Source organism: Lissotriton helveticus, chromosome 10 (genome assembly GCF_964261635.1).
Source record: "Lissotriton helveticus chromosome 10, aLisHel1.1, whole genome shotgun sequence".
NCBI classification, from domain to species: domain Eukaryota; kingdom Metazoa; phylum Chordata; class Amphibia; order Caudata; family Salamandridae; genus Lissotriton; species Lissotriton helveticus.
In genome coordinates this window covers 195,982,311-196,054,399 of record NC_136071.1, presented here as the reverse complement: position 1 = coordinate 196,054,399, position 72,089 = coordinate 195,982,311, and the positions used below count along the sequence as shown (strand labels likewise).

The window sequence follows — 72,089 nt, the reverse complement described above, 5'->3', positions numbered from 1 at the left end:
TTTTTCCTCTGTCTTTTCCTCTTTAGAAGATTTATTATTTACTACATTCGAAAGAAAAATTCAGAAACTGAGCCCTCACTAATTTATTTATATCCCTATTTAAATACAGTATTGGGTTAGAATGCGGTCTTCGGTTAGCTGGAACGTACAAGGATTTACATGTTGTAGCCAAAGTACTTATATTGCGACAAAAGGCTTCAAATAAATTGAATTGAAGAGACTAACATTCAGCCATTATTAAATGCTGCTGATCTTCTATCAGATCTGTTAAATTCTCCTTTCATTTAGAGGTAGCTAAGATATTCAAATGGATTCTACCATTTGTTGCATTAAAGCCTACTGTGCTATCTTTGAAATTCCAGGAATTTACCTTAGCACAAGTAGACTCAAATTTAGAACAAATCAACATCCGATTGCTAAAATCATTTCCCAAAACTTCCATACTCATAAGCTTACAAAAGAAATATGCAGAAACAATTAGATGATCTATAATAGTTCTCCCAGTAGGCGCCTTATGTGCATATTTTGCTGGTATATCATTTTCTAGCCTCCCATTGGCAATTATAAAATCCAAACTTCTCAGACTCTCACGTAATATAGCTCCTCTTTTCTCGGTCCAGCTATTGTTCCAGAACTGAGCAGGGGGAATGTTTAAGGCTTAATGGAAATAAAAACAAATAGATCTTTTAATAAGTAAGAGTAAGATGCATCAGGAGGTAAATATGCATTTACAATCAGTAGAGTATCTGGATGGTCTTGATCACCCTTAAAATCTAGCTTTATTGCCTGAATTAAATTAGAGGCACGAAAGAATACTTTATATGACCATCTAAGACTTGTACTTAGTAATATAGCAATACCTCCTTTAGCATGTCCTCTATTCACAGAGAGCACAGGACGGCTCAGCACTACATAGTCCTCAATTGACCAGTTCAGTTCAATAAGCTTTATTCGATTATTGTAAAACAATCATAAAAGCACATCAAAAAGGCTTAAAAATGAACAAATACATTTCATGCCATGCTATTAACATATACATTTCAATTAATTTCAGTTAGTTATCAGAAATCATGACTATAAAATCAATTTAAAATCGTATACTTTTCCTGGCAGCAATTGATCGTAAGATATAAGTTGCAGTAAAAAAACAGATATCTGGCTCTTGAAGTGTAAACAACGTACTCATAGCAGCATTCACAGTTAAAGATCAGTATTTTTTTAACAGAGGTTTAAGAAAGGCGATACGAAAGTGCAAATACAAATCACAAATGAGGAGAAAGTGCAATGTGCTCTGTTTTGTAACACCATCACATGGGCACGGGGCGACAGGGAACTTTTTTACACATGGAAATGCTACTAGATGATGAACAATGCCTAAGCGCATTCTGGTAAGAACAAATCGATGTGAAGTTCTAGTAACCATGCTTAAATATTGTTGAAACCCCTCAGTTCTCAGATAGGAATTATAAAGCTTATTTGTTGTTAGCTGCCCATTAATCTTTTGGCGTTCATGCACTTTCTTCTTCAAAAATATATATTTCATTTCCTTTTTAGGAATAGCAATTGCACTACTAGGGTTTTCCATAATATTTAAATTAAATAAATCCTTAAATGTAGACACTACATATTTGAGCCAAGGGATCTTTAAACAGTTGTCTAGTCGAAGGCAATCGTTAATGATACTTCTATTAAAGATTGATTCTTCCTTTGACCATATAGATCTCCAGACCAGCAATGTTCTCAGCCCAATTAAATCAGTCAAGTAATTGAGCCCCACTTCATTGTGCATTAGATCAGAGGAGGCTGACATAGGTAAACAGAATAACCTTTTAAGGAACCTGTTTTCCTTTGTTTGTAAAGCTTCGTGATGATGGTGGCCCCATACTCCCGCTCCGTAAAGTGCTATTGAAGTGCATCTAGATTGATAAATGTGCAACATATCAATTGACCAGTTCTTTGAGATCCAAGGGACGTATTATGAAGAACGACGTTAAAAATTATCGCCGGTTTAGTGGCAGAAAACCGCCGCTAAAATGGCAATAATGGGCTTGCTAATATGCCCTTGAGAATTGCAATAGAAGTCAATGTTCTGGTGTGAACATGGGCTTCTATTGCAATTCAGGCAGGGCATATTATCCAGCCCATTATCGCTGCTTTAGCAGCAGTTTTCTGCAACTAAACCTGCAGTACTTTTAACACTGTTCTTGATAATATGCTCCCAAGTCTCTTGTAGACATATTATGTCAACACTCTGCTTTTTCAAAAATAGTTTATTTTATTGGTGCTTAAGCTGGCTGCGTTCCATGAAATCAATTTGTGACTCTTGCTAGGAAGAGTTCCCATATTTTAAGCCTGAGGATCTATTTGTATTTAGGGCCCCTGCTGCCAAACTGCTCTTCTTATCTTCCTCATCTTGAGACGGAACATAGTGGTTCTTTTTTTCTGTGAGAAGCGAAACTCTCCTTCCCCCTTTGCCAAGGGAAACCTGAAATATACTCTCCCCAGGTGGGGCAGATCCCTTATGGGGATATCTGGAAGGGTATTAAACTGCTGATTATGAAACACTTTTTTTAAGGCTGGTTCCTCGTCAGGTACCAGAACATCAATGCCAAAGCATTGTAAATGTTCACTGTTCAACATTATCAGATGAGATGCAACTTTAGATGCAAATGTTACTCTTGTTCCCCTAGGATTATTATATTTTTGAACCTGAACCAGGGCAAGGTCATTACACTAAATCATTTGAAGGTCAGGAATTTTGGCAAAGCAACAAAAAAAGACCTGTTCTTATATGGCTCATAATCAAAAATGAAAGAAAATCTAAAATATAAGGTACAAAAGGTAAGTAATGAACTTGACAAGTTACCTCAGGAACAATTTCATTAGAATTATAAATAACATTAGTACCTAAGGAGGAAGCAAATAATGTAGCATTGGGATTCAGGTTTCTCTGTACTATAGAAGGACCATTTGGATCTGATACGGTTACATTGTGAGAGGATTGAAGTGGGGCCCAAGGATTCAATAAAGGTGAATGAGGTCACAATAAATTCATTTCTGCTATTCTGTCTTCCTTCTTTATAGTGTTCGAATCAGAGTTCAATTATAAATTTACAATTAAATAGGGTCGAAGCTTAGCCTCTTTTTATTTATCCTCCAACGTTTTCCCCCTTTTTACCTTCCTCTCCTTCTTGCCAACAATGTTATTTTTGTTCTTAATTTCTTTTTCTTTAGAGGGGGAGCAGCCAGTTTATAATTCCCCCACTATGGGATGCTCAGTAATTTTTACACCAGTTTTTAGGAAAATAGGAAAGACTTTTTGTGTTGAATTTGATATTTCCCTCTTTGGTTGCAGAAGGGTGCAGAAGCAGTTACTGGAACAGAGTCCTCTTATTCGAAAAGCTGATGTAGGGAAGAAAGCTGTAATTCGTTGAATATATCTACATTTTCTTTATCTTTCAATTTATTTTTATTTTCTCTACTAAGAGAGGGCTTACCAGCCTGACCACCGATGTCTCGCCCTTTAGCGTAATAGAGAGAACATGTTTGAGTAGGTTTGATTGGAATTGTCCTCCAAGGACAGGGGAGAAGGGGTCCCCTTAGCGGGATTGGGCACACAAGAAGGAAGTAGTGAGGTTCGTGATTTTCGACTTCGCTTCGTCGTCAGCCGCCATTTTGTGACAGCCGCCATTTTGTGTTGCCCTCACTCAGGCGACACGGCGAGCATAGTGTTTTTGCCTTTTCAGCTGCTCGCCTCTCCTGTTAAAAAGTAACCCTTTGTCCTTGTTTATGAAACCGGTGTCAGGGACTGGCTGAGTTAGTTAATCCATGTCTAGACTGATTGATCCTTGTCTTAGTTTTCTGTTTGGGTCCCACCATTCTTCCTTTATTTTATCTTGTTTAACTGGCCTTCACTATTCTCTCCGTGCATTCTCTTGTTACACAACTGTCCTTTGAGGCTCGCAAATACGTCCTGCCACCTGCAAATTGAATTACATGCACTAGCATTGATTAACTTGAGGAGATGGGAGAACGCGGGGTCTGAAAGAAGGGCGTACACGAGATACTCGATAGCTTGTTTTCGAACTTTTCGCATTTGTCAGTTTTGTATGTTTTGGGAGTGGGTATTGTAAATATGTATGGTATAAAAGACTGTTCACCACTGCTTCACCACATTTTCCGCACATTTAGGAATACCTTCATTCTGCCATACTGGAGCCAGAAGCTTGCATATTCCTTTCGCACTAATATGCGCTGGACCATGCTCCATAGTAACTACAGGTAGTACATAGGCATCTGGTAACAACCATCATTGGTGTTCCGACAATTCCGTCCAACATCTTGTCTCATCCAACATTCCCGTACTTTCTCTCCACTTGCTTAATTCCTTCTCAGTCGCTTCTGCTTGAATCATTTTCACACTTTCCACTGTGTCCTCACACATACCTCCTTCTCTGACCCAGTTCGCAGGGCCTGCAACATACATATGGCTCTTAACATTTCTCGCTGTTTCTTTCGCTACTTTGTCTGCAAATGCATTCTCACGACCCACATCATCAGTGATCCTTTTATGCGCACTGCACTTTACAATCGCTATTTGGGTAGGCCAGGCAAGTGATTCAAGAAGGTCAGTAACCAACTGACCATGCTGTATTTTAGTCCCATGGGAAGTAAAGAATCCTCTTTCCTTCCACACGCGACCGAAACTATGAGCCACACCAAAGGCGTATTGGCTATCAGTGTAAACAGTCACTCTCTTTCCTTTTGCCAACACATATGCTCTCGTCAATGCAATCAACTCAGCTGCTTGTGCTGAATTGTGTGTAATACGTGCAGTTTCTACTACTGTATGCAAAGTGGTAACAGCGTAGGCTGCAGTCGTATCACCATTAGGAAGTTTAAAACACGAGCCATCTACCCATAGGATCCCATCCGGATCCACGAGAGGTGTATCCTTTAAATCTATTCTGCCTTTAGTTTCCTCCTCTGTTCAGAGAAAACAATCATGCTGATCTTGTGTACCCTTCTCTTCTGGAGTAGGTAACAACGTTGCTGGATTCAAAACATTGTATCGTTTGATGTGTATGTGGCTTGCTAAAAGCGTCAACTCATACCCAGACAAGCGAGCACTCGTGAGATGTTACGTTTTCGTTCTGTTCAAAAGAGTGTCTCCTGCATGTGGTACCATAACAACAAGAGTGTTATCTAATACCAATCCAGCAGATTGACGAATAGAGATCGCCGCTGCTGCCGTTGCTCTGAGACAACTAGGCAATGCCTTGGCTACTGGATCCAAAGTAGCCAAAAAATAGGCACATGGCCTTTGTTTGTCTCCAAATTATTGTATCAAAACTGACAATGCACAACCTTCTCGTTCATGCACGTAGAGTGAAAAAGGCTTACTATAATCTGGAGTGCCCAACACAGGAGCACAACACAAAGCAGGACGTAAATCAGAAAAACTCTTCTGACATTCATCAGTCCAAGGAAGAGGTTGGGGTGTGTCTTTCAGAGTAAGTGCCAACAGAGGTTTAGCTAGTAAAGAAAAATTCGAGATCCACTGTCTGCAATAAGAGGTAATGCCCAAAAAGGCACGTACTTCCTTTTGCGTGGATGGTACAGACATTCGTGAAATTGCATGGATACGTTCTGGGGTCAATCGCCTTCCCTCCTTCGACAAGAGATGACCTAAATAGGTAACCTCTTGGCGGCAATATTGTAACTTAGAAGGTGACACCTTATGCTGTAAATCAGACAAATGTTGCAAAAGCAAAACAGTCGCATTTTTACATACATCTTCTGAATCAGCAGCCACTAACAAATCATCCACATACTGAATAAGAGTAGCACCGGGAGGCAAAGAGAAAGCATCCAATTGGGATTTCAAAGCTTGGCTATAAATGGAGGGACTTTCACAATAGCCTTGAGGTGCACGTTGAAATCTAAAGCTTCGGCCTCCAAGAGAGAAACCAAAGAGATCCCTACTTTCCTCAGCAATAGGAATGCTAAAGAAAGCATTCTTTTAGATCGATAACTGAGAACGAAGCAGCCGAAGCAGGGATCATTGTGAGCAAAACAGTAATATCTGGGACAACGGGAAACTGAGGGACAACAATTTTGTTGACCTCTCGAAGATCAATCACAAAACGATACACAGGTGGTTTAGAGGGATCCATACGTTTAAGAACAGGCAAAACAGGACTATTGCAAACATTTCCTCTCGTTTCTTCGACAACACCTTTCTGAACCAAATCATACACAATGGCCAACAGAGCTCTTTCACCATCGCTAGAAATCTTGTACTGAGGAATACGTGGCAACTGAACATCTGGCTTGACAGTGATCACGTAAGGTGGAATTTTGAGCAAACCAACATCATTTGGACCCGTGGCCCAAAGCATAGCAGGAAGTGAACGCAATTCAAGTGGTAGTTGATCTTTAGACAAATACATAGGAGAAATCAATTTATCTCCCAACGTAAGATGTACACCAGAGGGGGAACAATACAACGTTGCATGTAGACGTTTCAATAAAACCAAACCCAACAAATTCTCACCGCAACCAGTTGTTAAAATGAGCGGAGCTTCCAAATCATAAGGACCAATAGAGATGGGTAAAGGACATGAAACTGGGTTGCTAACTGGGGCTCCAGAGAATCCTACAGAAACATTCGTTAAGCCAGACAAAGGTGCCCCAGGGAGTTTGGAGTGAATAATAGAACTTCTCATTGCACCAGTATCCAAAAGAAACGGCTCTGAAACACCCAATGTAACAACGTTAACATAAGGCCCATCCTGATCCACTGGAAATGATACCACTCCCTTGCTTTGTCTACGGCTGTCCTAGCTAGTAGAAAAGTCAGAGTTTTAATTCTCAATACAATAATCGTCATTGTAATATTGTGCAGACTGAGAATTCTGCTGATCAAAATAATTCATAGTATTCTGAGGGGGTAAGGAACGCTGTCCTTGAGACGGCGCACCTCGCCCTCTACCCCTAGATGCTGACTGAAAACCACCACAACCTCGTGGCCCTGATAGTCCACCATTATGCTGCAATAAAACCGGACAACTACTTTTGAAATTACCTTCCTCTTTACAATAGGCACATTGATTAGGACCCAATGGAGGTCACGGAACAAAAGGTGCCGGTCTCTGTAATAATCTCCGAAACTGCAGAGGCTGTTGCAACTGGCGCTGAGCAGAACGAGGGGGATAGGCTTGTTGCAAAAGAACCTTTGTTTTCAACTCTTTAGTCTTTTTCTCTACTTTATCCTTTTCTTCCTTATCCCTATTCACGTAATACTGAGCAGTGGCTAATATCTGTGCAGATGAAGAAACAGCCCACGAACTTTCGGAGTCTTTCAATTTATGCGATAATTCGGGAAGTAAATTAAATACAAATTTATCCACAAATAATCGCTGTCCACCCTCCGTACTCATATCTTGACCACTGTGGTCGATGAACGTTTCCTCGAAACGAGTAAAGAAATCAGAGACACTCTCATCTTTCTTCTGTTTGGACGCAGCTAACTTATCCCAATTACCTCGGAGGGCAGGCATCATCGTTTTCATTAGAGCTATTATTCTACCAGGCAATTCAGTGATCAAAGCATCGGGTTTAGCACCACCTACTTGTTGCGCATCTGCAGCAGTTAAAGCAGCCCAATCACCAACCAAAGCTTGATCGTGATCTTCCTTACGAATCCGAGCCCATAATGCTTGAGGGACTACATTACCCATCAACAAATCAATATCTGCCAAATTCCTAAAGCACGCATCAACAGTCTGGGACAATTCTTTGTAATACCCAGCAGGATTCTTACGAGGATCCGGTAGAGACTGTTTAAGCACCAGAACTTCAGAACGTTTCCAAGGGACATGTACCCATATATGCTGGAAATGAGCTGGGATAGGCGGATTAGCAGCCTGATCCCCTTCCCTCCATATTGGAGGTACTTCTCGCATAGGATAGTGTTTCACTTTATGCCTTACTGCAGGATCTGGCTCAAGAGAAGCTTGAGAGAAAAAGGAAGACCTAAAAGCGATAAGTGTTTGAACAGCATTCTCGACATCGGAACCCACATTAAGAGCCTTATCAAAGCTAGCCTGTATATCAAACAACCCTGAGGAGGTAAATCCAAATCCATATCACCCCATCCTTTAATCAGAGTATTACACATAACATTAAAAGCATATCTCTGCGTAGGCGCATTCCACAGAAGAAAAGTATCCAAGATATTGCGCACATTATACAGTGGACCACTCATGATCCAATTGTGAGCGAGAGAGTCCAACCTAATTCGTTCGTCAGTATCCGGAATTTGACTACGGGATTGTTTGCGGGCCGAAGCAGGAGTCAAATTAAGAGACCCGAAGAAAGGCGACAAAAGACCGGAAACGGTATCAACTAATCGCTGACGAGCTGTAGGAGAATCCGACAGTAAGACTGGAGACAACGTGTTAAGCGCGGCAGGAGAAGAACTATCAGTGGTAAACGAAACTGACGGTGAAGGAGACTGAGGTACAGAAGTCGGTGGCATAGGAGGTGGAGGTGGAATTACTGGAAGAGGCAATTGCGGAGGAACCGGAATAACTGGTTGGACAACAGGTTGCTGAACAACAGGTTGCAATGGAGGTGCATTAGCACCTAATACATAAGACGGGGTAATCGCAACAGATGAGACATTAAAGGATCTTCATCTTGCTCTCTATTCTTTATGGGAGGAGGCAACACCGGATAACATCTATCTATTGCCATGCGATGCTGTTGTTCTGAAATGTCAGTCATTTGATCAATTTCATTATTTTTAAACTGTTGAGCAGCCTGTAGGATCGTCATATCCTGTGCTTTCTTATCTTTTTTCGCTTGTTTAATTTCTTTCTGTTTGGCTTCCTTCCGCCAGTGGCGGAAAGAGTCAAACATTGCCGGCCGGGCTTTTCGCTTAAATAAAATTGCTTCTAAATTATCTAATATATCAGGCTCAAAGCTACCATTCTATGGCCACAGCAGAACACCATCTTTCTTCGTATATCGAATCCATGTGTCATTAAAAATAATAGGACCAAGACCATGTTTTGAATAGAGCTCATAAGTGGGAGTTCCAACCGGAGGAATTGGACAAGAGTCCTCTAGCTGGGAATCCCTATTACAACTAAAACAGCAAAATCTTTTAAACTTACTAAGTCCAGGCATTTCGTAACGAACTGGACTATTTCTCAAACTTCAAGGGGTTTAAGGCAATTATCACAGCACAAACGTACTTACCCCTTGGCTTCGACTAATGCATTTGTCGAATAAAAACCAAAACAAAAGAGTGGGAGCTACCCACGTATACTTAACTAAATATTTTCTCATGCCAACAGGTGTCCGTCTAACGTCTTGCGATACCAATCATCACCAGAGGGCCAAGGCAGGGCGACGGTCAGGGCAGCAGTCGTCTGCAGCCGTCGGAAAGGAGTAGCCGCACTGAAAAAAAACCTTCGGTCCACTTTCGACATGCAGGGGTCGCTTGACGTGGTTCGCGAATCCTCCAGAGTTTTCTTGCGAGGCTTCTCACGATCTTCGGGCTGAACCGCTACCACGTTGGGACGCCAATTGGAGAACTGGGCCTTATGGGCCTAGCGGCGCAGGGCACACCTGAAATCTCCGGGTTCACCTGCCTTATCAGACAGAGACACAAGACACTCCGTTAGGCGTAGAAAATCAGGTTTATTAGCTGCAGTTAAGCACAGTTGTCCAAGAAGTTACAGAAAGTAGATTCTTAGGAGACGGCCACTTCATTCCGTGGCGAACAGTCTTTTATACCATACATATTTACAATACCCACTCCCAAAACATACAAAACTGACAAATGAGAAAATTTCGAAAACAAGCTATTGAGTATCTCGTGTACGCCCTTCTTTCAGACCCTGTGTTCTCCCCTCCCCTCAAGTTAATCAATGCTAGTGCATGTAATTCAATTTGCAGGTGGCAGGACGTATTTGCGAGCCTCAAAGGACAGTTGTGTAACAAGAGAATACACGGAGAGAATAGTGAAGGCCAGTTAAACAAGATAAAATAAAGGAAGAATGGTGGGACCCAAACAGAAAACTAAGACAAGGATCAATCAGTCTAGACATGGATTAACTAACTCGGCCAGTCCCTGACACCGGATTCATAAACAAGAACAAAGGGTTACTCTTTAACAGGAGAGGCGAGCAGCTGAAAAGGCAAAAACACTATGTTCGCCGTGTCGCCTGAGTGAGGGCAACACAAAATGGCGGCTGTCACAAAATGGCGGCTGACTACGAAGCGAAGTCGAAAATCACGGAACCTCAGTAGGTCTGCTTTACCATGCGAGGGTCTTCAATCAGAGGCTATGAACTTAGTCGAAGCCAGAAGTGAATCCAGGATATAATCAGAATTAGAATTAGTAATTAGAATTACTTACTGATTTCTCCATTAAGGATGAGATAGAAGACAAAACTCTTTCCAGACAGAGTAAGGATTCAGACATCAACATTTTTGACTCTGGATTATTAATTAAAGGATGAAAACTTGAAGACAAATCAGGAGTACCAGACCCTCTTAAATTTAATGTACTAGTTCCACTGGGTGTGCTACTAAACAACTGCATCTTAATAGGGAGATCCCGAGGGAAATCCCGTGGATTTGAGGAAAGCGAGCTGTCACGTTTGAGAATCCTGAATGACTCCAAAATAGGTGCCTGTAAAAACTTTGGAGTCAAATGTACATTAATATTAAGGTCTGGGAGCGTAAAGTCTTCCCGTGTAGGGTCTCCCTCTTTTGTGTCTCGACGAAGTCCACCTTCAGGTTGGGTAACACCATTAACAAGGGAGTGGATGGTGAGATTTGCCAACAAAGAGTCTACCGTCCTAGATTTAGGGCCAGACATATCCACCTTCAATTTTAGGAGAAAGGGTAGTAGGTTTTACTGGATATGATTTCCCACGATCCACTTTAACCTCTCCAGGAGCTTTAGATTTAGACTCCAGCATCGTAGTGTTTGAGCTTATCTCTTTTTTTAGTAAAGAAGGTGGAGCTAGCATTAAAACCTTTCAAAGAGCTTATTTCTACTGAAACATTCCTTAAAGGATCAGCTTTAGTTTCTTTGCACGCTCTTATATATATCAATCTTTCAGAGCATAATTTCTTTGCGGTCATTTCTTAGTCAAACCTTGATGGTAGCCGCACTTGCAGTAACAGCCCTATGCAGGCACTTGCGTAACCCCCAGGGAAAATGGAGGAAAACAGGTAAGCTGTGCAATGATGCAGTGGTGATCTAAAAAGGTCTGGAAAGGCGATGGCGATATACAGAGTGTTGCACCCACTGGCTCACCCTTGCTGTCACATGGTACCACCACCATTTCTATCTTGACCTTGCTTTTGCAGCTCCCTTTCAGCCCCTCAGCACCCCTCCATGCTTGTACTTTCTGCTGGTAGGCAGAAGCTGTTGACAAAATTTGTAAAAAATGAGCCTCGATGATCTCTCCAAGTGGAGGGTAGCAGGTAGGCAAGCGGGGACAACACTGTACACCTATAGGCCGCACCTGATCCTAGTCGGACCACCTCCACAGGCTACAGGGTCACACTTTTAGGGGCCACCTGCTAATGGTGGCTGCACTTCCTAAAACCTCTGCTCCCAAAGGTTCGTAACACTTACGGGTCGAATCAGTGGTCTCTCTGTCCATCTCTGTGATGTAGGAGCCCAATGGGCGGGGGGGCTCACTCACTTGCACGCTCCTCCACTCCTCTGCACTGTCTCCATTCACTTATGTCCCAAATCACAGCTCTCTCGAGCATTTCCTGCTCGTTCTGCACTTGCACTACAGAACAGAGCTCCAAGCGGCAACAGGGCTCAATGTTCTTTGTTTCGTTAAGTGTTGTTGGTGCTAGGGCTCATGAGCACTGTCCTGCTCACTCAAGCATGCAAAGCCCCAAACTCCAAACAACGTTGGAGTTCAGTAACACAAGGGCTCTTGTTTCCGGCCACAACCGTCGCTGTGCAGGAGGCTCCGACTACCTTGTTTTTCTGCCGGTTTGGACAGACGGTTACGATTTCACGTTTTTGGAGACCTCCGCTCGTGCCCTTTGGAGATTCCCCTGATGAAGGGCAACTGGAAATGCTCAAAATGCACTGGGAATTGTTTAACCATAGTGGGCAGTGTTAAATCATCATTCAGTCCATGCAGAACAGCTTATTCTCATTCGTGTGATGGACTTGTGTTCGCACAATAAAAACTATCGAGCAACATTCAGCGCTCCAGTGATGATTGCATGAAGGACTTTTTTGCATTGTGATTGTTGCTTCTGGATTCAGTCGATGGTCACACTGTGTTGAAATTTGTTCACCAATCCAATTTAAATGGTTTACACTACCTTCGAGAATACCAGCAGTGCATCATGTGTCTAGTTTTCCCTTTCACTTTCTAAAAGTGGCATTTTAAACACACAATTTAAAAACCAACTTCACTAAAAGATTTATTTTTAAATTTGGAGTTCCGGGAACCCAAACTCCAAATCTCTATCTCTTCCCAATTGAAAGTTACACGTGTAAGATGTTACAAGGCAATGATAACATATGGGACAGATAGTCCTTGCAATTGTGAAAAATGAAATGGGCAGTATTTCACTATCAGCACATGTTAAACACACCAGTGCATGTCCTAACTTATAGATACCCTGTCCATGGGGCTACCTCAGGTCTACCTTAAGGGTGCCTTACATGTAGAAAAAGGTAAGGTTTGGGCCTAGTAGGTGGATGCACTTGCCAGATTGACATGACAGTCTAAAACTGCACACACTGAGACATGGTTACAGGGCTTTTCTCATGTGGGTGGCACAATCAGTGCTGCAGGCCCACTAGTAGCATTTGAATTACAGGTCCTGGGCACACACAGTGCACTTTACTAGGGACTTACCAGTACATCAAATATGCCAATCATGAATAACCAACCAGAATCACAATTTACACAGGTAGGACTTGCAGTTTAGCACTGATCAGCAGTGGTAAAGCGCCCAGAGATCTAAAACCAGGCAACACAAAATGGAACACACAGTCAAAAAAATGGTAAGAAGTAAAAAAGACAGAGGAGAAGCACGCCAAAGGTGCCAGGTCTAATGGGCATTTTAATAACTATTAACTGTTAAATAAAATACTTTATATAGACAATCAAGTTAATTAAAGTGCTAAGTACAAGAAACAACTAATTGTGCAAACATAAATAGGTTAAAATTACATTTGTATAAATCAGCAGCATCTCAATGTGCAATTCAGGTGATTCAGTTGCTTCATATGGAGCATAAAACACATACATTCATGATGTACTATATTTAAAATATGCCAAGCTAGTGCTGTAGATTTTTAACAGTGAGGTTACTACGAATTCTAAGATCTAGGTTAGACCATATTGTGTTAGTTCAAACCTGTAGCTATGATAGTCATATGTCCTAATGTAAGCAGGTCTGTTTGCAGTGAGTTAAAATAATTTGGAACGTCTGAGGTAAAAGTTAATGGCATTTCATTACAGTTGATGCATCCACATGATGAACAAGTCAGTCAAGAGCCTAGAGATATTGCTAAAGTGCAAGAATTTTAAAGTGCTGGAAGATAAAAATATAAAAATACTGAATGGTCATTAGTGATGCAGCGAAGACTATATCACAAATTGACTCTAAGCTACGTGTTTCTAATTTGACAGGATAATAATGGTTCATCTAGGGTGGTCAGAATCCAGTAATAAGCTCGAGTTCACCCATACAATAGTGTGCCAATATACCTAGTATCCTGCCCTTTGATTCCCACAGTTTTTAAGAATTTACAGTGGCAGCCCCCAGTGCTGGACAGGCATCTCATCATTTTAATATCGATAATAATATTAATAAAAATCCCTTATAACGCACATGGCTACTTCAAACCAAAGCATCCCAGTGCTGGGGAAAGTAACCCAGATCCCCAACACAGGAAGCTATGGTAAAAACATGGCCCATTAGGTTGACCTGAACAGCCTGGTTTTAGCTTTTTAGTGAACAGTGGTTCTGAAGATTCCTGTCTGATTGTAAGAGGCAGGGAGTTCCATCGTTTGGCTGCTAAAAAGCTAAAGGAGCATCCTCCGATCCACACCCTTTTGACCATTGGGTCTGATGCTAGTAAAGACCCAGCAGATTTCAACCTTCTAGTAGGGACATAGAGCAATAAAGAAAGGGTGCAGATAGTGGGAACTGACCCTTGATCCTAAGAAGTCTGTGGCAGTAACACATGGCTTTGTAGGTAAGACATTTCTTAAGTCGTAGCCAATGCAATTTTGAAAGAGAAAACCCTAAAGAGAACGAGGACCGCCAGAGGAGGTTCGGTAGCAGATTAGCTGTGGCATTTTGTACGGACTGAAGTCTCATCAACCGAGACTGCGTACCTCCTAGATAAAGAACATTACAATGGTCCAGCCTTGAAATAACCATGGCCTGGACTACTGTCTTTCTGGCAGCCTCATTGAGGAATACAAGAATCTTACTAAGGGTTTTTAGAATCCCGAAGTCTTGGTCTGCTAAGGCTGTGATCTTACTATCGAAGGAAAGCTTAGTATTTAACCCAATGCCAAGGTTCTTGACTTTCAGCTTAGGAGAAGGCAAAGGGCTGAGCACGTCTGGCCAGCAGGCAGAGGACCAAATTGATGGCTAGTTCCTCTAAGATAAGGACCTCAATTTTTCCTGCTTTTAATTTAAGACAACTGAGGTCCAACCATTGAGCCATCTCCGACAAACAGGCCCTTAGCAGTGCAACAGTGTCATTTTCATTCTGTGATAGGGTGATCACCAATTGCGTATCATCAGTGTACGTAATGATATTAAATACGTAACGCTCGACAATATCAGCCAGCGGGCACATATACAGATTAAATAATGTACGGCTCAAAGATTCGCCCTGAGGCACCCTCCGCTGCAATGGGAAAACTGGGATAGAAAAGGTTTTAACGACACCTGAAAGGATTGAGCTTGGAAAATGGAAGCTAGTCCCTGCAATGTAGTATCCCTGACACCCCTTCTCCACAATCGTTCAAGCAGAAGGTTGTGGGACATGGTGTCAAAAGCTGCACTGAGGACTTACATCAGCACTGCTGCTGTATTACTCCTCTCCATGACATGTCAGATAGACTCTGATGCTAGAAGCACTGCTGGCTCTGTGCTATAAAGGGGCAAAAGCCCAACTGGGTCAATACAGTTTACAACATCGGTATGCGTTGGGAGAAGTCCCATCAACAATCCTTTGCCATTGTACATTGGTAATTTCAGGTTGTGATTCATCCTAATTTACTTTGATCCAAATAGATTGGCAAAGCAATTTACCCTTACTAAATATACATGTGCTCAGTGGGTGGGCGGTATTAGTGTTGTTCATGTCTTTGAAATTTGCAAGTTTTGATCAGCTCCACATCCCCTAACTTGCATAACAATCTTGGAAATCATAATTTTCTGGAGGTATGTGAAGCTGAATGAACTCCTGCCGAGGTAGCATTCACGTGTTTTTGGCAAGTTATTAACTTTATTAGGACCTGTCCCTCTCTGAACCAGTACTTGTCAGCACTTGACATTGGCAGCTTCAGAACCCAGAGCAATCCAGCATCCACATTTCATTTTAACGGGTTGCACAAACGGCATTCAGTAGCACAGAAGTGGGTTTATGACACCCTCCTGGGTGGGCGTACTGCGTAGCGGCATCATGATCACTTCAAGGATGTGCAACGGAACAGCCATTTTACTTTGGGGATAACATAATAGTCCATTACGGCAATCAGGGGAAGCGTACTTCTATGGAGCAGTGCCAAGAAGGGGCCATTTTATTTTGGGGATGTCAGAATATCCCAGTACAACAGACAGGGCAAAAGTACTTCTTTGGAGCAGCATCATCTGATAGTACTTGGTAGCAACACGTGTAATCGGCAGCAGTGTCTGTACATTGTGTCATCCTGTAATGTATTGATGCAATGCAACATCCCTTTAAGAGGGCCAACGGAGCCATCAAGAGGTCCAACGAAGCTGCAACATCGCAAGCATAAATGTGGAGCATAAGTGAAAATGCGGTTAGGATTAGTACAGTTCTCTGGGAGTCAGTAAATTGGGTGATCTGATTTTATTTTCGAACACACCATTTTTTGAAGGGGTGAAGAGTTAACTGGTGATATCTAAAATCTGTCCTGCAACATGTACTGAAGCATTGGAATTTAGCTCATCCGCACCTTGCGAAATTAGAGAACAGTACTGCATCCTTGACTCAATATTCACTAAGTGCATTTCCCCAAATTGTATTGTGTTTTCTCTTGTTTATTATCCCTGTAAATGTTATACTGTCATTAGTTACATAAACCATAATGGCAACAATTAACATGCCTTCTCCTTCTGTATTTTATCTGAAAATGGTGAACCACTTATACCATGGAAAAGATGGAAACATCTGTTTGATTCATACCTTGTAGCTATTGGAGGCAAACAGATTCCAGCTGCTAAGAAAGAAAAAGTTTTACTGCACAATTTAGGAGTTGAAGGTTGTAATATATATGACAGTCTTGAAACTATTTGAATAGGGAATGCTGAGGGGGAAGTAAGAGATGCTTATGAGGTGTCTTTATTAACGGAGAAACATTTTTAAACAAGAATGCCACAAATTATTCTCAAGAACGCAAGTGAAGAGTAAGAGTGTGGGGTATTACATAGCTTGTTTGCGTATATTGGAACGTAATTCTGAGTTTGATCCCCTGATTCACTTATTAGGGATCAATTGAAGCGGTGCACCAATAATATCAGGGTTCTGGAGAAAGTTACTGGCTAAGAATCCTGATCTCAGGGAGGCTATTACCATTGTTTAAAGCGTAGAAAGTAAAAACACATGGGTGCATGAAATGCGAGCTGTGTCTTCTTCCTTGCAAGGTGACTCCACTAATCCTGCAGTAAATGAAATTGTGGGAGAGGGGAGACAAAGTGGCACCAACAAGGAAAACAAGAATAATAAAATTAAGTGCTGTCACTGTGGTAATCCTGGTAATTTGGCAAAAGTACTCATTGCTGTGCCAGGAATTCTGCTTGTAGGAAATGTGGAAAGAAAAGTCACTATGCCTGAATTTTTAAGGTTGATAAAGGTCAGGTTGTCAATGTGTATGTGAAGGTCTGAGTAAGATGGTGTTAACTATCAAGTCTAATTCAGGAGAAGTGGATGTGGGTCCCTTAACGATTGCCTGAGTGCCATATTAAACTTGATAATAAGTAAGTAGTTGTTTTAGCTCACCATATATGATGGTAGGGGATAAGAATTTGGTGATGAACAGATTACTCTGTTTCCCCCTGATATAAATCCTGCGAGTTATGGGGGCTCCAAAATTGAAACTTTGGCTATGCTGTTATGAGGATTACATTTATGGACAAGGAGACGGTAGGGGAAGGTGTATGTGGCAAAGCAAGGGGTTAATTTGTTATGTTGGTGGCTTCAATGTGACATGGGCATTATGTTAAACCCTAATGCTGTGCAACCGGTTATGTCTTTGTCAGAGGAACGAGAACATGGAGATATATTGTTGCGATTTCCATGTGTATTCAGTGGTAAATTGGGTCGCCTTAAAAAATTTGAACACAGAATTATTTTGAAGAAAAATGTTGTTTACTGTATTCATAAAATCACAAAAAATCCCAATTTCATGTTAGAATCATTTGGAGGGGAGATCAACAGGTTGATTGAGGATAGTGTAATTGAGGGAACTGAATCCTCTGAATGGCATGCTCCAGTTGTATTGGCATCAAAGGGTGAGGGCAAGCAAATTAGGATGTGTATTGACCGTAGAGATTTAAAATAACCATATCTGCATTGATTGTTAACCTCTCCCTAACATCTCTGAAGCTTTAACCATGATTAGGAGTGGCAACATTTTCAGTGTCATGGACCTTTCATCAAGTTAAATTGCTTGATGAGTCCATATACCTGACATCATACGTCACACCTTTGGGAGCTTACCACTTTATTAGGATGCCATTTGGGTTGGCAGTGGCATGTTTTCGGAGGATCATGAAAAAACTATTGAATGGGGTACCAGGCATACCTTTCTTTCAGGATGCATCCAGATTCATGGGAAAGATCTGGAGGAACTTGTGAAGGTGCTTGTGAAGGTGTTGGAGAGATTGTCGATGCAGGTTTGACACTTAAGAAAGAAAAATGTAAATTTCAAGTTAGTTTCATATCTGGGCCATACTATCTCCACTTAAAGGTTAAATTCAAGTTGGAGTTGCTTGACTCGATTCTTAAAGCACAGGCACCAGAAGACAAAGATCAATTGGGGTCTTTCCTTGGACTGGCGGAGTTTGACTCCAAGTTCATACCTAATTTTTCTCGGTTGGCCCAAACTATCTGGGCTTTGTTGCAGAAATGCTTGAGATTTTAGTTGTCTGACGAGTGTGGAGAAACGTTTGAGGCTATCAAAAATTGTATTGGTGGAATACCTACTCTGGGACACTTGATATTTCTAAAAAGACTATTTTAACCACAGATGCAAGCCTTAAGGAGCTAGGAGAGTAACTCTCACAGATTGATGGGGCGAGGAAAGCGTGGTAGCATTTGCATCCCATACACTCAAAGATGCAGAAGAATGGTATTCCATTATCAAGAGGGAAACTTTGGCGTGTGCATGGGCGATCAGACAGACATTTTAAATTCTATTTGTGGAGAATGCCGTTTGTGGTCATGTCTGATTATAGACCAATTAGTCTATGTATTTTCCACCAGGAAAGATGATGAGTTTATGCCCAGGATTATGAGATGGGTGGAGGGGTTGTTAAGCTGTAGAGTATGTCTAGGCTAGCGAAATGGAGTGAAACAAATCCTGACTGCACCAATGTTAGATCTAGTTCAGAGGCAACTATTAGTTCTGGTACTTGCAGGGCCGGCTTTAGGGTGCTGCGACCAACGTGGCCGCGTTGGGTGCTGACCTGAAGGCAGGGGGGGCCTCAGGGAGTCACTGTGTTTAGCACTAACGTACAATTTAAAAGCACCTCCTGCAGGGTTCCTTGTGTCCAGCTTTCAGACAGCAATACGAATGAGAATATAACTCTTTTTATTAATGTTCCTGCTTGACAGAGAGATCAGAGTTTTGTCTATTGGCAGTTTTGAATCCCCATAAAGTAGCTCAGGGGGGTATATGCCTGCTGCAAAGAACACATCTGTATTTTATGTGGATAGCTGAGTGGATTAGTAAAGCCAGTCTTTACCAGTACTTTAAAACAAATCAAATGTATGTGAGAGAAGGGCTATGGAGAGAAGAGGGGCACTTTTGCTCGGGGGTAGGGAGGTAATCAAAGGAGGAGACCATGGGAGAAGTAGCGCCAAAAAGATTGTTGCACCGGGCGCCACCAGCGCTAAAGCCGGCCTTGGGTGCATGTGAATGCAGTGTTCCACCGGATAATCACTGTGGTGGTTATGCTTTTAAATCAATTCCCAGACATACAGTGAGATGTTATGACAGAAGTAAATGGTAGCAAGAATATGTGGTATTGTAGTTATGCTACAATGTTGTAGTAGCAGTATATTTGCTGCTAAGATGTTGTAGTGACATGATACTTTGAGCTTTAAGTTTTGGGAGATATTGTTTTTTCCTTTTTAGGTTTAGTTCAATTTTTCATTATTTTGTGATTCCTGACAGTTGCAGATATATTATTTTGTAGTAATTGTTATTTTACTTTGTGTACTCATTTGCATCCCAGGTTAAATTGTTTTACATTTAATATTTTTATTGCTGTAAAAAGTTTCCTTTGTTATTGTGGGAATGGATATGTGTTGTGTTGAGCTTGGAATGCAGATATGTCATCTGTTCCCTGAGGGTACCAGTCATCTTAGAATGATAGGTCCGGAAGATTCCAGTATGACAGTTCAAGCTGGGGACTGAAGGAGTGTGACTGCTATCTCTCAGTTGGTGCAGACATATCCAATAAAGTTCTGTAAGGTACTTCCCTCATGTGTCTCTTCTTCGTGTGAACTTTACAACACATATACTTCAAACAAAGTATTTTCAGACAAAGTGAAAAAATATTTCAGTAGGAAATAAACCATCTTTCTCTAATATTTTTGTTCAACATTGGAACCAGACCTTAGTGAAGACACATGACAATTGAGATACCAACTCCCAAACCTTTAATGTTCAGAGTGAAAGTCTAAGACTTTAATCCTTTGCCCACAAGTGATTCATTCCTATGTTGGATCAAAACATAACTGTTCAGCGTTTTTTAGTTTTAATTGGCAACCATAAATATACTTTTAACTGTTTGTTTTTTTGGACAATTTCAGGGGGTTCTTAAAAACGTGCATTAAAGTCTTAGAACCAATTGTAACCATAGATTCACTTCAATTGTTTTTTTCAGAGAATTTCTGTGTTTTTGAATACATAATCCTTTTAGATTTGAACCCCTGGATAGTCAACCTCTGCTGTGCATTACATTCAGCTGTGCCAGGGGAATCTCCATGCTTCTTTCTATGCGTATGCTTCTTATGCTAGACAGTGACCCCCAACTATGCTGAGTAAAACAAATTGGGGGGGTAAAGACAGGAGAAGGACAGAGAGGTCAAAAGAATGAAATAGCAAGAGAAGTGAAGTTGAGGGAGAAGGGAAATAGAAATGAGGTGAAGAAATGCATGAGATACTTCCAGTAATTCCTCCTTTTTGGGAATGATGGAAAACAGACTAATCTGAGCCAAAAATACCAAGGGTACCACCACTACAAAACTCGTAAATCTTTATCCAGTAAACATTGGTTGTAATGAGCCCAGGACAGTAGATACCCACTGTGTTTGGTGAACCACAGAAGTAAACTTAGCATGGCTAGGCCCAGTAGTGAATAGTCTCCTCATCACTACTCTTCTGTCTAAACATCTACCTTCATTCCCAGTTTTCATAAGGATCCGTGACAGGTTACTTCCAGGATTACGGTGGTCGTTTTCATGACAGTGTTGTGTATCCTCTACAAATTATATGATCCAGTGGTGGAGTTTGGCACTGGCAGAGGCTGGTGCACATCTGAGGTATGCCCATATTTAGATATAGTCCGCCTGCAGTGTGTACTGAAATTATAGTGGGGCACCTATGAGCAGTGCACAGTCCCTATAAGTATGAAAACCCCCATCAATGTGCACAGTTGTAACCTCCCAGCTATTCTTACCTTTGTTTCAAAAGCTCCCCTGCATCTATAACTTTTTGGTAAGAAATGTTGGGATTCCTGATCATGAGTGAACCCTCAAACTGCTGCTCTGCTGCCCAGAGAAGCGGTTGATGTGCCTGGAATATGATGTAGGCCTTTCATTGGGTCTATCCAATTTCTAGTCTGAAGGGGGGTAGCCCATGCCCTTTCTACAGGCACTAAATGGTTCTGGTTTTATTAGTTTTGAGGTGCATTAGCCCTCCTTTTAAATTAAGTATAGTGGTCCTGAGCAGATGGAGAACCTTTATTGATTTATGAGTATAAATGCTCTCAAACATGAGAATAGAATGTTCAATATTGGTATAAAATATTGGAACTTGTGTGCACAGCCGGTAGGTTGCCATCACTAGTGCTGTGCCTGTCATGAGGTTTACCCTTAGCTGATCACAAACATCTTAGTTCTGCCTGGAAGTTGGTTTCATGATGAAGAATGGAAATTGTCCACTCCTTCTCTTTTGTCTTGAGTACACATCTGAGTGAAATATACAAAGTGTCTTGTCAGAGCAAAGCCATGGTGATTTTATATATGTATAGGAAATTGGATTTAGGCAGAGGACCAACACAATGCATTCTGGGAAGAGTGCAATACATGCTCTTCCCAAATGGTCCTCTGAAAAGGGAAACTCTGCCCTCAAATCGTTGGTTAAAATTCTGTACTACAGAGGATGCACAGACCTGCATTGGCAATGATCTACTACCTAATAACCAGGTTTTGAACATATAAGCTGGAGCTCACCTCCAGCTTGTTGAACATCTTCTAAACACATTTTCTAAATATTGTTTACAAAAATGTTGTTCCATTGGATGTAGATTTTCTATTATTAACTGGACAATAATACTTCTACAGTAATCTGGTACCAATCCCTTTCTTGATGATGTTGCATTGCACATCTTCACTTTGGCCTTAATCTTAACTTTCAGCAAGCTTTGTTGAACAACTGTAGAAAGCTCGTATTGTGAGGCAGTTCTCAATATTGTTCAGTCAGACCTGCTGAATTCTGGGAATTCTAGTTTTGCTGAAATGCTTCCATCATTCAGTCATATGACTGTTTTCATCTCTTCTTCATCAACTACAGGCACAGTCTGAGACTCCAAGATGCTTCTGTACCTGATGGCACTACTGGGCCTGTACTTTCTCTTTCGCTGGTTCAGAGAGACGCAGGGTCCCAAATCTCCCTGATAAGTATGTGCTGATCACTGGCTGTGACTCTGGCTTTGTAAACAAGCTGGCACGACAGTTAGACGAGCGAGGGTTGCTGGTGCTTGCAACATGCCTGACACAGAAGGGGGCGGAGCAGCTTAAGGAAACTACCTCCCAGCGGTTGCAAACAGTGATATTGGATGTCACCAACAACACGAGCGTTGCTGCCATGGCACAATGGGTCAAGGAGCAAGTGGGAGGCCGAGGTGAGGACCTAAAATTTGTCTTTCATTGCTAAAGAGACCTACTCTTTTGAAATCATAAAGTCAGCAATATTGTATTTGCCAGTTGTTAACATGCTATGAAAATATTCTGCAAGTAACAATTTCATTGGTAATCCCACAGGAGATTAGATAATAATAGCATTATTTCACCAATATTATTGAGATAACACAAATGACTTCCCATTCAACCATATCCCTGAGTTACATCAAAGAAAGACACATCCCATAACTTGTGTCCATGAAAACATTATAGAAAATGATGTCACAAGATCTCAGAACACAATGTCATGACAGAAAATATCTATGTTGATTTTGTTGACAAAAATATCGTTAATATCATTTTTTAATTATTCATATGTATTTTAGTAAATATTTTATTTGTCAATGTTATAAATTATTTGTATAATTATTGTTAATGTTTTTTAATATAGTTTGTAAATTTGTTGTGGTTTTTAAATGTAATGTAATAGTTTATTGTCATTTTTAGTGCTGTAGTGGTTTGTAGGATCTATAGGGGTAGAAGGTGGGAAGTGAATTCATTATAAATAATTGTATTTAATAATAATAATTTAATTGATAATTAATTATGCATATTGTGTCATTAATTTTTTAAGTACGTTTTAGGTGCAGATTGTGGGGTTTGTAGGGGTATAGGGTGGGAAGTAATTTAATTATAATTAATTAATTATTAACTTTTAATTAGTTATCTAAATGAATTGAATTGAAATTGGATTTATGAAGTGCAGCTAATGCCCGGAGGCGTCTTGGTGCTATAGACGAGCTGAGAACAGAAGGGACATTAGTGTAGTTGGCAATCAAGTTAATTACTTCAGGTGGTCTGTGCGAAAAGCCACGTTTTCAGACCTTTACTGAAGCTCATCAAGGAGGGTGCTGTTTTTAGGGTAATGGGTAATGTATTCCACAGCAGTGCTGCTGATCTGAAAAGGCTCCTGCTTCCCCATGTGGCATTCTTGAAGGGGGTGGTTGCCATGTTCTGGCCAATCCTGAACGTAAGTGTCTGTTGGAGACATACCATTTTAGTTGGTTCCTTAATTGGGTTGGTCCTTGGCTGTGTAGTGATTTAAAAGCCAGGCATAGGACTTTAAACTTGCATTTCTGCCTAACTGGAAGCCAGTGTAATTTTTTTATGGCTTCTCTCGCTGATACAATTTTGGGGATTTTTAAGATGAGACGTGGTGCCGCATTTTGTACCATCTGAAGCCTCTTAATCAGGCCTGAATTAATGGTAAAATAGAGGCTGTCGCAGTAATCTGAGCGGGAGAGGACCAACGCCAGAGTCACTGTTTTCAAAAGTTCCTCTGGTATGTATTTCTTAATTTTGTTGATTAATCTTATAGCACAAAAGGAAATGGAGGTGACTTTACTGACTTGGTCCTTGAATTTGAGTTCTTTATCAATGATGATGCACAGATCCTTAGTTTTAGTGGAGGGTACAGGCAGCGCATCAAGTATTGGTGGCCACCAGTCAGGAGTCCAGAGGGAGGGTTTATTACCAAAAATGATAACCCCCGTCTTAGATGCATTCAACTTCAGACAGTTGCTATCCATCCAGTCACTCACATTCTTAATACAGGTCTTAAAGGTCTCACCCGGGTGCTTTTCTCCATTTGTTAGTGACACCACAATCTGTGTGTCATCAGCATAGGAAGCTAGGGTGAATCCTGCTTCTTTTATTATCAAGGCTAACGGCGCTACATATAGATTAAAAAGTGTGGGGCTCAGGGCAGAGCCCTGAGGAACTCCACATGGTAGGGAGAACTGTTTGGAGGTTGCTGACCCCATTGCTACATTTAGTTGCCGGTTGGTTAAGAATGATTTTAGGAGTTCAAGTGCAGTGCCTTTTATTCCTGCTTACTGCAAACGGTCAGCCAAGATCTCATGGCTGACTGTATCAACGGCTGCCGAGAGGTCAAGCAGCACCAGCGTGGCCATTCCTCCTCCATTTAGGATTACACAGATTACTACTGTGGCTGTGATTAAGACCGACTCAGTGCTATGATGCTTTCTGAAGCCGTGTTGTGTTTCATCTAATAGTGAATTATATTCAATATGCCCGCTGAAATAGCCAACCTATTTAAATTAACAGAATTATATGCTAAGCCACTACAAAACAAACCTGACAAATAATTTGCAATCTCTACCACAGGTGCCGAAATGGGATCCAAACCCCTCTCAATACACCAAACATTCCATCTTCTCCAAGCTGATCCATATACCCTAGATGTTCCCTTAGACTAACCCTGGGCGAAGCACTACGCTACGCTCGCGTAGTTTGCGAAGTTTGCGCAACTTCGCACTACGCGAGCTGCACGTAGCACAGTGCAAACACGCGTAGCGCAGCGTAGCGTAGTGCAGCGATCATTTTTTGCTTGTTCGCGGTCCTCAACGTCATGTTCGCGACCGCGAGCAAGCAAAATGACATCCCGGTGAGACTCTCAACGCGGGGAGGTCAGGTTTTTCATTGCGAGTGGTCGTGCATGCTCGCGACCGCTCGCGATGAGAAACTACCAGTTTGCGTTGAGAAAGCTGCAGCTCGAGTAAAAATCTACTCGAGCGGCAGAAAACTACAACTCGCACTGTGCAAGATGCCGTTTTCAATGATTGCACAGTGCCGGATGCTTGTTCGCACTGTGCAATCATTGAACATGCATCTTGCACTGTGCGAACATGCTACTACGCAGTTCACGTAGTGCTACGTGAAGTTCGCGTAGTGCGAAGTGCACTTCGCATAGCTTCGCGTAGCGCTACTTCGCGAACTACGCCCAGGGTTACCTTAGACCATGATTTTGACACAAGCTCCTCAGCCTCCTTTGATAATCCCTGCATTTGCCAAATTCTCCTGAAATCAGCCATGCCATCAACCTTAACTGCCCAGAGACCACCAGATCGTGAACATTTCCCTAAACATCCAACAAAATTTCCTTGCAATTTGGAAGAATTACAGGATCCTCTATCAACAAATTCATCACATCTGGAAACCAAATTTGAGTTTTCCAGTAAGGTGTTATCAGGACTAACTCTACCCCCTCTCTTCTGACCTTGTTCAGAACTCTCTGAATCATTGAAAAGGGGGGAAACGCATAATTTCTTCCTTCCTTCCAACTCTGAAGAAAAGCATCCACCCCCTCCGCCTCTGGATCCGGTCTCCAACTGTAAAACTCCCTTAACTGAGTGTTCAACCTGTCTGCAAACAGATCCACACTCAAAGGACCCCACATCATTTCCAGGCTCAAAAACACTCCCCTCTGTAATCTCCAATTGCTCGCATCCCTCAGGTATCTTGAACACCAATCCGCTTCTACGTTGTTCAATCCTGGTATATACTGTGCCTGAACCATTATCTCCCTTTCCAAACAAAACTTCCAAAACTCCTTTGCCAATTCCGCAAACCCCTTTGATCGAGGACCACCCATCTTGTTCACATAGCGTACTGCTGACAGATTGTCCATCTTCAGCAGCACACAACATCGCACCTTGTCCTTTACAAAACTCTTTATCGCAAACGAACCCGCTAGTAACTCTAAACAATGTATTTGCATTAGACCTTCCCCGTTGCAATCTCTCCACATCTCGCTCCCCATCCGTACAGACTCGCATCCGATTCTATTTCCATCTCTGGCATAATTCCAAATATTGCTCGCCCGTTCCATGCTTCCAAGCTCATCAACCACCATTCTAACTCCTCCTGAGACTCCTGATTCATCATCACCTTCTGTGAATACCTCACATCCTTCCTTAAGTAATGAGCTTTTAACCGCTGTAACGCACGATAATGTAGGGGGGCAGGAAAAATTGCTTGAATCGAAGAGGACAGCAGACCCAACAGACGCGCTAACTGCCTCAAAGTAATCCATTCTGCCGACTTCACTCTCTTCACCTCTTTCCTGATCTTCCTTACCTTCTCCATAGGCAATTTCAAAACACAATCCAATGTCTGTATCTGGAAACCTAAAAACTTCATCTCCTGTTTCGGATCCACACAAGATTTCTCTTTGTTTACAATAAACCCCAAATCCTCTATCACTTTTACTGCAAACTCTGTCTGCTCCTTGGCCAGAATCCTCTCTTCCGCCATTATCAAAATATCGTCCAGATAAACTATCAGACGAATCCCCCTGGATCTCAACCAAGCCGCAATTGGTCTCATCACTTTTGTGAAACACCACGGAGCTGATGTCAAACCAAACTGTAGACTTTTGAACCTCCAGCGCTTTCCCAACCATCTGAATTTCAGAAAATCGCTCTGACTCTGACACATTGGAATTGTCAAATAAGCATCCTTTAGATCCAGCCTTGTCAGCCAGTCTCCCTTTCTCAACAAATCCCCCAACATATGTATTCCTTCCATTTGAAATGGTTGTAAACGACCCAATCGTTCAACTCTTTTAAATTTTTCACTGGCCTCATCTTTTTGTCCTTTTTTTCCACAAGAAATACATTGCTCAGGAAACAACCTGGTACTTCTTCTGCCAACTCTATTGCACCTTTCTCTTCCAATTCCAGTACCTCTTTTGTCACCAACTCTTCCATTTCTTTTGAAAACCTCAACAACTTTGGAATTCTCTCCTGAACTGGAATACTGATAAAATATATGCAGTATCCCACAACAGTCTCTAACACCCATGAATCTTGTGTTATTTCCTGCCACCTGGAAACAAACTGGGCTAGTCTGCCGCCCAGCTTTATTCCCATAGATAAAGGGTCTCGTAAATAACTTACCTGAGACTCCTCTTGGTCTCCTATCCGATCTTGAACCTCTTCCTCTACCTCTTTGAGGAAAGAAACTTCCCTGATCGGTTCTTGTAAACCCATATCCTGCTCCAAAACTAGAGCCATATCCTGATCCGTATCCTGATCCATAGGGTCTGTTACCTCTTCAATAACCATTCCTGGTAACTCCAAATCCTCGGCCGAGGAATCGACCCCTCGTTCAACCGGCCGAACCAAAAACTCATCTTATATCTTTTTGAGCCTTTTGTAACGAATTAAATGTACCTACGTACTTCGCCATGTCCTTGACGAAGTCATCTCCGAACAGAATCCCATCACTCTGTTCCCCCAACTCTTTACTTGCTAAATCCGCAAGTGTGGGATCGATTTTAAACAATATGCTTTTTCTTCTCTCCAAACATAAAGCTGCATATGTATTGCCAAACAAACAAATCGCCCTTTGCACCCACTGGCGCATCTCTCCAACATCAATCCCAGTATTATTACTGTGAGCCTCCTCACACAAATCAAAGATTTTGGTCAAGGGTCCCAAGATGTCTAACAACCTGTCTTGACACCCCTTTAATCCTTTGTCCAATCCTCTCCTTGGATCCCTACCACCTTTATTATTAATAAAGGTCAACATCTTCTGGTCAAGTTCAGGCGTAAATGCCACCTTGCTATTAAGGGTAGGCCTCGGACACTCTGATCTTAACCTAGTCCTTACTTCCTTTGGAATTTCTCTCCTGATCCAATATCTTATATATTTCGCAATGTGTTCCACTGGGGACCACTGGGGCGACAGAGGGTGCTGAATAAGCAAAGGATCGAACATTTGTTTGCCTTGTGGGTTCACAAAATCTTCCAATTCTAACTTAATCTCACCCTCATCAATCTGCCTCCTTTTAACCTGTACCTCCTCAACATCAGAATCCTCTAAACTCGAACTGCAGGTGAGCTCTACATCACCGCTTGTAGAACTTGTATCTTCCCCTTTATAGCCATCTCTTCTTTAACTTTTTGTTCCTTTTCCCTTGTTGTTTTTCCTTTCACCACATTTTTCTTCTTCTCCTTCCTTTTTGATACTTCTCTAGAAGTACCTGCTACTATCTCCACTTCCTCTGTGGTGTAGAAACCATCCTCCTCTCCAGACCTCTGTCTGTTCTCTATTTCTTTCACCCTTTTCTCCATTGTGCTTTCTATTCTCTTTTCTATAGAAGCACTTAACTCTCCAAACATATTTTCCATATAGATCTTCATTCTTTTCTCAATTCCTCCTTCGACATTCTCTATTCTTAAAATGTCACCTACAAAAAACCTCAACCAGAAATATAAATCCTCCTTGAATTACTCTTAAATCCTTTTTCCTACACAAATTACCAATATAAATTGCCTCACAAACTTCCTAAACTACCTCACACCAAAACCGACACTCCTCAACTGAACTATCGAACTTCGTCTGACTGAAATTGACACCATTCAGTCAGACGATAAAACTGCCCCAAAACATGGCAGCCCACGTTTGCTCAATAGAAACCACACGTTTCCCAAAGAGCTAAGATGGCCGCCGCATATTACGCTTGTACGGCGGCTCATCTGTGACCAAACACCTCTCCATACAAGATTCGACTTCTCGAAGCGCTCATGCCACTGTACTCGCGCTCGCTCATGAGACTGAACTCTCGCTTGTTAGCGCTCGAGACATGAGACACGCGCCGTTCTACCCTCAATGGTTACGGTAACCTCCTACTTATAATACGCTTACTTTATACCTCATTAAATGGCACTAAAAATAAATAAATAAATAAAAAAAACCTAAAAAAAAACTAATCCATTTCTCGTGATTTTCAATTTTAACATTAAAATCATACTTGCTTTTCCTCCACATTATCCAACAGATTCCTTTCTTTCAAAAACATTACAACCATATTCCTCTTCACACAAAATTTTCCCAAATTAATCCACATTCAATTCATATATCCAATATCAATTATCTTAACCCGGATTTTAACATAATTCCATTATTCAAATAATATTATAACAGAAGACAAACAGAGTACTTATCTTGTGTTTGAGCAGCAACAAAAGAGGAAGATGGCTGCTTGTCATTGAGCTTTATACATGTTCTAAGTTCTAGAATGTTGCAAATATTCTAATTCTATGATGTTATGTTGCTGCTGTGTTTAGGTAGTAATAAAGGATATGACATAATGTTGGCCTCCGGGCCTTTTACATAAAAACTCTGATAGGACAGGGAAGGAAGTGTTTTGTAGCCAACTCAGATACTTTTGACACATAATGCAGCCTGTGCAATAAGGTGCGGTGGTCAAGGGTTAGGCAGGCCATAACGGTATCTATTAGCATTAGCAGGCCTCACACCTATTGTCCATTACCTCAAGAGAGGTGTTTTGTACAACTAATAAGGTTGTGTATGTTCCTCGAATTAGTAGTTTTTATGACCTTGTGGATCGAAACTATGGTCAAGATTTACCAAGAACTTGTGTTGTTCGTGTGTCACGCAAGTCAACGCAAGGCAACACAAGTGCTTAAATGACATTTACAAAGCCATGCAAATTGAATTTTGTGTGGCGTTGCTTCACTTTCAACCCACAAATTAATGCAAGGCAGCGCCTTGCACAGCCTCGCATAACCCAGCGCTGGGAAGGAGTTATATAGGTGGAGCATGGGCGTTCCTGTGCATCCACCCTTGTATTGTGACGTAAACCCAAATTTAGTCAAGCCACTAAATATGGGTTTGTGTCAAACAGGGGCCTCCTATGTGACCATGGCGTAACAAAGAGAAACATCTGTATTTCTTCTTGTTACTTTCTCTTTGCATGTGTGCTGCAATTTGCATCATTCTGTGTCACACACAAAGAGAAAAATACATCTAAGTAATAGTTTTTGTGCAGGAACGCCTCCCTGTACAAAAACTACCCTGATCACAAAAAAGGCACCTTGTGGCATGCCGCAGGGGTGCCTGCATTGGAGCCAGGCTAACAGAAGAGCTCCACCACAAAGACAGAGAAGTACGCCATATCTTAGTAAATATTGTGCATTTCTGCTCTCCCCATTTCATGCGACACAGCGTAATAAGTTCCCTTGCTGTGTTGCATTGCCTGAAAGTTTAGTTAATTTGAGCCTAGGTTTTTGTTCGAAGACGTGTGATCCGAGAACTTTTAAGTTCTTTTGATACATCACTTGTTCGAAATGACTCATTAACAAAAAGTGCTAGGCAGGAGACAGTTGCAGGATGTAACAATACCTAGTAATTGGGCCCCAAATTACGTAGCTGGATTCATATCTTGAACTATTTGTTTCATTTCATCCATAAATACCCACCTTAAGAGAAACTGGTCTTGAGCCATTACCAACTCCCCCAGGCCTTGATCTGAGACAATAGTTTTTGCGTTGAAGTCTCCTGCAGTGAAATACAGCTATTAATTCCATTGTGGCAGTGCTTAATTGGAGCAGGTGGTTTCATATGCTCACCGATGGCACTTAATGTCACCCCTGGCATTTATAACCATATGCCACATGGAGAAGCTGTTTGTCTAATTTAGTGTTGTGCACAACAACAGCTGTTTATTAATTCAACATGCATTTAAAATGACTAATATCCGCCTTCAAACCCATTCCTATAGCTTTACAGTCTGAATTGTCACACTTGTGTGAGTGTGAAGGTTATTAGTTATATTGGTACTGTCATTGGCAGCTCTGGCCGCGACAATGGGTGGTGGAAACTGCAATGGCCTCCTAATGAGGGCCCTGGTACTTATTTATTAATTTATTTTTACAAACTAAGCATTGCTTTGTTGGTGTTGTCTGGTGTAGATCGGGGGTGGGGGGGATGATCCAGGGCTTTATTTATGAGCCCTCAATTTTCCCCTCAGACCACTTGAGGTCTTACATGTTGCACTTTTTAAATCTTTTCTCTGCAGGGCTTTGGGGCCTGGTAAACAATACTGGGGTTGCGTACCCAGTAGCTCCTAATGAGTGGCTGTTGGTGGACGACTTCAGGCGGGTGATAAATGTGAACTTGATCGGTATGATCGACGTGACCCTTGCCTTACTTCCTCCTTTGAGGAAGGCTTGTGGAAGGATCGTCAATGTGTCCAGTGCAGCAGGAAGGCTGTCTATTTTGGGAGGTGGATACTGCATTTCCAAATTTGGAGTGGAAGCTTTCTCTGACAGCCTGAGGTGAGTGTCTTAAAAATTGCAATTTAGCTTTTGCTCATTATTGCCTTGGAAAATCAACTCTGACCTATATCTGGATAAAAAATGTGGCTCTCTCTACAATATTCTGCTTTTGAAACTCCCATCTGTACTTAGATTGCCCATTAAGGACGTAAAAACAGTACTGCACTTTTGGTTTTACGTTTTCGTGTGAGTACGTATTTTTCATTTAAAGTAAATGACTGCAGCAACTATAAACCATCAATCAACTTGTGGTGTGCTTGTTGCTGTTGTCATTGGTAGTGTACATTTATTGAATTAGCAGTGTGTGATGAAGACACTAGTTCGTTTAGTTGGGATAGAGGGTTGTTTTGAAAGTAAATAAATTGGTGGCAAATAATAATATCCGAAGCTTAATTTGTTAAAACATCAATAGTATAGATGCCTCTAGGGCCAGATGTAGGTAATTGTGAAATACCGATTTCTTAATACCTAATTTTACCGATTCTGTACTAAGGACTCGGTATTTCCGATGTACGTAAAGATTCGGTAAAAATTACCGAATCGGTATAAATCGCTAAAAAATAGCGATTCAGAATGGATCGGTAAAAAAAAAATGATCGAAACCCCAATACCAAATCGTAAATACCGAAAACCAATACCGAATTCGGTAATTGTGTAATCAGCCAATCCTGTGCATCCCCATTACATCCCAAACAGGAAGTGGCCACACCCAAGCAGCTACACTGAACCTGGATTTGACTGTGAGGTAGGGAGCAGAACAGAGAAGCCAGGAGCAACACAGCTTTATTTTGCAACCAAAACCAAGCAAAATGGCAAACCAGGAGAGGGAGAAGGAGGGAGCTGAAAGGAAAAGTAAACAAAAATTTAGTGAGAGGGAGCTGGAGGCCACCAAGGACCATGACAAGTTGTTTGGCAAGCAGTCCCTGCACGTGCCAGAATCGCAAAAAAGGCAGATATGGCTTGCAATTCAGAACAAGATCAATGCCATCGGAGTCACCCAGCGGTCCATTGAGGACCTTAAAAAAAGATGGCACGATCTGAGGAAGACTGCTAAGGCGAGGATGGCAGAGAGGCAGAAGCAGGCCAGCAAAACTGGTGGAGGGAGGAGCACAGCACCTGCACCAACTGCCCTGGAGCTCCTGGTTGAGTCCACCCTCCAGCCAGGGAGTGTGAGTAAGGTTGGCGACGCAGACAGCTCAGCCAGAGCTGCCAACAAACAAGGTAAGATGCATGCACAGCATGCTGTGCGCCCCCTCCCTACCCCAATCCCCAGAGAGGCATAGGGACTCCCACTCCAGTACAAGTTTTACTCATAACCTGCAATGCATTATGGGAGATGTAGTCAGAAGTAACACATGTCAGAACAGTCAGTCCAGCAAACCCAAAGGCAAGTGACAGCAATTAGCAAGCAGAGGACAGTCAGTGTGATTGGTAGGCATTAAGTTTATTACAATGCAAATGCTGCCAGATAAGTGAGCATATCTACATTCTGTCTACACAGGTGAGTCATCTCGCAGTACAGCAGAGGGGAGCAGATGAAAGGCACCCAGGCCAGAGAGGAGACAAGAGGAGGAGGACCAGTCACCTGCAGGGCACACCACCACTACCACCACCACCATCAACGCCACCACCACCACCACCACCATCACCATCACCATCACCACAGCTACCATCAACGCCACTACCACCACCACCACCATCACCATCCCCACCGCCACAATCAACACCACCACCACCGGTGGAGGTGTCCGAGGAGGACTGCACAGGGGGCCAACAGTCTACAGTGACTGAGGACGGCAACAGGGCAGGGTCACAGTCCCCAACAGAGCGTGCGCCCACACCTCTTCCTGACGCTACAGGGCAAGGGCATCCGGTCCTCACTTCCAGGGCGAAGATGACAGTGTGTTTGCTGGGTTTAAAGGCAACATGCTGAAGTTCCAGCGCCTGCAAGGGAGAGCAATCAGGTCAGTGCAGCGGGAGATGGCACACATGAATGCTCACATGCATCGCATTGAGAAGGGCATCATTGGCATGAACACCACCATGGCTGAGGGCATGAGTGACGTGGTGGAGGCTGTGAGGCAGCTCTGCAGCAAGTTGGAAGAGGACCGTCTGTCTAGGCGGAGGGAGAGGCAGAAACTGGATAATTACACCAAGGTGGTGAACCTCCTGTCCACTGCAACCTCTCTCATGTGCAGACGCTCAATAGCTATACAGGAGGAGATGGCACACTGCAGTCAGGATGTGGCTAGGGGGACGGTCACAGTGACCATTGCACTTGAAGTGCTCCAAACAGACAAGGTGGCAGCTACGGCTGACGGGGGGAAAGTGAGGAGGCTACTAGCCGTAGTAGCATCACGCCTCCTACCACAGAGACCAGGAGGCGCAGCGAACACCACAGCACGGGCCTTGGACAGACAGGCAGTGCGGCCAGTGGGGCAAAGGAACGTGGCAGTGCAGCGTGTGGGCGCAAGAAGTAGAGCCAGCCATGATATGGTTGTACTGAAGTGTGTGATGTAACCCATGTTTGTATGGACACTGCAATTGATCTTGGTAGTGTGCTCTGGTCATTAAACACCATCACTCAAATACAGTAACTGGCTATGTCTCCTTACTCACTCAGAAATAATTGTGTGTTATCTCATCCCGTCTGTGTCTCCCATCCGGTGCTGCTGCCACACCTGCTGCACTGTGCTTTGGCTGTGGACAGTCCTCACCCTCGTCCTCAGAGTCAGTTAGTTCCACTGCTGTTCCTTTCTCTGTGGCAAGGTTATGCAGCATTTGCAAAAACAACAGGTGATGGACAGAATGCAGAACAATGTCATACATTCACCCCAGTACAGAGATCTGGGCCTAAATTCATCTTTTTTGCTCACCATGCCATTCCAGTTTGAGCCCAGCCATATGCAAATCAGTCTTGACCCTGTCCCCCATGGGAACAGTCCAGCCAGAACTGCCAAGCCAGGTCCTCCCTGGACTGGAAACAAGCATCCAAGGACCGGTTTCGGGCTTTCAGCCCTCATCAGCCTGGATAGCTTGATTCCAGTGGCATGGAGAGCACGGGACTCACATCTGAGTATAAGGATGGCAGGGTATGCTCAGACGTGAGTCCCTTGCTCACTTTGCCACTGGATTCAAGCAAGCCGGGCTGAAGACGGCTGTAATGCCAGAAACCGGTCCTCGGAAGCTTGTTTCCGGTCCAGGGAAAGCATGGCTTGGCAGTTCGGGCTGGACTGTTCCCATGAGGAACAGGGTCAGACTGATTTGCATATAGCCATGTCTGAACTGGGGTGGCAGAGTGGGCTAAAGAACGGTGATGGATCAAACCCAGATTTTTTGACTGGGTGTGAGTGTTTGATTTGTTCAGATGCTCCGTCCATCACCACCCCCTTTTGTACCGCTTTGGCCGCCATAAGTGTGGCAGGGTATGCTCAGACGTGAGTCCCTTGCTTACTTTGCCACTGGATTTAAGCAAGCCGGGCTGAAGATGGCTGTAATGCCAGAAACCGGTCCTCGGAAGCTTGTTTCTGGTCCAGGGAAGGCATGGCTTGGCAGTTCGGGCTGGACTGTTCCCATGAGGCACAGGGTCAGACTGATTTGCATATAGTCATGTCTGAACTGGGGTGGCAGAGTGGGCTAAAGAACGGTGATGGATCAAACCCGATCTTTTGACTGGGTGTGAGTGTTTGATTGGTTCAGATGCTCCGTCCATCACCACCCCCTTTTGTACCGCTTTGGCCGCCATAAGTGTGGCAGGGTATGCTCAGACGTGAGTCCCTTGCTCACTTTGCCACTGGATTCAAGCAAGCCGGGCTGAAGACGGCTGTAATGCCAGAAACCGGTCCTCGGAAGCTTGTTTCCGGTCCAGGGAAGGCATGGCTTGGCAGTTCGGGCTGGACTGTTCCCATGAGGCACAGGGTTAGACTGATTTCCATATAGCCATGTCTGAACTGGGGTGGCAGAGTGGGCTAAAGAACGGTGATGGATCAAACCCAGATCTTTTGACTGGGTGTGAGTGTTTGATTGGTTCAGATGCTCCGTCCATCACCACCCCCTTTTGTAAGGTTATGCAGCATTGCACATGTTGCTATTATTTTGCAGCAGATGATGGGGCGGTACTGACGTGCACCTACTCTTTTGTGGAGGCAGCGGAAACTGCTTTTTAGTAGTCCAAAGGTGCGCTCCACAACGTTGCGCGTTCTTTTATGTGCCACATTGTATCTCCTCTTACTTGGGGTGGATGGGTTGAGGTATGTGTTGTGCTTTATATTATCTCCTTGCTTCCTGCTCAGCCAGTATGTATGTGATGTCAGTATGGAATGTTGAATGAAGGATGACAGAGTGAATAGAACGTTAGTGTGCCTGGTGTGGATGTGGAATGACAGTTGATGAGAGAGGGCTGAGCAATGACCATCATGTTCCTGGTGGGGTATTATTCCTGTTTATCTTACTTGAAATAAAGAACTTCAAGAATCTACTGACCATTCATCATTTCATACACTACATTTTGGCGACGTTTGGAGAACTCACAGCGTGCTACATCCTATTTACAAGGTACCTTCAAGCAGTACTACCCTAAAGAGAAGAATTCAATTAAGGTAAAGGACTTTTAAATTATTAAAGTTTTCCCCAAGCTACCTGGCACTCCAAAACCCCACCAGTGACCCCGAAATCGGTCGCCCTAAACTCTCATATGTGCCAGATCTAGCTCAAATACTCTAACTTGCCAACAAGTAAAAGGGAAAACCTGTGCTGCTAAGAGAAAAGGAAAACAAAAGATTTCCTTCAAAATTCGATTGTGTGGAGTACAGCGAATTAATACTGAGATTCACAAAGTCTGACTTTTGTGGAAGTCTGAGAGCAAGGAATTTATATCAAATGTCCTATGAGTGCTTTACAGTTTGCTGAAAAAACGAGTGGTTTTCATTGAGAAACGGGTGATTCCCATTATAATCCTATTGTGTGGAAGCCTGTACTTCAAAGCTAATTTCAGGACTCGGGGCTTTTCATAAGACAACACATACAGTTGATTGTTTGCTGATTTTGGATCCGTAAATATACCGGACCTGTTCCTACCAGTTTCAGATTTATCTGTCACTCTCCCAACAATCCTGGATCAGTATGAACCCCATCTGAGGAGAATCCGACTAATCCAGGACACAGCGGAGCTCTAATGACAAGTTAAAGAGAGATCGGTAAAGTAATCTGGCTCACTCGACATCAATTTCAACGTCAGGTCAGAGTTATGTATTTTATCCATTGAGCGAGAGAGAATTAAGGGTTGCTGCCATCTACTGGATATAAAAGGAACTTGTATTCAATTGGAATTGTATCCTAAATACGAGATTTATTCGTGATTTATAATTCAAGGCGTAAATCTACAAAGATTACGGAGCCTCGGACTATATGCTCAGTGACAAACAGTCCTGGGAAGTCACTGCCAATTGGTACAGGTCAGATTGTGCTCCAATTCATACTTGTTTTGATATTAAAATTGGGCTCATTTTCAGTACTTGGGAATGTCTGACAGTTAGAGGCATATATCGTGCGACATTTGAACCGTACACGAGGGCATTCTTACCTCGAGCCTTGTCACGCGATCTGCTTACTTCAATAGAGTCTCTGTACAATCCTCCGGAAGTTCACCGCTCCTATGACGTTGTGGGAGTCTGCAGGAGCACGCATCTGCCGAAAGCCAGCCGGTACAAGCGTCGGAAGACGTGATGCCATTTCGAGATTCAGACACATCTTTCAGTGCTTTCATGACGTGCCATGCATTACTACCCTGGAGATCACCACTACAATGACGTTTTTGGAGACTGAAGGAATCTTTAGTAAAGATTGAGTCCTCCAACTTTGGTTCGTATCTTCATATGGACTAAAAGTGCTCACAAAATTCATTTTGAAAATTCTCTAACTCTGTTCGAGATCGGGTGAGACACCGATCACCATGGAAAACATTACTTGGTTAAAGAATTTTAGTTTCACATTACTTCGATATTTTACCATATTTTAATATAGTTATATGTTTCATTGGGAATCATATGACATTACTTTATCTGCATTACTGAGTTCAGTCGATTTAAGTTAGAGTACCTTACTGCTTTTACTCACATTTTACAGCTTTTATTCGATCTGTTTAGTACATTGAGTAAATGTTATACATACTATTACATACTTACCTGGCGAAATTACTCATAATACAACCACATAACGAAAAATTTTCATTTATTAGTTTAGATTCCCGTTACTGAGGGTTCTAGGCATTATTTGATTCATTTAGGGTATTTTGTGTTGGAGCCGGTCTCTTCACATTCTAGTAATCTACAGTGTGAGTAGTGCACACCCTATACACTGATTCTACCCTTCTTGGTTTATTTTGTGTCTAGCATTAACATCCTAATCCTAATTTTATTCAGCGTGTTGAATCTGCAATCTGTTTATGAAATGTTGGAATTAATTTAAAGTTTAACAAGATACAATCTTCACCTATCTTAATCTATTTATTACACTCTATTCTCATTTCTTATGAGTGGTTTCTCCTGTTCTTCTCTTTTTCCATCTATAACTTTTTCTCTTTCATTTGCTCGATTAATAAGGATCAAAACTGCCTTGTATTATTTTCTATGAATTTTAACTTGTCTTTTCCCCTTTCAGATACTTTTCACATTTCTTATGAATGATTTCTTCTGTTCTTCTCTTTTTTTTCCAATTTTTGCTTTCTCTCTTTCATTTGCTTGGTTAATGAGGATCAGAATTGCCTTACAATAATTTTATGAATTTTAACTTGGCTTTTCCCCTTCAGATGCAATGTTATCAATTTTCATCCGTTAATAGGGTAGCAGTGATGTTTATATAATTTATACAGCTATGTTTAAATAATTTATACTGATATTTACAAAATTTTATGCAAGGTGTTTTTACAGCTATTCTTATAATTTAGTAATCCAATAGTATGTATTACGTTTTATGCTTCATACAGTATTTCAAATATGTGTTACTTAAATGTTTTTACACTAATCCATATAAGTATGTTATATATTTATGCTTTATACAACAATTCAGGTATGCATATGTTACGTTATATGCTTAGTACAGTGCTTCAAGACGGTTTTACTTTCAATGCTAAGTACAGCAATTCATATGAATCTATATTACTCTCAATGCTTGATACAGCAGTTAGTCTGTATTACCTTCATGATTTAATTTATTGTTGTTATTTATATATTACGAATTTAGTACTGCAAATTTAGCTTCATGATATGATGCTTCTTGTTTTGCTGACACTTTAAGTTTAGAGGTTATTTTCTTCGTAGGGTAGTTCAGAGCTGGTCTCTATACATATTCAGAGTGGGTTGTGCGCACGCCCTTCCTACTGCTTATACCCTACATAATCTTTTACTTAGCTTCAGCTGTACCTTCTTTGCAGTGGTTATTCTATACATACATCAGTATTGTTGCATTTTACAATTATAATGTTCCCAAGGAAAGGGGATGTGTTTAGCTATATTTACTTAGTCTATTTCATTCTAGTCTTAATTTAAATATGCATATATATTGCAAATTTTATCTTTCGCAATGTATTATATTATTATGTTTATTTTTCGTTGAAGAAAAGGAGATATGTTGTGCTTTATATTATCTCCTTGCTTCCTGCTCAGCCAGTATGTATGTGATGTCAGTATGGAATGTTGAATGAAGGATGACAGAGTGAATAGAACGTTAGTGTGCCTGGTGTGGATGTGGAATGACAGTTGATGAGAGAGGGCTGAGCAATGACCATCATGTTCCTGGTGGGGTATTATTCCTGTTTATCTTACTTGAAATAAAGAACTTCAAGAATCTACTGACCATTCATCATTTCATACACTACAGTATGGTGTTAGGATAAATGACCGCACAGTATATGCACTGTCACCTAAATGGGAAAGTGCTATTAATTTGAGTCACCAATACATTCATCCAAGGTATACATCAGGGTGTGTCACATTGCTTTACCTAGCAGGTATCCTTCTCTGAATTTACCAGCAGCCAGATGTATATAGATCCCACTGTTCCTGAATATGTAGGAGTCATGGGTACTCCCTGGAAATTTGGCCACAATGTCAGTAATGAGTGTAGTCTGCATCACATATCACCTGCACGTTGATGGAATGAGTGGATTTGCGGTTGTGGTATATGTATTCTGTAGCTGCAGGTGGGCAGATTAGTATGTGGGTCCCATCAATACACCCTATTACATGTGGGAACTGTGCCTTTTGGTAGAAATCCAGCTTTGTCTTCTGAAGTTCTGCCTGTGTGCTGGCGAAGTGTATGTAGTAATGCATTCTCTGCATCAGGGCATCCAAAAAGGAGTTGAAGAAATGGGACAGGCAACTCTGTGACACACCACCTGCCGCAGCTATCACACCCTGGTAACTTCCTGATGCGAGTAGGTGCAGTAGGTGCAGGTTACAGAGCACCTACACATGTGTTGGTATTTGTGTCTGGTGCCAGGTATGGGTGAAGGTCCTGTATCAGGTCTAGGATGGTTTGTGGGTGTAGCCTGTACCTATCATGTATTTCTGCCTCAGTCAATTGGAACAGTGTGACACGCAGTCAGTACACATGCTCTTTCCGTCTCCAAACCCTCAGTCCTGCTGCTCGTGAACGTAGACGCCTTGCTATGACGTAGAGGGCCCCCATTGTGTTCACACTGTTGCATTTTGGGGCTGTTTTTATACACTGCACTTGATTACCACCTGCTGGCACACCCCAAATATGGATTGCAGGGAAAGAGCAATCCCATCTACCTACAAGAAGGTAGCTTTGATGAATTCCGCTTACCATAAAGGTACAGAGTTTTAAGGTGCTCAAGCAAGGGAAAAGGTAATGGGAAGGGAACAGCATGGAACAAGGCCTGTAAGAAAACACCGAAAATGATCACTAATACAAATCCCTATATCATTATTTCTAGTAGGTATGGAAAAATCAATACATACCTAATATCACGCAGTACTCTTAATAAGAGTCGTAAATGACCCACTACACAATGTCTGTGCTAAAGGTTCTTTGACAGTGCATGAATATTAAAAGGAAAAGAGAAAATGTTACCATCCACACTTTCTTTCTTGACACAGATATGCTTTCATGACTATATGCATAGAAACACTCATACATACCACAAAACTTGGATAGTACATGCCTAAATAAATACTTTCTTCAAGAACCAATAATCGAGTATCTGACAATTCTCAGACCTCTGTGAGAGATAATGTACAGAACTTCCATCAATGCTGAGAAAGGATCCTGATTATTTATATACAAATGGCAATGCCTATGAAGAGACGTGCTATACCATAATACACAAATGTTTTCTTGGAGCAAGGCATTCCATTGTAGAAGAGTAAACCAAACATAGGTCATGTACTTGATTCTAAGCTATATTCCAAGGTTAATCCACAAGAAAAGCAACAAAGTCAATGTTTCATGAGAATCTCTCCACCAAGCAGCATTTTATAACGCTAAAACAATTGCAGGCAAAGTACTAGGGAAAAAAAACTGAAATATAAACAGCATCCTCCTAGGTGCTGAATATAGACTAAATTTATGGCGCTAGCGCTCTTTTGCGTATCCGACCCCCACCTCAAACAGAGAGCAGCCGTTCGTCCGTCGTGCTTAAGCTACAAAAGTTCAAAGAGCTCACAGCGCTGTTCGCGCTTACCGTGGGTGGAGGAAAGGACACAAATGCAGCCTCAGGAAGCTGCCAAAGACTTCCCTATATTACGGCAGCATGTGCTTCAAATGGAAAACACTCCTTGAAAACACCCAATAGTTGGGCGTGTCTCCTGTGAACGAAGTCACAGGGGCCTCAGTCCCACGCTTCTCCGCTTGAACAAATCAGATGAAAGAAATTCCGCACAACGACATCGTGCTGAAGCCTTTTTACCTCAGAATTTCGCCCATCAGCTGGGGAGTATAGGCCCTCAGAATCATAGGATGTTTACTTTGGGTGGCCTTGTAAGGAAAGAATAGCATACTAATCTGTGTACATTGCCAATAGTCTTACAATTCACTATGTATCCACACTTAGATGACATATAGGTTATGTCCTGCTCAAATCCTGAATGTGAAGGTACTTTAGTAAGTCTAAATCATGACAGGTGCACAAACCAGTAAAAGAGCTGTGGAGGTGTATATGGCTAAATGTATTTCTGCTGCTAGTTATGGAGCAGGCATCTGATGCTATGTTTAAGTTTAAAATATAAAAAGTTTATTTAGCAATTGGTATAACACAATAGATGAATATGCAAGCATGTAAGTACATTATAATGAAAGGAGTATGAGAGATCATAATAAGCAATAGAAAAAGGTTACAGTGGAGAAGAACAAAAAGGTAAAAATGGAAATAAGAATGCAAATAATATAACTATCCTAATAAACAGAAATGTATATCAATTATCTATATTGGTAATAAAGAGTCATGGAGGTTTGTGTACCTCTTCAATCTAAGGATTATGTGAGCTGGCAGCATTTGCAGAAAAGTCCAGTAAAGTCATCAGGGGTAACCAAAGAACATCTCTTTTGATGGCAAGAGATATTGGATTAATGTATACTCTGTCAAGTCTGTGATTATTTCAGACACCAACCACCAGGCTTGAAAAGATGTGTTTGAAGAGTCTTTCCATGCTTAGGCAATTTGCTGAAAGGCAAAGACAAGAAGTAAATCCAGTACATGAACATTGTCTGAATGAGAAGACCAGTCCTCGAAAATGCTTCCCAAAAATATTGGTGAAAGTAAAAGGGATGTGTGTGTGAAAAATATAATTAATCTGCTTCCAAACTTTTAACCAATATTGATATGTGGAGGGACATTCTATGTGGAGCGACATTCACATAGCATATGTTTAAGGTCACAGGGTGTGGTATTGCAGGACCAATAGGAGGAGGTAGGATATATTCTACGTAGAGTGGCTTCAGTGATCAATAGTCTATTGTAAATAAAAAATAAAGTTTAGATGGCATTAGCTGCTATAGAGAATTTCCGTAATTTAAGCAACATTTTGTTCCATATATGAATTGAAAAAGAGGTAAATAGGTCAGATTCCCATTGCAGTTCCAGATCTGTTTTGTATCAGATCTTCTGGAAAAGTAGTTCATTTATTATATATTTGGGATGCTGAGGGAGAGGTTAACAATATGGGGGAGGGGCTAGGTGAGGGGCAGGAGAAATAAAAGGGATATTATCTGGGAGATGATGCTATACCACAGATATTAATGATATATATTTAGTATAATATGATGAGGATATAATGAGGGCAAGGAAAGGTGTGATTGTGCTAGTGTAAAAGGAAGGCAAAAATCAATATTAAAGAGTTAATGAATCCACCTTAGACCTTTTTCATGCCAAGACTTCCAAAAAATAGTTTTAATATTTATTTTAACATGTTTAATGCCAAATTGAGGATTGGAGAAATTGTTCTCTGATATTCTGATGTGAGATAAAAATTGGGCAGAGAATCTTTCACCCATTTTTTAGAATAGGGAGAGATAAGGATACACGTTTCTGACTAAAGATCAAAATTCTCGAACAAAAAAAGGGTGAAGAATGTTTTATTCAATATCGTCCCAGAGTGGTGGAATAATAGATTCTTCTTCAATAAGTAAAAAAGAAGCTTGTTTAAGAAAAAATGCTGTGTGGTAAGAACGAAAATCAGGAAAATTTACACCTCCCATATGTTTGGAGTGTTACATTTTTGGAAAAAGATGCAAAAAATGTTGTCCCTCAAAAATTTGGGAAAAATGTAGTACATTCTTTTAAAATAAATGTGTGGGATATTTATAGGAATATTAGAAAGACAGAAAAATATTATAGGTAGTAGCATCGTCTTTATCATATTTTAACATCCAAGATAAGAGCAGAGGATTCCATCTAGACGTAAGAGAAATTAGGGTTGTGAGAACCCCTATCAGCTTCAGATAAACTGTCTGATTTAAAGAAACATTAAACCATAGACCAAGGTATTTAGTTTTATCTTGATACCAAAGAAAATTAGAAGAAGCTAAATCAGCATGAAAATATAGTTTATTTAAAGGGAGAATTTCACATTTGTCGCATTTAATTTATATCCTGAAAGAGAAACAACGTTTGTAACTTCATTCAAAAAGACAGAATAGAGAAGTTTGTGGATGTGAAATGAAGAAAAGAATATCATCTGCATATACTGAAAAGTTTAGCTGTTTGCCCCCGTATTGAAAACCCTTAATGCATGAGTTCATATAAATTGTTAGCAAAAAGAGCTCCAGTGCAAGAATAAATAATAGGGAAGAGAGAGAGCATCCTTGAAGAACACCACAATGAACTGAAAATGACAGAGAAGTAAGACCATTAACAATGATGGATGCCTTGGGAGAAGAACTTAGCAAGGAGATGAGATTAATACATTTACAACTAAAGCTGAACCAAGAGAGTAGAAAAAGATAAAAGGCCAACTAACTCAGTCTAAGCAACGTTTTGACATCCAGAGAAATAGCTGCTAAAGAATATTTATAAGATTTGGACTTACTAAAAACATAAAACATACATAACAAAATGATCTAGCGTTATCAGAAATATGTCAACTTTAATAAAGCCAGAATGTTACCTTCCTAATAACTTAGGCAATAAAAGGTCTAGACAAGGAAAAAGGGTCTGCAATTTTTACGTAGTGTTTGTTTTCATTGAGAATAAGGCATATTGAAGCACATTGAAAGGAACATCTAGCAGAGTTAGAGGACATAAGGTGAGCAGATTGCTGATATAATTTGGGAATTAGAGGTTTGGAGAAATGCAGACAAAATTCTGTAGTGAATCCATCAGGTCCTGGGGCTTTTTCCTTTTTGATGGACCTATAGCCGTGAGAATGGAATCAATTAGAATGTCTTCATCTAGTGAGGAAAAATCTATATCAGGATCTGGAGATGGTTTGACAGATAACAAATATCGAAGTATATCGTTCTGATTAGCATGATATTCTGGAGTGTATAAATTTCGGCAGAAGTTAGTAAGTTCAGATAGTATATCTTCATTTTTATAAACAGTGCGATTATTGGTGAACAAATTGGAGTCTACTTTAGCCCAATCTTTTTTAATCTTGCGATAATTAGCCGCAGTTTCGCAGCTTTATTTTATCCTCCATAATACTTTCTGCCAGATTTTTTTGAGATATGAAGTAGCATTTTCTGTGGAAATATTTTTAAAAGCAAATTTAGCTTGACTCAATTCCTCCAGACAGGTTATAGATTTAGAAAGGTAATAAGTGTGTTCTAATTGTTTAATATGATTCAGAATTGTAATTACCTTCTTGGAGGAAGATTTCTTCTTGTGGGCTACAAAGAAATGATTAAATCTTTAGATGCAGTTTTAAAGGTATCCCAGATAGTCTGAGGAGAAATATCCGGTATCTCATTATCAATAAAAAAGTATTTTGCAAAACTCTCAACGTTTTGTGTAAAAGTAGGATCCAGGAGAAGAGAATTGGTAAATCTCTATTGTTTAGTGCCAGGAGTATCTGGGATAAGATCTAATTCTTGTGTCAAAGGGGCATGATCAGAAATTAATATGGAAACAATTTCTGAGTGTATAATATGTTGTACAAGAGACTTTGAGACAAACAGATAGTCAATTCTAGTTTGTTGGAAATGGGCATGGGAGAAAAAAGTGTATTCTTGCAGGGATAGGTTACAGAGTCTCCAAGCATTGAGTAGAGAGATCTCCGGTTTATAGTAGATGTAAATTGTGAATCCTTGGGTGATTGGATAAATTTGAAATTGGAGTGACAATCAGTGAAGGAGTCCACAACCATGTTGCACTCACCATCAAAAAATGTAATAATAGTCATTTAAAGACCTCAATTTAGATAAAACATCATTCCAGAAATATCTATCTACCTGTGTGGTGGCATAGACATTGAAAACAGTTACAGGTATTTTATTAATAGTTATGGATGCAGTAACCCACCTGCCCATGGAATCTGAGTCATTGGGAAATAACTTGAATATCTAAGAATTTATTTCAAAATATAGCCACTCCATTACATTTCCCTGTACCCGGGTAAACAAACATTTGACCAACCCATTGTTTTTTAAGTTTAAAAATAAATTTTTGGGAAAATGAGTTTGTTGCAGCAATACAATATCACCTTTTAGTTTGGAAATGTGTCTCAAAACCCTCTGGCATTTTATAGGCAACCCCAGTCCTTTAATATTCTATGAAACAATTCTTAAGGCGATTTAAGGAATAGCAAAAATCTTGTAACATTTGATATATAACCATAACAGTGAAAAAGCAATGAGATATGGATGACTAATTAATTCAAAAAGTAAGCAATGAAACAGCAGCATAAAAGGATAATATAAGAAAAGCTGTATGTAATCATGAGAAGAGAAAGAATGAAGAATAGAAAAAGAAGAAGTAGGAATAAAAGAAGCCAACATACTGAAGAAAAAAAAAAATGACATACCTATAAAACACGCAACAATTTTAGGGCCATGCAAATGTGGGTTTACACAACCAAACTCCAAATGTCTGTCAAAGGAAGGGAGACCAAACCACACAAATCGATATCCATGTAATTTTGAAGAGATATGGAACATACCCAAAAGAAGGAATACAAGAAACAACAAATAAGACCATGTATGATGTGAGAAACATTGAGCATATTAGATACCTGGCATTTAAAATTCTGATGGCAAGGAAGGTATTAAAAGATTTAAAATTCTACAAAATCAGGTAACAGTAGATTCGGAAGTATCCATTGCCTCACTCATGCAGCTGGCAATGAATTTTTGCAGGAGAGAGGGGTGTTTATAAGTGGTAGTTTTGGTATTGTATGTTACTTTGAATAAACAAGTGAGGAATAAAACAAATCTGGCATTGGGAAAATGGAGAGCTGGTCTGATATTGAGAAATTATTTCTGTCTGTCTGCTGTAGATTAGGCAAAGTCCTGCTACAAAAATAAGTTGGATCCGAGATAAATGATTATCCTCTAGGTTTCTGTGAAGTTGAGGCAGAGTGAGGAGAATGCCCAAGTCTGTGTGCCCTTTGTATATTCAAAAGAGGGGAGGTAGGCAAGTCTAAGACTTTGGGAACAAAGGATTGCCGGAAAGAAATGGGATCGTAGCCCACTCTTTCAGCCAGACCATAAATGCGTAGATTAATTATCCTATTTTGATTTTCTATGTCTTCAGCATGTTTTTAAGGACTAGAGTTCAGATTGCAACATCTTTACAACAAGTACAGTATCCTTGAGTACCTTAACCATTCATTCCATCTGATTAACTCTATTCTCCATTGTTCATGCAGTGTTTGAAGCTGAGTATTAGTTTCCTACATATAGGGTTTGAGTGCCCAGATTTCCTCAAGCAGAAGCTCCATTGAGATTGTAGTATGGTATTTTATGGGTGAGGGAGGGTTCTTTTTAACTATTTTATGTGTTGAGTTATTAGAAGTTGTATGCAGTTTAGAGTACATTTTGGTCATAGAGGTGGAGTGAGAGTCCGTCAAGCTGGAGGACTATGAGGAAGATTCTTGACAAGAACTTCCAGTGTCATCCATATCCACCAGAACAGAGAAAGGTTTAAGAATGGTATCTTTGGTGCTATTCTCGGTAGTCGGTGGTTTACTAGTGCTGAGTCGAAGGTTACTTGCCCTACCCTTATGTGTCAAACAGTCAGTCAGCCTAAGGGGCACATAAGCAAATAATAGGTGGCAGACAGATATAGCAGAAAAATATTGTCAGAGTCTCTGCCAAAATTGCGCAGTATTATTGAAGACACCAAAGGAATTACAGGTGAAGTATTACTGCAGATGCCCCATTGTAATTATTCGAAAAGCGGCGGTATTCTGAGGCAACAGAAAACAAACATAATGTTGTGAGGCATAAAAAGGAAAAACAAAATGGCAGACGCAACTTTCTCATAATCACGCCCACCAAATTCTGTTAAAATTAGACACTAACGAAGCAGAGAAACATCTCTGCAATGAACCTGCAGCGAGGTGAGAATCCCCGGCAAGTTAGCAAAGGAATGTGTTCCGTAAAGAATATGACCGTCTCTCTGGCGCGCCCTACATAGAACTCATGGACAGGCAACCCTCCTGTATCAGCACCAAGCCATGCCCCCCCCATGTCTGGGGCAACGTTAATGTGACTGATTTACAGAGGGCAGAGAAGAAATGTATTAAAACTCCATTGGCTGTTCCTGTCAGTAGCTCCTCCTATATTTGCCATCAGGCTTTGGGGTTGCCCTTTCTTAAAGACAGACTAGCGTAGCACCCCTTCTTCTGTGGCACACTATTTGGACAAAGTCGAACGAGGCTTTGAATAGGGAGATATTAAAGGACTCTTTAGGCCTTGATTCAGCAAGAGATACAGCAAGAAGGTTTGCCGAGAGATGGTGTGAGCAAGTATTTTGATTACCCAGACTTGCTCCAGTCAATCAGCAGGTATAATTTTACAGCTCTTTTTACTCAATATAAAAGTAATACAAATCTATTTGGCTAAAAAAGAGCATTGCTATGAATATAATGAATGGGTGGGGCATAATCTGGCCGTAAGAGTACGTCAAAAAGTGGCGGCAGGCCAGATCTCGGAAATTTATGATGCTAATAAAAAGGTTATAACAGACTCTTTAGGCATCCGAGAAATGTTTCGGCTTTTTTATCAACACTTATATAGTAAACAATCGTCCGAGGCAGCGCTGGATATTCAAAAGTATTTAGATAGAATTTCTTTACACAAGGTTGATCCTATCGATAGAGAGAAACTTGAGAAGGTGCTGACCCACGAAGAAATATTGGGGGCTTTGCAAGATCTACCATCTGGTAAAGCGGCTGGCCCTGACCAGATTCCATTAGAGTTCTACAAAATATTTATAGATATTTATTGTATTAGACTTGATTGAGGTTATCCTGTTGGCTCCAAGGGGGGCCTGCACCCGAGTCTTGGGCCGAAGCGGATGTTATAGTTTAAAAAAAAAAAGATAAGCCACCTAGGGAGCCAGGTTCATACCGTCCCATTACATTACTGAACAGTGATGTCAAAATCTTTTCGAAAGCTATGGCCACAAGGCTAAACAATATTTTAAGGAAAACTATTCACCCCTCAATGGGTTTATAGCCGGCCAGGGGACCACGCAGCACGTACGGGGAGTGATAACACTTTTTGATGCCATTGAGATCTCAGGATTTTCTATGGGAATCGGTGAGATGGTTTGGGTTGGGGAGGGCTTTATTAAAGCAATTCAGGCATTATATTCGGCACCCACCGCTCGCCTAAGGCTAAATGGTGACCATACTCTGCCCTTTATTAATCAGCGGGTAACCCGGCAGGGGTGTCCACCTTCACCCCTGCAATTTGCAAAATATATGGACCCTTTATTACGGCTATTTGAGGCCAGTAATTGAATCTCCCCAGGGCATTGAATCAAAAGTTGTATCCAACGCTGATGATGTGGCCATCATTACTACCGATCCGTCTTCGGCATTGACGGTTGTAGAGTCAATAGCACAAGATTTTGGCACATATACAGGATATGCTCTGAATCGGACTAAAACACAAGTTATAAAGAATGAGTTAGTTAATTGTGAAGATCCTTGGGTCACAGATTCAGTAGTGTATCTGGGAATTACGATTAGAGAGTCTGGTAGCCAAGAACATCGAGCCAGTAATCAGGAAGGCTAGAGCTGATTTTGAGAGACTAAATAATCTTCATTTATCATTGTTTGGACAATGTAACGTGGTGAAGATGATGTTTTTGTCAAAAATTCTTTATTTCTTCAGGGCAATCCTGCTGGAATTTCAAAAGCATTGATTTATTACCCTGGAAGGTATTATTAATCGATTTATTTGGGCACACAGGAAAACTAGGAGGGCTTTCTGGTTTATGTCTTTGTCACAGGAGAAAGGGGGGTTCTCAGTTCCTGATTTTCGAAGTTATTATTGGGCTGCTGCTCTCCAATACATGGGTATATTGTTTGGGTCACTTTCCGGGGATGTGGAAGGGGAAACAGAACTCCCTGATGTTTATACGCTGTTACTGGGGGAGCATGCAGAGAGCTGTTTTTGGAAATTTACAGAGCCCAGAAATTACAAAAGGACTAACTTCAAGACTCTTTTAGCTGCTTTTAAGATCTGGGGGGGGGTTAAAAAGAAAAGATTGGGGGGCGTGGCCAAGATGGCGTCGGAGTAGGACGCTTCTCCTAACCTCTCCGGCGCCGATCCAGCAAAGCTACTTATAGCACGGCGCTGGGTGAGCGGACTGGCCCCAGAACGGTGGCGGAGGTCTCCGACACGCAGCGGAGTGACCCGGAGCCATCGGCGAGGCGAGGCGACGCCTGTGGCGGCTACAGGAGCGGCGGCGCTTTGGGGCCTGTGAATCCCCGGCCTGGAGTAGTTGGGGGCCGGCTCGCTAGATCGAGGAGCCCGCCGCGGAGGAGGAGAGCTCTGACCGCGTCCCGCCCGTGAGTCACCCTGCGCCGGCTACCGGAGTTGGAGCGCGCTTTGCCGGAGCCAGTGAGGGGGCGGACACGATTATCGGTGAGCCCCGGGGGTGCCTGAATGTGACGGTCCGAGGAGCGGAGGGGGCCCAGAGTCGGCGGAGCACCGAGGCGCCGCAGTGCACGTCCGGGGGACGGAGGAGACACCTGAGGGGCAGCGGAGGCTGAGCATTACGAGGGCACTTAGGAGACCTGGTTCCGGGGAGTGGGCCCCCACCCTGGTCGGGAGAGGAGTCGGGTGGAGCCAGGCCTGCGGACAGGGCCCACCGAGAGAACTGCAGGGAGCGCGGACTGCCCACAGCGTGGAGGCGGCCTGGTGACTGCTGTGGTGTATTGCCCCTGACCTCACCCTTCTGATCAACGCAGTGCCACCCACGCATTGGGGGGGTGCAGACACGTGGCGGCTGGACATCAATAGTGCCCTGTTGGTCGCTTGAGCGGATCGGTCAAGTCACGCAGCCCACCGTGCGGCCTGGACAGCGCGACGGACGGTCGCTGGGGCCGCAGATCCCGACGTTGGACCGGTGGTCGGGGCCAAGTGTCCTGGGTGCGTTACTGGGCAGAGAACGCCGCGGGGCCATTTCATCTGGCTCCTCCTATGGGATTGAGTTGCGCTCTGCGTCCCTGACCTGCGGATCCCGAGAAACACTGCACTGCTTGTCATCGGAGCACCGCCTGGCGGGAAGCTCCATCGACGCCATCTTGACAGGGTGACTGCGGCCTGCGTCGTACCTCAGCTGGGGCGGACGGACTGAGCGGGCCTCTTACTGCTCCGGGGATCCCATAGTGGTGTCCGCCTCTGGTTCCTGGAGTAGGGAAATCGCCTTGACCCGCGCCTATCTAAGAACCCTGAAGATGTCCAACGCTCTGCGTAAGGGAAAACCGGGGAAGGATGGCGCCTCTAAATCCTCGCAGCAGCCAGCCTCACCTGGGGCGAGTGGATCGTCTCGGCAATCAGATGATGAGGCGCCCGCCACCAAGGCCTTTATGACTGAGTTGTTTGCCGCTATCAAGGAGGACATCTCGGAACTCCGTGCTCAGTTAGCGTCGGACCTACGTGAGGTGCGGAGAGATGTGGATGGAATTGGCGAACGAGTGGCGACACTGGAAGACCATGATCTGAATGTTGCGAACGACGTGCACCAGCTTCAGCAGGACATCATCCGCCTCACTGAACAGAATCTGGATCTGCAGGCCCACTCAGAGGACTTGGAAAACCGATCTAGGAGGAACAATATCCGAATTCGTGCGGTCCCTTGGGAGGGTGAGGATGGAGATCTACGTGGCTATGTGCAGGCCCTGTTCTTACAGATCTTGGACGAAGAGGATGTGCAGGAAATAAGAATGGATAGGGTCCATAGAGTCGGTTTACCTAGGAGAGGAGGGGGTCCTTCTCCGGACATCCTCGTCTGCGTGCACGACTTCCAGGTGAAGGAACGCATCCTGCGGAAGGCAAGAGCCATCTCCTCCTTGCAATTTAGGGACCACCGTCCACAGCTCTACCAGGACCTGGCGGCGTCGACGCTTCAGAAGAGGAGGGAATTCCGCCCAGTGACTGCCTTTCTACGGGACCGCAACATCCCCTACTCGTGGGGGCACCCCTTCCGTATCATATTCCGCTGGCAAAACCGGCTGGAGCAAATTCGCTCTCTTCAGGCGGCTAAGGACCTGCTGGGCCTGGATGACGTTCCTCCTTCTCAAGAGGCACGTACCTCTGCATCGCGGAGACGGCATCGATCGTCCTCCTGGCAAAGAGTTGGTGCATCCCCGAACCGACGGCGGCCGGACAGCGCTGCCAGCTTGCAGGAACGAGGAGATGCGGTGGCATCGGTGGCCTCCACCACGTTGGCTGATTCTCAGCAAGGCTCAGGTGCAGCGTGATCCTGGATCTATCGCAGATTGGCGCCGGAGGGGATCTGGCCTAAGGTCCCGGGGGTGCGTTTGTACTTTTGGAGAAGACACCCCGGACCGTGGCCCTGGGGGTCACCGAGTTGGTACCCTCTCCCCGTTCCCGTTCCAGAGGGGTTCTTGTGCCCTGTGATCTTCTGGAACTGTTGAGGACATTGTTCAGGTTCAGTGCCTTCTGTTATTTTCTATTGTTGCTCTGTTTGCGGGGGTGGGTTGGGGGGTGGAGGGTCCTGGGGGCGAGGGGTGTGGGGGGGGTGTTGGGAATTGGGGTGGGGGGGATGGGATGGTGGTGGCGCCCCGAAGCTGTGTGCGCGAGGTGCTGTTTGCATTCGAGGTGTTCTTCTCTAGCGCCTGTTGCAGGGGGTCTCTCCCTGGAGCACTCTCTGCCTCATGCATAATTGTGAGTTATGTCATTGTAGCTGGCTGCTTGATGGTGAGAGGCATGGAGTTCTTGGTTGGGCGTTGTGCTGTTTCCCGGGGAGGGACATGGGCCTGGTCACTAGTAGTGGCGTTTCTATCCAATTGTCCTCAGTACGGGTTACCTTGCGGGACGCCATGTGTGCCTGGCTCTGGGAGATCTGGAGGTGCGGCTCTGGTGACGAGTGGGGGGTGGAGAGGGGGCTGGCAGGGGTTGCTCGGAGTTGGGCCTAGCCCGGATGCATGTGAAGTAGAGGTAACACTGGTCGGGAAGTGGGAGGGGACCATGCTGATGGGCTTCCAGTGCAGAAAATCCCTATGTCACTATGCCTATTAGTATAGGGACCTGGAATGTGAAGGGTCTCAACTCCCCGCAAAAGCGCCAAAAGCTCTGGAAGTACCTGTCGGATCACCATCTTGATGTGGTGGCCCTCCAGGAAACCCACCTAGCCAGGAAGGATGAACTTCGACTTCGGCACCGACAATTTCCCCTCATTTATAGGGCATCAGCGTCCACTAAACATAAGGGGGTGGCCCTCATGTTCAAGGCGTCCCTTCACTTTCAACCTCTGGGGGTGAGCGGTGATAAGGAAGGTCGATGGCTAATGGTAAAGGGGTCCTTGTATGGCCGACAATGTACTTTTGTGGTTGTATATGCCCCTAATGCTGGACAGAATGGGTTTCTACAGGAGTTGCTGGACAGGGTGGGAAACTTCGTGGAGGGGCACTTGTTCCTCTTGGGGGACTTTAACATGGTGTGGGACAAAGGCATGGACAGTTCGGGAACGCGCCGAGCGGACTCGGGTTTTTTTTCGGTTGAAACGCAACGACAAATGGAGGCTTTGGGATTGGTGGACAGCTGGCGATTCTTACATCCACAGACTAGGGACTATACATTCTTTTCCTCTGTACATCGTTCTTACTCCCGTATAGATCATGTTTTTATTAGTCAGGCCCTCAGGGGGGATACCCGATTCTCCGGTGTCTTTCCGATCTCGATATCTGATCATAGTCTGGTGGTTCTTGGCTTGCAGTGGCATGTTGGCGGGGACGGTTGGCGAAAGTGGTATTTTCCGGCGGCGTTGACTCGAGATGAGGTGTCTTGTAAAGAGCTGCGGAAGGCTATAGGAGACTTCATGGCGCTTAACCCGCCCTCTGATACCTCAGTGTATGTCACTTGGGATGCGTGCAAGGCCTCCCTGCGGGGCACCTGCCTCGCCCTTAACGCCAACCTCAATAAACTTAGGAGAAAGGAAAGGGAGGCCCTGGAAGCAGAGCTTGCTCTTTTGGAACAAGCACACAAATCCAACCCGTCTAGGGTGACTCTCCGTCCGTTGACGGCGGTGAGAGGGAAATTGAGGGCCCACTATAATAACCGGGCTGAGTTCACCCTCCTCCGCCTCCGCCGCATCTCCTACTTTCAAGGGAACAAGGTGGGGCGGCACTTGGCACTGCAACTTCGCGAGAAGGACTACATTGGGGGAATAAGGGACCAAGCGGGCTCTGTACAGCACAGTGACGCAGTCAAAGCGGATATTTTTGGCCGCTTTTACGCTGATCTCTATTCGGGTGACGCCCTTGACCCAGAGGCTCAAACTGCGTTTCTGAATGGTCTCCCGACACCGCAGGTCTCCAGAGAATGGAACGACTTGCTGGGTTCCCCCATCACTAGAGAAGAGGTTCTAAACGCCATCAAGGCTTTAAAACTTCACAAAGCACCAGGCCCGGACGGCTACACTGCCCTGTTTTACAAGACGTTTGCGTCGGACCTCTGCGATTACCTGGTCTCCCTCTTTAATACCATGGCATCGGAGGGCAGAACTTCTGAGACTATGGCCGAAGCTTTGATCACCGTTCTCCCCAAACCGGGGAAAGATCATGCCGAGTGCGCTTCTTACCGGCCGATAGCACTCCTCAACCTGGACGCTAAGTTGTACTCGTCTATAATCGCGGGGAGGCTGCAGGACTTGATGCCGGCTCTGGTGCACCCGGACCAGTCCGGATTTATAAAAGGACGGCAAACTCATGACAACTTGAGACGAGTGGTCCACCTGATCGAGAAGGCTACTAGATTTCGTATCCCGGCGGTTTTAATAGGACTCGACGCGGAGAAAGCCTTTGACCGCGTTGATTGGGGCTTTTTACATCGTACCCTGGAGGCCTTTGGGTTTTCACCCCGCTTCATAAGAATGATCAAGGCTAATTACAGCAACCCTCTGTCAAGAGTGATGGTTAATGGCCACAGATCCGGGCGCTTCCGTCACTTGCGTGGAACACGTCAGGGATGTCCTCTCTCCCCACTCCTCTTCGCTTTAAGTATTGAGCCGCTGGCGCTTGCGATTCGGGAGGACAACAATATCTTGGGCCTCCCCTTCTCCGGTGAACAGCATAAGATTTCGCTGTTTGCGGACGACGTGCTGCTATCGCTTAGAGATCCGGAGCTATCGTTGCCATACGTTCATACGGTGCTCTCTGACTTTGAGAAGGCGGCGGGTTTTAGGGTCAACCTTGACAAATCGTATATCCTGAACTTGACTCTTTCCCCTGAGGAGGTGCTCCGATTGCGAGCGCTCACCCCCCTATCGTGGTCGACTTCATCTTTGTTGTATCTGGGAGTGCATTTGACACCTACTCTAGGCGCCTTATTTTCGGCCAACTTTACACCAATGTTGACGACGATACGCGCTGAACTTGAGAGGTAGAAACCGAGGTATATTTCTTGGTTGGGTAGGATTCACGCACTCAAGATGGTCCTCCTCCCGAAACTTCTGTATCTCTTCCAGGCGTTGCCCATACCGGTGGACTTAGACTATTTCCGTCGACTTAAAACGCTGATGTTGAAGTATGTGTGGCAAGGTGGCAGGGCACGACTTTCATATGCAGTACTTCGCCGTCCGCGAACGGAGGGGGGAGTGGGGTTCCCGGACATGCACATGTATTATAAAGCGGCGCAAATGAGAATACTAGTTGAATGGTCGCAACAACTTTCAGAAAGGCATTGGCTCCATATGGATCGATGTGTGGCCGGAAGATCCATTTGGGATCTGGCCTGGAAACCCAAGGCTGACCGACCCAGGAATGCATATATTAGCACTCCAACCAGCACGGTGTTGAAGGTCTGGGACACACTTAGTGGTGACGACCGATGGACTACCTTCCCATCTCCATTTACCCCTATTCATTTTAACCCGGCTTTTCCTCCAGCATTGACTGACGGACCCTTTGACGTTTGGAGGGAGGGTGGTTGCCGAGCTCTTACCCACCTGTTTCATGGGGCGACACCTCTCACCTTTCATAACTGTATGCGAGATTATGGGGTTCCGCCCACTGAACGTTTTCGTCACCTTCAACTCTTACACTGGGCAACATCGACTGCAGTGGGGGACGCCGCTACTAGACCACTGACAAAGTTGAGGCTTTTATCCTTCGCACGTCTACGATGAAGGGAACGATTTTCTTCATATATGGGATGTTACTGGATACCGCGGTTTCCCCCCGCCCTCGTTATATGGACCACTGGGAGGCTACCCTCGGTAGGGACATTTCTGACAGCGAGTGGAGGAGCCTTTGGCGGGATGTGGCGGCACATAACCACTCCACAGATCTTAGAGAGGCTCACTTAAAACTCTTGTTTGACTGGTATTTATACCCCTCTAAGTTGCATCGGATCTTTTCGACTACCTCAGATAGGTGTTGGCGGGGCTGCGGTATGTTGGGGGATTTCCGCCACATTTGGTGGGATTGTCCCACCATCCGACCCTTTTGGTCCGAGATTCTGTCCCATATTAAAGATGTACTGGGCTATCCGGTTCCGAATTCAATAGAATATGTGCTATTGGGACTTAGGGACCCATTGTTAGAACATCAGACTAGAGCTGATAAGCGCATGGTATGGCTGTGTTTGGGGGCGGCCAAGTTGACATTAGCAGCTGCCTGGAAAAACCCATCTGCACCGGCCATCTCGTTATGGCACGCGCGGCTGTGGCGCCTCTTGAGTATGGAGAGAATGTCTGATATATTTTTGGGGAATTTTAAAAACTTCATGTTTACCTGGGGTCCCTTGGTGAGATTCCTATCCCGAGGTCTACCTTCTGCGGTCTGCCCCCCAGCACTTCGTGCATTACACCTCTTTCAAATTTAACCATTTACATATATGATGTTGTGCTGCATGGATGTTGGTCGCCACCACCAGGGGAAAGGTGGGGGGTGGGGGGCTGGGGGGCTTGAGGGGTGTTGGGGTGGGGTTGCAGTTTACTCTTTGTTGCGACATACCTTGCATGTGGAAGTGACCTGAATGGCATTCCTGAATAACTGTGCTTCTGGTTGGGGACGCCTTCTCTTGTAACCCTTTGGACATTTGCTACAGACTTGCCGCACCCTCCAAATCGGTGCAAGTTGGCGAACACGAACATAGACATGGGCGGCGACCAGCACAGTGTACCTTATATGACTTGGGGTTCTATAGCAATATTATCTTCACCCCCTGTGTGGGGATATGTGGCGGTTTGTCGCCTGTTCCTTTATTCTTCTCCTCCTTCTCTTCTTCTTTCTTACTCTTCTTCGCTTTCTATTTCAATCTTGAATGAATAACAAATAAAAAAAAATTATAAAAAAAAAAGAAAAGATTGGGCTGGGAAGACTTAATCATTACACTCTGCTTTATAAAAATCCCACTTTTCCAGAAATCTCTTCAGATGAGGTCATGGCAGTCTGGGCAATGAAGGGAGTTCGGATGGCCTGGGATCTAATAGCGAACGATGGGTTTTGCCAGTTTGGCGATATTCAGCTGGAGTTTGGGTTGGAAAGGGGTAACTTTTTTAAATACTTGCTGTTGCGTAGTTTCTTTGGTAAAACATTGGGGGGTTTTGATGGGTTTAAAAGAAATAAAATCATAGTCACTATCAGGGTCATTACTAAGGCCACTATTTGGTTATTGTATGCAGAACTGATAGCATTAAAACAAGATGATCTGGCTAAGCATGAGAGTAAATAGGTGGATCGTGTGGGGGCCGCACCAGAGGGGCTTGCAGAATCTCTAGAGTTAGCTCAGATGGTTTTGTGCTCTGCCGGGCTCCAAGCGCAACATTTCAAAACTGTCTTTGCTTTATATTATACTCCGGCAAGAATAGCGCAGCGGGGTGGGCTTTCGGGGATTACCTGTCCACGGTGTGGTGGGTTGGCAGCAGACCTCTTGCATATATTTGCACCGTGCCCACGCCTTCGGTGTCTGTTAGAATCCATCACGATATTCTTAGATTGGTCTCTGGGGCTAAAAATTATACTAACCCCAGCTTTGGTCTTACTGAGAGTAAGCTGTAGGAAACAGAATGATGTGGCTTATCAATTTCTCTTTATGGTTACGGCTGTATTACGGATGAGTATCACCTCTGCCTGGCTTGACCCTTCACCCCCCACTTTTCATCAATGGCTATCTCTCAATTTATACAATGGATAGAGCTATCTATGAGAGGAAGGGGAAAACATTGAAAATGTTAGGGCGGGGTATTTGGGCCGCCCTAGCAAGATGAAAGGATTCATAGAAATTATAACAACCCAGGTTTATAAGCCGAGCTGGTGCACTGATTTATTTACGGGGGTTTAGCTTAGTTGTTCTTGTTTTTCTTGGTTAACCCAGATTTATGCTCTATGTTTTTTTTATTTTTTTTGTTTTTGAAGAAATGTTGTCTCCTATTGCTTAAAATGTTTCTATTATTGTGATGCTTTGCAATTATTTTTAAAGTATCATTTTGTAACCTTCTTCCTAAAACCTCATATTGTTGTTTTTTTAATTTGGTTGTATTCATGCTGATCTCTGGGAAAAAATTTAAAACTTGAATAAAGAGATTTATAAAAAAAATAAAAGTTATACAAAAAGTACCTATGAGGAGAAAAAGTCGACTGTCCACAGTGGACTGTTAACCAGCTTTGGCAGTCAGCCTTTTCTCAACTTGATAACAAACCAGCAACATAGGTTTCTGTTAACACGATGTACTGTCAACATTTTTCATTTTCTTGTTTCTTATCCTGTAAAAGAAACTGGTCAGTTTCTTTATACCCTCTTTTGTGATCTTATCTCCAAGCAAATCACCTTACATGTTGTATTTTTTTGTAGGTAGTATGATATTCCTATGAAGCATTTTATTTTACTTTTGATAAAAGGTTTGAACTTTGCATGTCTTTCAACTCTTAGGTATTTACAGTTACTCCAAACTGAGATAATCTGTGTTTCTATTGCCAGATTCATGGGGGCAGTTAGAAGGATAAGAAGTCTGGAACCTTGGGCATATTTGACTGCTTGTAGTTGTGTTTGGCATCAGTAGATTTCTTCTTGCTGTTAATTTTATTAGATTAAAAATGGGTCTTCATTTCTAACCATACTACTCATGAAGTCCTTTTAAAATTAATACTACTATGATTGTTATATACGCCATAATCAAAGGATGACCGAGTACCCAACTTTATGGTTGAGTATACCAACCATGTATTGTTATTTTTTATCATCTCACAGTAATTTGTAATTATCATGCCATGGTGGTTACAAATTTAATTGTCTTTTTAGCTTGTAAATATGTTGACTACTTTTAACTCTATATTTATTCAAAATGTGTGATGATTTTACTGGCCGTAATACCATGACTCAAATATGATGATGTATACCAGGATGAACTGAACTGAACTGATAATGTAATGTAACTCTGAGTAGACACCCTATATCCCACCTGTGTCTTGATTACTATAAAATTGTATTTTAATGAATTTTAATTGTACATCTTTTATGATGCAATTGCAACGAAATAAAGATTTTTGAATTGAATTGACTGCTTGTAAACTGTTTTTTACCATGCTCTTTGTGTTTTTTGATTAATTGAAATAATCCTGTATGTTTATTGTATTGTTATCCACTTTTTATGTATATTTGCTAATTGATCTGTTTTTACACTGATGATGAATTGATTTTATGTATTATTATGCATTTTTATCTTTTTTGGCTGGGTCATTGTACCTCCGAATAAAGAAGTGTGATACCCAATTCAGTTTCTGCTTGCAAATTAGTACAAAGTCATCGGTTATCGTTACTTGGGTTGTCCTCAAGACCCTCATGGATAGAAATGGAGCTGTTCTCCTTATGCTTCCTGACCTCACTGCTATTCTCATTTGTGTTCATCATCTTAGCCTTATCCTCTGCCCAGTTGAATATTAGCATTCAAGACAAGTATTTGGCTGGATCTCTTCCTGCCTCTCATGCTGCCTTCAGATCATCTAAGCTTCACTTTTCATCTTTTCTCCTCCTCTCTACATAGATGTCCCACATGCTCCATCATTGTTCCATTGTTTTTAAATATCTCTTTTAGGACACTGTCTTATCTTATCTGATTGAATATTTTGTGTGACCTTCTAGAACTACAACAATGATTTACTGAATCTACTCAAACAGTAACATGATCAGAGGATCCTGTCTTGTCATGATTGTTGCAAGCCTTTGACACTAAACACTAGCAGAACAAAACACGGGCAAAATAAAAATCAAGACAATTGCATCTTTTGACACAAGTGATGGCTCCTTCCTAGTTGACTAAGAAGCTGTTACCTCAGCATCATTGGAGAACTACTTGGGAGTCCTTTTAGCCAAGCATTCCAGATTAACTCGGTTTAGCTCCATCTTGCCATCACCTAAGAATGCTCCGCAGAATCGTTCCTTTCCTGTTCTTCCCTTTTCTTAGGTCTCTTCATTTTGTTCAGGGTACAATTGCTCCGGTGCTCTTGCATCTCGATTATGCCAGTACTCCCCACCGAGGTGCACTTTAATATCTTTCACACAGACACCAATGGATCTGGAATATTGCAGCATGTCTCTTTTTTAAATATAGCCACAGGGTCACATCAGCACAGTTCTGCAATTGCTTCCTGTAGCCAGAAGAGTCTCCTTTGTGGTCCTCTGTGACACCTACTGCAACCTACTTAGAGGAGGATTGGACTTCCTCATATGGAAAGTGTGCTGCTGTGCACCAAACACAGCTTTTGCTTGGAGAACCATGTCTTTATCTTAACCTTTTTCCACTCCATGCAAACAACAAACCTATTTGCATCAAGTGTTCCTAATCATGTAGCTTCCTAAAACATCCAAAAACCTAAATTCAGGCAACCTGACACACAACCTCTGAAGACAAATGTTGTCCACTCCATCAGGACCTATTACCTAGAAATAGGTGACTCAAAAAAACCTTATTATGTATCAGTATGCGGTTTCCACTTACTGGTGGGCATAATCCCACACCTTGAATGGAACACATCTCGGGCAATCATATGTGGCATAAAGACATAGATCACCTTTACTCACATGAGGAACCAGCATCTAAAGCAACCTCCCTATCTCTGTCCTAAATTCCTTTCATCATGTTCTCTCAACACTGGCTCCTTCAAAGAGCATAGTGCAGACGGAGCATATTCAAGATGCTCTGTTTCACTACAACTTGATGCGCATGCTAATCCAGTTCTCACTCAAATACATTTTGTTCCACATACAGACCATACCAAAACATTTCCCAAATACACATGTATTCACAGCATGCAGTCAGGGACAGATAGAAGCCTTTTGCAGCCAGTAATGCTCTATATATAAATATAACGGCAACAACTTTCATTATTGAGCCCAAAATATTCTCTCTATCATATGAAAGCAACACACAAGGTTTCTATGAACTGTACCATTTTATGATCCACAGTAAAGCAGACTATGGCAACGTTACCAGCATTGCATGGATCAGCCACTCCCTGCTGCATAGTTTTGTAACACCTAAAAACAAACTTTACAGTGTCTTAAGTTAGTGAAAGTACACCTTCCCTTCTTTTACATCAGTTTCTTACTAGAATTTTTTGTATAATCTATATAAGACTTCTACAGCGCAGTGAAATAGAGTCCTGCAATCTACGCTAGAGTTTCTTAAATATGTAGAGTGACAGCTTTCTGGGTAAGTCTATCATAGGACTTTTTGGTGGGGCCAGGTCAGTCAATAAATATATTATACATAGTGCCAATTAACTTCAATTTGTTGAGTGACATCCTTCTGGGGATCTACAGAAATCTATCAATAAATGTATTATACATAATGCCAACTAACTTCTAATTGTTGTACATTTGAATAGTGGGGTCTCAAAAAATAAACAATATTCCCTCTCGACCTACACAATTATAGTAATAACCACTTCTCTATTTTGGCAATTATTTTTTCACACAGAATGGCAACATCAACTTCTTTTCATTTGTATTTTTTATTTTTATTATTTTTTATATATTGTTGTAAGTACAAAATCTCATTCGTCAATTTATCATTTATAACATATACATTTTTTATAATTCATTTGATAAGACATATAGTGATTCATTTAAGACAATAAAAATACTTTGTAACTCCGTGCAGAAAAAACATATAAGATTAAACAATTTTATCAGTTTCACAACAAACAGACTCTCTCATTCATACTCCATTCACTCCTTATTCTGCGTCTGAGGGATCGCAGATTGAGGCGCGATATTGTTACGCGAGGTCGACGCGTTTCGGCGGTATGAGACCACCTTCCTCAGGACCTTCTGGCAGAATAAACAGGTATTCATAAACCAATAATAACCACTGCACGGTATGATATCTGTAACAATAAAAAATATATGTATATTTGTATCATAAGCCTCACAGATTTCTTCAAATTGATTTTTCTAAGTACTAAACTTTAGGTTGCCCTGTGTTTCCATCAAAGACTGACATTTCATATTTCTGGTTCTAATACTTTATATCCGACAAAGGTTGATACATATCCAGTATAACAGTTTCTGCCTCAATCTCAACAAAATTGGTTATGTTTTAGAGAAGAATAGAAAAAGTAAGAAAAAGAAGAAAGAATTACTAAAATTTTTAAAACTAAACTTTTCAATTTAGAGGCTTATTTATCATATGGATGTTAGATTTCCTCCAGCGTACTATTGGATACCGTTATAACATTGCTCCAAATTACTTTATGGATGCTAAGCTAAGAGGTTCAACCTACAAAAGTGTTTACATATTCTTACCCGGAATTTTCACTAAGGTAGACCCCTGCTTCGGTCACCCAATCTTAACACAAGGATATAGAGTTCTTTGGGCGATCCTAAGTTGAGTCAAAAAACACTTTGTATCAATGCCTATTGATTTGAAAGTCGTAAAGATCTCTATGCCAGTATATTTGTCCACACACTGAAACCATCTATTTCTCAATCCTTTACAGAATTCAGAGTTTATCTTGAATTTTATCTTCTTTCGGCGAACCAAGGTTTTCTGAAAGAAACCAACAGTTTTCTAAGGAATATGACTATTGTGATCACTACAATTGTATGAGGTGTAGTGCGCTACTACTGACCTTCTTAACGCACTTGTATCGCCAAAGACAAAAGGCCTTCTCTTGCGCCTATTTTATTCGAGCGTCTCCCTTCTGTGATTTTTCAGCATACGTTTTGATTTCTTTTTCGATAACTGAAACCAAAGAAAAACTATGATTATAAGCTGCCTCTTAAATAAAGTATGGTATCGCTGTTTAGTTAACAAAAAATAAGAGTCAAATTCTAACTTCCCTATTAATGTATCTACTCTACTCGGTGGCAGTGAGTCCTGGTAGAGCCCACTTTACAGAAAAACTAAACGCTGCGCTCTCCATATCGGCATAGCTTACAAAAATTAAAGTCTAATTCCTGAGTCCTACTTACTGGTTCTTTTTCAGAGTTGCGCGTTATCTTGATTCTGCCGGCATCTCATCGTCACGTAGCGTGGGCCAGAAATCCTTTGCATCGCGTCTCTTTTTATATACCAATTGTTTGGCGCCAAAGTATTCAGTCACATGATCGCCATAGTGGCAGCCATTGTTAAATGGTGTTACTACAAATTATGGCTTTAATTGTCAGAAATTATTATTGTACTCCTACTATTACGTATTTGGGTCCTTTTTCTCCCAAATAGAACAAGAAGGAGATTTTAAGGAATACAATGATGTTTATACCGATTCCGTCTTATATACTATTATGGTCACATGGTCGCGGAAATGGCAGCCATTATTAAGTGGCGTTTTTTCTCAATTTCTTTTTGTTTTCTTGTTTTTGTTCGTATTAGCGAGTATATGTCAACATGATATTGTTACTTTGTCACATTTTGATATTCTCAGGAAAAGTCTTCAAATTAAAAGTATTTAATGTATATATCCTTTTGAATAGTGGGGTCTCTCCATTGGCAGACTGGTTATCATAAAAACTAGGGTCACATCAATTAGTTTAGATGCATGTTCTGAGGTACTTTGATAATCTGTGCCAGAGGCTCCAGGCCCCACAGGATGGTTGACACAGGCTTAAATATAATTTTGAACAGCTCTTTAAGTAATTAAAAGAATGTTTGATGGCCCCTGAAGGTAAAGCTTCCTCAATGTACAACATATTACCAGCTGTGCCATTCCGTGGAAGAAAGGTGGTTGACACTGATACTAATTGTGTTGATGTAGGCGTGATCTGTCTTCTTTTGGAGTGAAAGTGTCCATCATCGAACCTGGGGCCTTCAAAACAGAAGTTGTAAATGCAGATGTCTTCAAAAAGAGGCATGAAAATATTTGGAACCTTCTTCCGTCTGAGGTGAAGGAGAGCTACGGAGAGGACTTCTACCAAAATCGCGAGTTCTTGACTCTTTCACGCAACTTGTTTTGCCAGCATTTGTATTTTCGAGGTTTCCTGAGAGCAGACCAGTCTTTGCTAGAGTAGTGTGAGAAATTACTTGTGATGATGTATCTAATATTGTCTACATCCATAAGGCAGTGCCAAGATTCTATTTCAGTTTCTTGTTCTGTCATCTAGGGTCAGACTGGCCTATAGTGCTATCGGGCAGTGCCCCATGGTGTAGTATGAGAGGTAAGACTTTGGGCTGTTATTGTTTAGCAATTTGTGGGCCAGTTTTATGTCCAGGTGGGCCAGGTTTACAGTTGATTCCCCTTATGTTACCGCAAACATTGTCTGCAGCAAACACAAGAGTATGTAGTCTCCCATACCTTGCAATACACCTATACATTGTCTCTTTACAAGTCCAAAACTTGCCTGATTTGCAATTTTTGGCCACTTTTATAGATATTTGATTCCCAATTGGGAGCCAGTTTTATTTTGGACCCAGACCTATTTTTGTCCCCAGACCGACCCTGCTGTTATCCCATCTTCTCCCTCAGCTCCCTGCTCTGCTCTGTCAACCCATCTCTACTTTATTATTGTCCTGCTATCACATCCCCTTGTTTCTCTAATTATGTCCCATTTCTTTGACTAATCCTGTCTTCCATTTTTAGGTCCCACTCCTGAAAGGGGATACCTCATTTTACCAACACTTTAAAAAAAAGTACCTGTAAGAAGTAGCTCAGAGAGGGAACGCTAGGCCAGCCAATGCCAATGGATAGCTCCATTGCCCCATTTGTTTTCCAGTTGGTAATTGTATTTAAGTAGTCCTTGTGCTAGACTTCAGGGGCAGCATAATGAGTGTAAGAAATTAGGATATTAGTTCTACTGGATGTGAGTCCTGCATAAGTAAAAGGTCCACAATTGTCTTCTAACTGGGAATCCAGTGCAACATTGCAGCACTTGATCTTTCTGGGTAACAAAGCAGAGCATTCCAAGGCCTACTCAGTGAAGGTGATGGAGAATAGTAATCTCCATCCGCTGGTATGCAATAACAACACTTAATAAATTAATGTATAGTCAGTGTTTTGTCTTTGAAAACGGAAAGGTACACCTATTACACAAACACGCTCACACACGCAGAGAAGTTCGGTGCATTAATTTACAAATATATACAGTAGTTAGATGAAAATATGTTTGGTGACACTTTTATATCACGTCATCCCTGGTGGGTGCTCACCCTAATCACAATACCCCCAACCGATACCAGATGCAAATTCACAATATAAGGGGATGGTATAAAGTGGGCCTATTGGCTTTGTCAAGAGGTCGCCATATCAATATATATATGGCAAGCATATTGGATTTGTCAAGGGGTCACCAAATCATAATATACGGCAAGCCTTTTGACTTTGTCAAGGGGTCACCATATTATAATGGCAATACTCACAGATTAAAAATCACTATCATATCAATGGAATTGATAAACATATTTAGATGCAATCATTATCATTAATAAAACCTTCACAATATTTCTCCATAATCCTACTCAATAACACATGTTAAACAAAACATTACGAATCAAAACGACATGGGTCAGAGTCTTTCTTTTACTGTATGTAGGAAGGTGGAATTTGACTGCATGGTTGCCCCCACTTTTGTCCTGGTGTTTTGATGGTTTTTGACTTAGTTTGACTGGGATCACTGCTAATCAGGGACCCACCCTATCTGCTTTCCTCTTTAAAATGATTGCATGTACATTAGGTATTCTCCAGATTGGTTACTGGGTTACCCTTGTGTGTCCCTAGTATATGGTACCTTAGGTACTAAGGGCATAGGTACCCCAAAGGCCTACCATGAGCTGAAACATGTATAATGCCACCCCTGGGAAGCCTTCGAAAATGGCACCACAGGTCTGCTACCACAGTCAGGGTAAGGTGGTGCATGCAGCCCTTACTAAGATATAGGTTACCTATATCTACCTCTAATCACTGACGCATATAAAGCTATACGGTACTCCTATGGCAGGCCTTATCTATCCTGAAGGCAGAGTGCTTGGTTTTGTGTGAGAGGATGCCCATGCATGAGCAGGACCCCTCTGCAGCTTTCAGAATCTATTCTCTGTAGCTGTTCTGTGATGCAGCCAGACCATATACTCTTAAGTGCATTATAACTTCGCGATAAATGCTAACTTTGGAATGGCTGCATGGAAACATGTTGTGATTGGTGTCAAATACTTTGGAATCCTATCCCCCCACCAGTTCTGGCATGGGGTAGAATTCCACCCTTATAGAGGGAGAAGACAAGTAAACACTTACCTAACCGCTAATAGTTTAAAAGAGCCCCAGCATCACAAAATGGATGCTGCAGCCACAGGCACGGGTCTTACCTCCTGCTGCTGGATGAAACTCCAGCAGGGGAGGACTGGACAACAGGATTCCTGTCACAGGGAGGTGTAACCACCTCCCCAGACAGGCCTTAGTGTCTTAGGGGTGGGTGGGTGCATTGAGTGAATGCTTTTCAGACAGTGCTGGGGGCACACTTGGTATCCCTGTGCATACCCCAGTTTAAACCGCTTGCAGGGATGCTCAGCCCCTGGTCCGGCGTGAAATTGAACAAAGGGAAAGGGGCGTAGCCACCAGCCTCCCTGGATCCTCCCATAGGTGGATCCCTAGAGTAATTCCAACCCCTAAACTTAGTATAAGTATGGGAACCCAGTCATTAGGACTTTAGATTACCCTGGACGAAACTCTGCAACATATATCCTGGACCTTCGACATTCTATTTCGACTAGAAGATGGAAGAATCTCCCTTGGGGTCAAGGAGTGACTCCCCTGTTCAAACAGGCACCAAAGAAGCATCTTGCTGGTCTGCATTTCCAAGGCTCCCCATGGATACCGCCATATTTGCGACTCAGGACATGGACTTCCAGACATCTCCGAGGCCAACACGAGATCCCAGCAAAGCTGAGACCCCCAGCCATCACGAGAGACGTGGGACCAGAACTTCTGGACACCGTGCACATTTGCAAGTGCATCAACTTCCCGAGCTTTCCCGAAGTTGTGGATTGGGCTACTTGTAATCCAATCCCCGAGCACCATTTGCACTGAAGATTGTGGGCCTACACTCCACGAGTGTTCCGTGGGCCCGCTTCTAGCATTTTCGCTTGAGGCTCCCTCGCGATCCCTGGTCCGTCGACTGGTGGGTCCCAACGAAGGTAACTCTTCTGTTTCTTGGGCTTTCCTGGTTCCTCCAGATGTGCCCTGACTCCCCTCCAAATTGGTGAGTCCCTCAGACCTTGCTGATCTGCACCGAAGCCAATCTCTGCTGTCTGCATGGGTTGCTGTTGCCAAGGCTTGTTGGGTCCCATCCGGAATCTGACACGGCAGAACTCGACATCCTTCATGGGACAGCTGGAATCCAGGTTGTCGTCAACACCTCCTGCTCCTCGTGGCTGAAGAGTAAAGCTTCATCTACTTCACCTGCAAGCACCCGACATAGGTTGGCATCTTCTCTTCACCTTCCTGGTCACTGGCTAGTGACCCAGATGCTATCCCCTCTGCTTTCACATTCTTCTCGACTCCGATCCAGGCTTGGATCCACCCGGACACTTTCGACTTGGTCGCCTGCAGCACTTTCTCGCAGCTCGCCATTGTAAACGACGACGAAACCAGACACGAAAAGACACCTATGCACCCGGCTTCCCTGGGTGGAGTAACACGAGTACTCCAGTGCTCCCGTGTGTATTGACTCTAGAACTGCCTAGTTCTAAAGTCCTCTTCTAAGTGTCCTTCCTTGGTAATTTTCCAACCACGACTTTCGCCGTAGAAGTAAATGGTGATTCGTGGCTGTGTTTAGATACTGCATGTGTCCCCCGTGGGTCCCCTGTGTCACTACCTTGGGTGTTTCCTGGTGGCCTCAGCAGTTCTAAAAGCTCTAGGCCTTGTATCTATGTCAGTAGTGGTTCTTATACCACTTTCTTAGTATATGGTTTGTGAGGTCCCTAAGGCTAAAGATATACTGTACTCATTTACTCTGTGCTAAATAAGTTGAACTGATGTCCTTTTGCCTCTAGCCTCATAAAGAGACCAGAGGAGTGTGTTTAGAATAAATACATTTATTGTATATATATACCTCCTGTGGTTGTCGTTTCATTTGGTCATTCACGAGATTATAGTCTGGTAAAACAAGCTGCTTTACATTCCTTCAAGACTTAGCCTGAGGGCTGCTCTCCACAGCTACCACTAGGATAGCTTTCTATAAGGTTGTCTTTAACCTACCATCAATAAGGGGTCGTTTGGACTGGTGCAAGGTGCCCACTAGAAGAGTGGACAGCATATGCCAGGCCAACTTCTCACAACCACGTGCATACTCTCCCCATCTTCAAGAGCGATTGAAGCATAACATATTAATGATTGGAAAATAATAGATTCACTAATTCCTAATATGCTGACATAGTCTTCCAAAGACCAACAATTTCCACACAGTGTTTTACAATGAGAAGATGTGGAATGTAAAATATAAACCAAAAGCATGTCTGTAATCTAAATTGATGCATATGTTTATTTTTTAACCTTGCAGTTTACAATGGAATCTTTGCCATAGAGAAGATGACTACCATCCTATCACTGGTCACAGACTGCATGGAGCATGGGTTGACAGCCGTTTACCCACGAACCCGCTACACAGCTGGCTGGGATGCCAAACTTTTCCACGTGCCACTCTCTTACTTTACCACTATATTGGTGGATACCATTCTCGCCAAACTTAAATAGATTTACATTTTAGAGGGTCAGCAGGGGAAAGTTGGTATTTCAGTGCCTGGCCTTGCTTTTTCGTAGGACTGGCTAAGGTGCAGGTCATTCCTTTCTCTCTCTTTCACTATGTACACAGTGGTGCTGGAACAATTTTCAGAATGGGGGGTGCTGCTATTAATGTTATGTCACTGAAGTCATAGGGATTGTGAAAAACATAAAAATGAGTGTAGCAAATGTGCCATGACCATTCAGCAAGAGAGTAGTAAGGGTATGGCATGCAGCTGGTTGTGCTTTTGGAGCACTGGTGAAATAGAGTCCTGTCATTTACAGAAAAGCACATTTTCTCCTGAAATTACCTTTAAATATACATAGAATTTGACTGGTAATACTATACAGCGCACAAACGAAAATGCATGGAAATTGTGTTTCAACAAATATGTATAATTTGTGCTTCAGCAAATAAAGTGTGTTGATTTGTTTTGATCCTATTAAAATGTGCTTCATTTGTGACTTCCTAATTGCTAATATAGTTTTAAATATTTGTATAGTTCATTCACATGTATTTTAATGCTGAAGCAGACATCCCGCAGCCTTGCCTCCTCCTGTACTTCAGCAACATTGTGACCTAGGTCACTTAAAAAATGTCTTTGCAGTCAGAGAAATACAAGTTAATACAAGTTTTCTAATTAGCAGAGATTTGTCAGCTTGACCTTAGACCTTTGTGTTGGAACTGCATCGAATGTGACAAGATAAAAGAAAAATGTAAAGGCAGTTTGTTGTTGATTCACCTTCTGAACTCCAGCATTTACATTTTTGGGGTTGCTGCGGCTCCCCTCCTTCCAGCAGCGCATATGTGTGTATGTTTTAACTACCATGACAAGTTATCTTCTACCCCAGTGGGGCAATCATGGCAGGGTCTCTCCCTTGATGTACATGTGCATGGTTCTATAACCCACATTTTCACTGACTTTACAGAAAACAAATATTGCAGACTTAGGGGCATATGTATCAAATACTCTATTTGCGAGTCTCAAATAGCGATTTTTTGAGAATCGCTATTTGAGAATCGCAAACGAGATGTATTTAAAAATTCGCAAATAGTTAGCGATTTCTTGGCATTCATTAATTGCGATTTGCAAATTGCGAATCACAATTAAGGAATACCTTCCCATTCATTCCTATGGGCCAGGAGGCCCATAGAAATGAATGGGAAGACATTCTCAATTTGCGATTCGCAATATGAGAATCGGAAAATTGAGATTGCAATTTCAAGGGTGCCAGAGTGTCCAAAGGAAACCCTGATGCACCCCTGAAATGAGCATTTGTGCGCATGTGGCGCACATACATGCCCTAAGGGAATGTATGTGCACCACATGGCACTTTGAAAAATGCCAAAAAGTGCATTTTTCAAAGAAATCGCAAATTACCACTAACATGAAGTTGGTAGTAATTTGCGATTTCATAAGGAGAAATCGCACAACATAGGTGCTTCATACATTTCATTTAAGGAATCGCAATTTGCGATTCCTTAAATGTAATTGCAAATTAGACAATCGCAAATTTTGCGATTCTCTAATTTGCGATACACTTTTGGGATGATACATCCTAAAAGGCCTTTTCCCGTTCGCAAATGGGCCGATCCTGAGAATCGGCCCGTTTGCGAACGGGAAATGGGCTTGATACATATGCCCATTGATCCTTGAAAATGCGTCTTCCACTTGAGTGACCTATCGTCTTTTCGATGCAGCTGTCTTTTTCTTGGGTATTTTAGCTTGTTTATGGGTGAACACTTTTCTACTTTTGGAACTACCCCTGTTTCAGGGATTTTTTTCTATATCTTGTATGTAGTTGACTTTGCTCTATTCCTTTGGTGACCACTCTTCTCCTTGGTTAAATTTAGTTCTTCTTAACGCCCCTCACATAGACACAATACTGACTTACTGGACTTCACCCACGCACTGGGACTTGTGGATATTTGGAGACACCATCACTCTGCAACACCATATTATACACACTACTCTAATGCACATAGAAGCATGTCCCGCATCGATAATTTTTTCTGTCCCGCAATGGACTTAGATTATTTCACCAAGTCGAAGGGCCTTCCCCGAGGTATCTCTGACCACTCTCCTATTACTGTAGAACTAACATATCACCGCCCCTTCACCCGAGGCCCTATCATCATTAGCCCCTGGCTTCTCCAAATCCCGGACATCAAGGATACCCTGTTAGAACGGACAGGGCAGTACTTTGAGGAGAATGTCGGCTCAGTGAAATCCGCAGTCACAATCTGGGAGGCATATATAGCAGTTATCAAGGGTGAAACGTTGGCGATGAAGGTGGGGTATCTTCGCAAACACGAAGAACAGATTTCCCGAGCTGAGTCTGACCTTCTTGATCTTGAAGCTACACATAATGCAGCCCCTTCGGCCGAGTCAGCGAGCCGCCTCGCTACTCAACAACTAGTATATAAATCCTTAACTCAAGAAAGAGCGCAAGCTCGCTTGCTACACACCCGACATCGCATTTACGAACACGGAGACTCTGCAGGAAAAATGCTGGCATGGATTGAGAGACGGGAATAGGGGTCCAGATGGGTCTCCTCCATAGTGAAATCAGACGGCTCTAAAGTAACAGATCCACAGGCCATCGCGGACGCCTTTGCTGACCACTTAGAAGTGGTGTATACGGCAAGAGCGTACTACTCCTCAGAGGACTCCAGGCAATTGCTGGAGGAAATGCGTTTGCCCACCATTTCGGAGCCTGACAAAGAGGCTCTGGATGTAGACATCTCACTAGATGAGCTTACCACAGCAGTCTTCGCAGTTAACTCTGGCAAAGCCATGGGTCCCAATGGTATCCCCGCTGAGTTTTTGAAAGCTATGGCTCTCCTCATCTCAAAAATATGTTTGAAGAGAGTCGGGAAAGAGGTATCCTACCTCCCACCCAACGGCTGGCTTCCATAGCAGTTATCCTCAAACCCAATAAACCACCCTCAGACTGCGGCTCCTACAGGCCGATCTCTCTTATAAATACAGAGGCCAAAATTCTAGCCAAATTATTGGCGACTCGCCTGCTCCTAGTGCTCCCCTCACTAATCCACGATGACCAATCGGGCTTCTTTCCGGGCCGCAATATGGCCCTCAACCTACGACGAGTCAACAACGTCTTAAGTCGGCAATCTACCATACAACAAGATGCCACTATCTTGTCCTTAGATGCCACGATGGCATTCGACTCAATCGAATG

The 72,089-nt window shown here is 42.6% G+C and overlaps 1 pseudogene; it reads left to right on the top strand.

Annotated features, from left to right (window-relative positions):
* Positions 1-22,321: 22,321 nt before the first annotated feature.
* On the top strand, positions 22,322-68,858 carry LOC144785115 (retinol dehydrogenase 7-like; annotated as a pseudogene).
* Positions 68,859-72,089: the final 3,231 nt, after the last annotated feature.